Raw genomic sequence first — 72,089 nt, 5'->3', positions numbered from 1 at the left:
TAATTTTTCTTACTTTAACAATACTGAAAATGGTGCGTTCAAGATCGGCTCCAACCGATGCTTTCGCTTGGCAACAGTTTGAGGATGACGAGGCCAAGGCTCAGTTCCAAAACTTCAAGAACCGTAAACTCTTCTTCGAGTTGGGTTTTATTTTTATCGAGGAGACCGATGGCGGCTTTGGACCCGACGTAATGGTCATTGTGACATCACTCTAGTGGAAGAAGTTTGCGCGCCATTCGGGCTCCATGAATACCTCGTTGGTTAAGGAGTTTTACGCAAATATTTCCAAACCCAACTAACACTCCAATTTTGTCCAAGGTAAGCAGATCCATTTTACACCCACTGCGATTAATAGGTATTTTAATTTGCAGGATGTAGTGGACGGGCATGCCGCGATTGAAAATGAAGCCGATAGCACACTTATGATGACATTCTTGAGGTTTCAATCTTTACAAACACTGAGTGGAATGGGCACCAAACAAGTAGATACTCGGTCAACTGAGAACGTCTTCAGCCGCGTGCCAAGTTATAGAATCACTTCCTTAAGCATAAACTCATGCCTACTTTTCACAATACGACAATATCACTTTCTCGCTTACTGCTTTTACATTAGATAATGGTATCCCGTCCTATTGATGTTGGTCGTATTATTGTTCAGCAAGTTCATGGATGCTTGAGTAAAAAGACAAGTGCTTTAGAATTTCCTAACTTAATTAATGCTTTGTGTCGTAAGAAAAAGGTCGAGGAAAATGCTTTTAATGAAACTTTACCTGGATTATCGGGCATTACTAAGGCTAGACTTCCACCACTATTAGGAATTGAAAATCCCAAGTCTAAAGACCCTGTTCATGAGCAATCTACAAGAACTACACAATCTAATGCCGAGGCAAGATTGCTTACTCTTGAGGAAGCTGTGATGCAGACTCAGACTCACCTGCATTCTTTACACGGTGACATCCATAATTTCTTTGGATATGTGAAGCATAGAGATGCTGTGGTAGAATCGATGTTTCAAGAAATTATTCCCCACGGTCAATGGAATTTCCCTGGCTTCCTAGATGAAATTTTACCGGCATTCAATGCCGAGGCATCTCCAGAGCCTGAACAAGATGAAGAAGATCCTCCAGTTGATAACCCGACTCCTGATCAGCACCGTTCTGACACCCCTGAATATCCTCCCACTGTCCCTGTCAAAGAAACACCCAGTCCCATTCCTGCACCACGTAGTGGTCGATGCACCAAGACCACGGCTAGACGTAAGAATATTTCCCATTATTACTCTACTTCTTCAGAGTCTAGCCCAACACCCCTTCACAAGCGTACTAGACGAGGAGCTTTTAGCACCTCCAAGGCAATACCACCACACAAACATTGAGGTACTTCACTTGCATTCATTTTCATTTAGTTTTCATTTCATTGCATGACATTTAGTTTATATTTAGTTTAGTTCTCTTTAAGCATTGAGGACAATGCTTCCCTTAAGTTTGTGGGAGGTAGTGTTCTTAGTAAGACATATGCATGATAGCATTAGCGTAGGATTATGCCATGGCATCAGTAAATGGTATGATAGTTAGATAGAATGTTTTGAGGATACCCGATGATGATGATATTGTTAGGCTAGAATCTGAATGTAAATGACTGTTAAGAATGATAGAACTCCCTCTAGGGCTTGGTGCTTTGTGAAATTTTTTTTACACGATTTGTATGTTCTCTATACTTAGAAAATTTGGAAAATTTTTTATGAAAGAACTCTAGTTAGTTTTGGCATTGAAATATGGTATTGTACTTAAAAGAAAAAAAAAACAACTCCCTTATATATGAAACTGTGTATAAATGCTTAGGCATAACTGTAGAGGAACACTCCTCTTTGTTGTGGCATTGCCTGGAACTCTATTTAATAAATGGAAACCATGTGCATATGAGTGAATGAAAGAAGTCACGGGATGACTCTACTTAACTAGCTCGGGGTGGAAGGTATGCTCCATTTCACCTAGAGTGTGAGAGAGTAGGTGTGATGAGCTGATTCCTTTCGTAACAGCAGTAAAAAAAAGGGGAGTAAAGAAAATGTGCTTAATGAATAAGTAAATGCCTTGACAAAAACTAGGGGACTTGAGTAGAAATTGTCTAAGTTTGCTAAGTATAGATTGGATACAATCACGCACACACATTACCAGAAAGGATCTTGACCTAGGAAAAAGTACTTGAATTCTTAATAAGTCTAGCATGTTGAAGCCTATTTTGTTGAGGGTTGAAATCTAATTTTGTCCTACTGTCTTATTTTCGAACATTGCCATGGCATTTTGCTTATGTAATTGCTATCCATTGCTTGAGGATAAGCAATAGCTTAAGTTTGGGGGTGTGTTAACTTCCTAAAAAGGCTATTTTTAATGCCTTTTTCACTTAAGTTATTGTTTGTTTAAAATTTCATTTTTAGGCATTTTAGGATCATGTAGTTGCATTTATGGTGGTAGTGTTATTTTATTTCTTAATGATGCTGCTTGAAGGAAAGGTGTAGTTTGTCTGTGGTGTGTAGGAAATAGCAAGCAAAAAGTACTAGATGGGAAGTAATGCCGCGGCATCACACGTTGCTAAAGCAGATTGAAATGCCTTGGAATTTCTAGCACAGAAAACGATAAAAAGATACAGCTGTACGAGGACAACTGGCTCTGCACGTGAAATGAATGATGTAACCGCCTGCCAGAGCTGCTATGGGACCACTGCCACTTAGAGGATAAGGTTCACACACTACATGTGATTCTAGGGGTATGAGGGGTATTTTGCACCCAACAACCTCATCATTACCCCTAGATATTTTTATTATATATTACACCTCAAGGGAGACAATACACAACACGTGAAGAGGCACACGCGTAGAGCAGGAAAAATCAGATTTTTATTTCCTTTTTCTTTTCTTCTTCCTTGGATTTTCCTCCATTGATAAAGCTCCAAGGAGTGGTGAGCTAAGTGCCGAAAGGAGCTAGCGAGCTAAGGTGGTTCGTGGTGGCCGAGGAGACCTCCGGTGGCGCGCGTCGAAGGCTACTTCTCACTTACCTTTTTGTTATTATTTTTATATTTATTTGTGGGTTGTTGGAATGAATATTTACATGACTTTGTGTTTGGATATTTTGAACCCCACCATGAACTAACTTATTTGGCAGTGGTTGGTTTAATGGATGTTTAGACTTTATTTTAATGGTATATTTAAGTTTATTTTGGTTCTTTATTTGCTTTGCTTATGAATGCTTCACCATCTAGGCTTGTAAGAGGCATGGAAATGTCCATTTATTAGATGAAGTTTAGGTATTCAGGAGAAACCTAAGCTAAAAATACTTGTAAGTATTCGAGAGAATCGCAAGACAAGATCCTCACAAGCAATGGGTTATAGTATTTTCAAGGGGCTTTGAACCGACCTAGGGATATTATAACCTAATCCCTTAGATCTCGGGAGAGACTAGGATAGGATTTCAATGACTAAAAAGGGTGTCTTTATCAATAGGGTATGCTGGCCAACATCGTTGAGTGAGAGCAGATGCCTTGGCATCCTATTCTGTTAGGTTCCTTTGAGAACACTTTAGGAAAGCCCTGTCAAGCAAGTAAAGATTATATAGCTTAAATATGCCTGAGAGATAAGTTTAGCATCCTTAGATCAATCCCTACCATTTATTTCATTGGAAGCTTGTCGCGTGAGGATTATATTCTTTTCATTTTATTTGTTGTTTATTTACTGTTTATTTACAATCTTCCATTTCCTCAACATTGCACCATGTTCAACACTAAACATCTTATCTTGCCACTGCATTTCCATCTGCTACACCATCAGACCATTCATCTACATCCATCAGCATACACATTTTCATTTGCCATGACATTTGTATATATAAAGACTAACTATACATAGATAGATTAATGCTTAGCTTTGGTTAGACTTTTGTAATTTCACCCAATCCCTGTGGATACGATACTCACTCATCATTGTATTACTTGAGTGATTGTGTATACTTACACATTATTTGTATATATTTTATAGTACTCACACACGCGGATAGTATTTCTAACCAAAATCGAGTCAAAATTAAGATTTCATAAGGGTAGTAACGATACTGCCTAAACAATATCGATACCCCTAAAACATCAAAAGAAAAAGAGGTACCGATACCATATAGGGTACCGATACCCTTATATAGTAGTACTGATACCATGGTTATGGGCACCGATACTACTTACGCAATTTTGACTCTGAGACAAACAACAAATGCAATTTGGGTACCAATATGTTGAGTTAATCGTTCGACGGAATCGGCCAAGAGGGGGGTGAATTGGCAATTAAAATTTCGGTGGAAGCTTTTGCAGAAAATTGAAAAGATTTGCACAGCGATTTAGAGTGGTTCGACTTTCTCAATCAAAGTCTACGTCCACTACCTTAGCTATACACACTAAGTATTTTCCACAAATTCACTAATTTGTCTTTCTTTTAAGGACAAAGAGTAACCTTATAAACCCTCAAGAATCATACCCCAAATTCTTGAGAAAACTCTCCCAAAGAGAACAATACAAATTTGCAAACTTACAAAGAAATCCTCACAAGGTAGATTGTTTGCACAATTCTAGAACAAAGAAAAGAACACTCAAAGATGAATACAATTGAGCACAATATGTGTTCTTGAAAGCAAAATGAATATTGAATGAAAATAGGCATGAAATGCTCAAACTTGAGGTTTGATGCTTTCTCTTTGATTCTCTCTTGATTCTAGTTGCTTGATGTTTCTCGTTGTTGATAAATGGCTTCTAAGCTTGCTTAAATACACCTTGAATCACTTCTGAACGTTAGGGATGATTAGTGAAGATAATATAGCCGTTTAAGTGTGAAAAAATTTAATAAAAATGCTTGGAGCGTGGGGGAATCGGTTCCTCCTCATAGGGAATCGGTTCCCTAAGTGTAAAATTCAAATATTTCGACCGTTGAACAGGGGGAAATCGGTACCCCCTATGGGGGAATCGGTTCCCTCCGAGCATTCTGGAAATCTCGGAGCCAAACCATTCAGGGGGGAATCGGTACCCCCTTGGGGGGGAATCGGTTCCCTCTAAGCAATCTGGAATTTTTGGCTTTTAAATGGTTCGAAATACTTTGAAAGATTATTTTGAAATTGTTTTAAGATTAAAACTTAATTTTACACTTAAGTAAGGATTAAAAATGATTTTTGAAATATTTGGAGTAATGTTTTGATATTCGAATAATTATATCGAATATACTTAGAAAATCATTTGGAAAATCTTAAAATTCATTTAACTTAATTTGTTATATCGAAATATCAAAATGTTTTCAACAATCTCCCCCTTTTTGATATAACAAAACATTTTAGTAATTTTAAGATTTTGAAATCAAGTTTTGAAATTACTCCCCCTTACTTTAACACTTCTCCCATTTATCATTTTAAAAACACACACTTCTCCCCCTTTTTGTTAAATCAAAAAGATTCAAAGAAACGTGAAAATCATTTAGCCAATTGATTAGGTATATGAATGCATAAGCTGCTAAGATCACAATCAAGAGAAACGTTAGCCATTAGTTCCATAATCAATATTCATAAACAATGTGATATGGCAAAATTGGTCATATTACTAATAATGATGTAAATGACGCAATAATGAATAAATCACACCAAACATATAAGTTCACACCATCCATAAATCCAAACAAATTCACAATCCACAAATTCAAACATTCCAAAATATTCAAAATGTTAAAACAATAAGTTTGGAGTTCAAAGCAAAATATAGAATCTAACATCCGTAGGAGGATCGGGAGGAGGAAAACGAGCTCGCATATCGGCCATCTCGTTTGAGAGTGCATCAATACGTTCATTCATTGAAGCGTTGTTTGTGCGCATCTCTCAGAGAATCTCTAATTGTTGAGCTCCTATTGTGGATAAATGGGACTCTATAGAAGTAAAGCACGAATCCATGGTCGTATATCGGAAATCAAATGTCTCCATAAAGGATTGAAAATATGGAGGCATTTGAGTCGATTGTTGTGCGTGCTCCTCGGGTTGCTCAGGCTCATCTTCGGCTTCATCGATATCCCTCATTAATTGTTCAAAATCTGGATCTTCGTCAGCTTCGAGTGGAGCTTGTGAAGAACTAGCTCCCGGAGTAGTTGCAGAAGATCGAACCCATTCACCAGTTTCTTTATTTTTGACCCATCCCGCTCTTGTTAAAGAAAGAAGATTGATTTGTTTCTTAAGAGGAAATGAGGCATCTAGACCAACTCGAAGCTCGGCTTTAGAAAAGAGATTACTAAGGATACAACCGTAAACTAGTGAAGAACAGAGTTTCTTATTTGGCACTAGGTTAACGGTTTCAACAATCTCAGCAAAGATAATCTCGGAAAGGTTTATTTTTATATTGTGTTCAAAACAATGCAACCACCAAAGATCTAAAGCTCTGAGAGTAGAATAACGAACCCCGGATGGTCGAAACGACCAAGTGATCATGAGATGAAGAAAACGCTCATGAAGATCTAGAACACTTGCACTATCATTTCGTTTATATCGAGAGCCTAAAACTTGTTTTTCATTTGATAAACCTTCATTATCCAAGCCTAAGGCATTGGCTATGTAAGCCGGATCAAGATGAAAATATTGACCTAGGAGGTAGGAACGTACTCCTATGGTTTTGGTTTTGTCACAATTTTTGATACAAACGGCATTACAATAGAAGATACGAACAAGTTGATGATAGACAACGGGTTCAAGTTCGAAAAGTTTATCAAATTTCCATTCGTGCAAGATAGGGAGATATTTAAAGTTAATAGCAACCATAGCTTGAAGAGATGGGATACGCTCTTCCCTAATCTTATACGAGTCAAAATATTGGTAAAACCAATAACGATAATCTTTAGGACCCGGTTGATTGAAACAAGAATTTTGGATAGTCAAGTTAGGATCAAGATTTGGAATAGGATTTTGAGGAATAGGAGGAGGATTTGGAGGTGGATTTGGTTGACGATTAGAACGACTAGATGAAGACCTAGCACGTTTAGGATTGGACATGGTGAAGGAAATCAGAATATATTGGATAACCTGCAATTTTAAAAACAAATGTATGCAATTCAATTAATCCCAAAACTCAATTGAGTCCTTAATATTTCAAGGTTCTCTAAATCAATCCTAATGGGCAAAGTTTTTGAAAAACTTTTGAAAAATATGGTTTTGAGAAACAATATATGTATAGTTTTCATAACAACAACATAATTTAATCAAAACACAATAATTTGAAAATTAGCATTTTTTTTAATTTCGAAAATTTAAAAAGTTTTGGAAATTTCTTGTGTTTTTGATGAAATTAGTTGTAACATCTAGTTTCTAATCACTAAACAATCAATGCCCGACCACTATTTCAACCTAGAACTAATTAAAACTAATCATATGTTCAAAATCAATGAAATATAGAGTTTAGAAAAATTTACCTTGAAAGATGAAGATTGAGGGGATTTAGATGTTGTTTGCATGATTTTAATGATTCCAACAGGTTTAGAAGATGATATTTGATTCGAATTCCGATTAATATCGTTGATTTGAGGCAAGAATGGAGATAGGGAAAGAGTTGAGAGGGAACGGCGGCAAGAAGAAAAACAAGAGGATTTTGGGGTTTTGGGGTGTTCTACCCGATTTTAATAGAACCCCAAGGGGGTATCGATTCCCCTGTGGGGGGAATCGGTTCCCCTTCAAAGGGGGAATCGGTTCCCTCATGGGGGGATCGATTCCCTCTGCACCAAAATGCTAAAATCTGATTTTTAAGCACACAAAATGCTAAATTAATCTTCTCTAGTGGTATAGGCAACTCATATATTGAAAAATAATTATGTTCAAACAATTAAATTAATCTTTAATCGATATTTGAACATAAAATTAATTTTTCATCAAGAATCATAAACTCCCCCTAACTAATAGCAATGAATGCAATCAAAAATTACTATTATGAGCATTTTTCAGTATTTATTAAAAGTGCTGAATTATTTTAAACACTGAGTGAAGATAGGTCAGTTAAACCTAATTCTCTTATAAGTGTCCAAAACACTTCCTTATCTAAGGGTTTTGTAAAAATATCCGCTAATTGATGCAAAGTATCAACAAATTCTAGAACTACATCTTCCTTAGTGACATGGTCTCTAATGAAGTGATGTCTAATTTCAATGTGTTTAGTTCTAGAGTGTTGGATGGGATTTTTAGTGAGACAAATAGCACTAGTATTGTCACACTTGATAGGAATAGTACCTACTTCAATTCCATAATCAAAAAGTTGTTGTTTCATTCATAAAACTTGTGCACAACAACAACCGGCTGAAATATATTCTGCTTCAGTGGTAGATAATGCAACACAATTTTGTTTCTTTGAAAACCAAGAAATCAGTATATTTCCAAGGAATTGGCAAGTACCGGAGGTGCTTTTCCTATCTAATTTACATCCTCCATAATCCGCATCAGAGAAGGCATGCAAGCTAAAACTAGAGTCTCTAGGATACCAAAGTCCTAAACTAGGAGTGTCCTTAAGGTATCTAAAGATTCTCTTAACAACTAGTAAATGGGATTCCTTAGGACATGATTGAAATCTAGCACATAAGCAAACACTAAACATAATGGCCAGTCTACTTGCAGTTAGATAAAGCAAAGAGCCAATCATTGACCTATATAATTTAACATCTACACATTTACCTCCTTCATCTAAGTCAAGCTTTATTGAAGAGCTCATTGGAGTGTCATGAGGTTTCCCATTTTCCAGTCCAAACTTCTTGAGCATATCTTTGACGTACTTAGCTTGATTGATGAAGATGCCATCTTTTCTTTGCTTGATTTGGAGTCTCAAGAAAAATGAGAGCTCCCCCATCATGCTCATCTCAAACTCACTTTGCATTAGCTTAAAAAATTCTTGGCAAAGAACATCATTAGTAGAACCAAATATTATATCATCAACATAAATTTGAACTACTAATAAATCTTTACCTTTATGCTTTAAAAACAATGTAGTGTCAACCTTTCCTTTTGAAAAACCTTTTTCAATTAAAAAATTTGACAATCTTTCATACCATGCTCTAGGAGCTTGTTTTAAACCATAAAGAGCTTTTGTCAATTTAAGAACATGATCTGGAAATTTTGAATCTTCAAAACCTGGAGGTTGTTCCACATACACTTCTTCTTTTATAAAACCATTTAAAAATGCACTTTTAACATCCATTTGATATAATTTAAATTCATGAAAACATGCAAATGCTAATAACATTCTAATTGCTTCCATCCTAGCTACGGGAGCATATGTTTCATCATAGTCTATGCCCTCTTCTTGAGTATACCCTTGAGCAACAAGTCTAGCCTTGTTTCTCACTATATTACCACTCTCATCAAGCTTATTCCTAAATACCCATCTAGTACATACAGTAGATTTATTACTAGGCCTTTAAACTAATGTCCATACTTTACTTCTCTCAAATTGATTTAATTCTTCTTGCATAACCATAATCCAATGTTCATCATTTAATGCTTCTTTAATATTCTTAGGCTCTATACATGAAATAAATGCAACATAATTACAAATATTTCTAAGAGAAGATCGAGTTGTTACCCCTTTGGATGGATCACCTATAATCTCACCACCATTGACATAGTTGTACTCTCTTGGATAAGATACTTCCCTTTCTTCAATGGTTGGATTCTCAAGAGGATCATGAGTTTCCTCATTTTTCATTTCTTCATTTGATGATGGTTCTCCAACTTCATGTCTAACATCATTTGTATTTATAACACCTACATCATCATTCACACAAGAATCCTTCCTTGGAAGGGGATTATCATCGAAAACAACATGTATAGACTCTTCTACAACTAAAGTTCTTTTATTAAATACTCGATAAGCTTTAGAATTTAAGGAGTAACCCAGAAAAATTCCTTCATCACTTTTAGCATCAAATTTGCCAAGGTTTTCTTTACCGTTGTTTAAAACAAAACATTTACATCCAAAAGGATGAAAATAGCTAATGTTAGGCTTTTTATTTTTGAAAATTCATATGGAGTTTTCTTTAAAATTGGCCTAATCATTACTCGATTAACAACATAACAAGCAGTATTTGTGGCTTCAGCCTAAAAATATTTTGGCAAATTATTTTCACAAAGCATGGTTCTAGCCATTTCTTCTAAAGTTCAATTTTTCCTCTCAATAACTCCATTTTGTTGAGGGGTTCTAGGTGCTGAAAAATTATGACTAATACCATTAGAATTACAAAATTCAATAAATCCAAGATTTTCAAATTCAGTGCCATGATCACTCCTAACACTAGTTATAGAGTAACCCTTTTCATTTTGGATTATTTTTGAAAATGTGATGAACTGTTCTAATGCTTCATCTTTAGTACTTAAAAATAGAACCCAAGTATATCTAGAATAGTCATCTACCAAGACAAATGAATATTGTTTTCCACCCAAGCTAGTAGTCCTAGTTAGCCCAAAAAGATCTATATGGATCAATTGTAATACTCTACTAGTTGATACGTCATTAATGGATTTAAAAGAAACACGCTTTTTTTTTCCTTTAGCACAAGCATCACAGATTTTATCATTATCAAATTTAAGCTTAGGCAACCCTCGAACTAAATCACCTTGAATTAGTCGTTGCAAAACACTCATACTAGCATGTCCTAGTCTCCTATGCCATAACCAACTATCATGTTCATCCTTAGCAACTAGGCATAAATTAGTCATATCAAAAGAATCTAAATGCACCATGTTCCCTATTCTATGACCAACAAGCATAATCCGATTAGATGCAATGCCAGTGACTTTACAACCATTAATTTCAAATAAGACATTGAATCCTTTATCGCATAATTGACTAATACTCAATAGATTATGCTTTAATCCATTCACATATAAAACATTTTTAATTTGTATGGAAGAGGTATTACCTATTGTACCAATACCTTCAATGTGACCTTTTGAATTGTCTCCAAAAGTCACTTCTCCTCCATTTTTGGCGTTAAGCTCAATGAACCGGCTTTTGTCTCCGGTCATGTGTCTTGAGCATCCACTATCAAGGTACCATGAATTTGAATTTGTTTCCCGTGCCTTGTAGCAACGCTCCTTTCCCTACAAACATAGATTAATTTTTGATTTTTGGTACCCAAATTCTTTTGGGTCCATATTCATTAGTTTCCAAAATCCTAGTCCCCTTAGGTATCCATTTGTGTAGAATATTTTTATCTTTAGTAGTAATGAGTTCTTTAGGAACCCACATACTTCTAATGATTTTTCCATTAGAGGTTCTTTGGGGACCTCTATGATTGTAGTTTCTAAAACTTTTTCTAACAAAGTTGGATTTTGAATTTCCACCTTTTTCAAAATGTTTTGTTCCAAATTTATCAAAAGAAGTTTTAAGATCATCAATTTTCTTTTGATGATCATCATTGATCTTTGAAAGTAAATTTTGCAAATCTAAATTTTTCTTTTCAAACTCTTCTAGTTTGATTTGCAAATCTTTGATTTTACTTTCAAGATCGTTGTTGGTTTTGGATATGAGTTTGTTTTCATTTTCAATTTTGAAACATCATTTTTATATTTTAAAAATAATTTCTCATAATCCGAAGCCAACCCATTATATTCCTCTAATAACTCATCATAGGATAAATCATCAAAATCGGATGAGTTAGAGGTTACCTTAGAATCTTCCCCAAATGCCATCAAGCACAAGTTAGCTACTTCTTGTTCCTCTTCATCGGAACTTTCTTCATTGCTCCATGTAGCCACATGAGCCTTGTGCTTATTCTTTGATTGACCCTTTTTCTTCAATTGTGGGCAATCATATTTTACATGCCCTGGCTTTTTGCATTCGTAGCAAATGATTGGGTCCTTCTCTTTCGATTCATTTTTGAGGCCTTCATTTCGTTTGAATTTTCTTCCTCGATAAGGTCTCATCATTTTTCTGAACCATTTGGCAAACAATGCCATTTCCTCGTTATCGTCACCGTTATTCGAATCACTCTTATCTTTTGTGGATTTGAGAGCAACTCCAATGTTTTTCTTCTTCTCCTTCTCCTTTGGTGTCTCGTCAATCTTTTCGAGGTCCACCTCATCTTCGAGCATCATTTCATGAGTGAGGAGTGACCCAATTAGCTCTTCAAGAGTTAAGGACGTTAAGTCCTTAGACTCGATGATTGTCGTCTTCTTTGATTGCCACGATTTTGGGAGGGAGTAGACTAACTTCCTCACAAGCTTTTCATTTGAAATGATCTCTCCATATGATTTGAGACCATTGACAATCGTTGAAAATCTATCCGTCATAGCTTTAATATCTTCATTTGGTTTTATCCTAAAATTTTCATAGCTATGAGTTAGAATACTAATTTTAGATTTCTTTACCTCATCGGTACCTTCATGAGTGACTTGAAGTTTGTCCCATATTTCTTTGGCGGTTGTACACGATGAAACTCTTCCGTATTCATCTGGTCCAAGAGCATAAAAATGATATGGATGGCTTTGGAGTTGAGCTGGAACATTCTTGTCTCTCCTTCACTCCACAATCTTGGATGAGTTAGAGGTTTGATGTATCCTTCTTCTACAGCATTCCATGCGCCTATGTCACTTGCTTGAATGAAGTACATCATTCTATTCTTCCAATAGGCATAGTTAGATCCATTGAAGAAAGGAGGCTTGTTGATAGGCATTGAGTCGAGACCGGAGTCGAAGTTTGAAGCGAAGACCATTGATGACTTTGATTATCGATATAACTCTTCCTGAATCAACTCAAGAGGCGATTAAACCTTAAAATAAGTTAGGCTCTGATACCAATTGTTGAGTTAATCGATCGACGGAATCGGCCAAGAGGGGGGGTAAATTGGCAATTAAAATTTCGGTGGAAGCTTTTGCAGAAAATTGAAAAGATTTGCACAACGATTTATAGTGGTTTGACTTTCTCAATCAAAGTCTATGTCCACTACCTTAGCTATCCACACTAAGGATTTTCCACAAATTCACTAATTTGTCTTTCTTTTGAGGACAAAGAGTAACCTTACAAACCCTCAAGAATTATACCCCAAATTCTTGAGAAAACTCTCTCCCAAAGAGAACAATACAAATTTGCAAACTTACAAAGAAATCCTCACAAGGTAGATTGTTTGCACAATTCTAGAACAAAGAAAAGAATACTCAAAGATGAATACAATTGAGCACAATATGTGTTCTTGAAAGTAAAATGAATATTGAATGAAAATAGGCTTGAAATGCTCAAACTTGAGGTTTGATGCTTTCTCTTTGATTCTCTCTTGATTCTAGTTGCTTGATGTTTCTCGTTGTTGATCAATGGCTTCTAAGCTTGCTTAAATACACCTTGAATCACTTCTGAATGATAGGGATGATTAGTGAAGATAATATAGCCGTTTAAGTGTGAAAACATTTAATAAAAATGCTTGGAGCGTGGGGGGAATCAGTTCCTCCTCATAGGGAATCGGTTCCCTAAGTGTGAAATTCAAATATTTCGACCGTTGAACAGGGGGGAATCGGTACCCCCTATGGGGGAATCGGTTCCCTCCGAGCATTCTGGAAATCTCGGAGCCAAACCATTCAGGGGGAATCGGTTCCCTCTGAGCAATCTGGAATTTTTGGCTTTTAAATGGTTCGAAATACTTTGAAAGATTATTTTGAAATTGTTTTAAGATTAAAACTTAATTTTACACTTAAGTAAGGATTAAAAATGATTTTTGAAATATTTGGAGTAATGTTTTGATATTCGAATAATTATATCGAATATACTTAGAAAATCATTTGGAAAATCTTAAAATTCATTTAACTTAATTTGTTATATCGAAATATCAAAATGTTTTCAACACAATACCATGACCGGTATCGATACTACTTTACATAGTAGTATCGATACTCCCTTGAGAGGTATCAATACCGTTAAGTTTGCAATAGTCGAAATATTTGAATTTTATACAGGTAGTATTAATACCCCTATGAAGGAGTACCGATACCCATACGCTCCCAGCAGATTTTTCAAATAGATTTCACACTATAATGGCTCTATTGACACAATAAGCATCCCCAACATCTAAAATTGATCAGAGATGTATTTAAACAAGTCTTGAAGCCCTTGGTAATTAAGAGAAGCTAAAGAAACAAAAGAGAAAGCCTTAAACATCAAGTTTGAGCAAATCAAGCCAAATTTCATTCAATATTCATTCGCTTTCAAGAACATAATTTGTGCTCAATTTTATTCATTTTTTAGTGTTCTTTCTTTGTTCTATAATTGTACAAACATCTTACTTTGTGAGTTTTTTTTGTACGTTTGTAAAGTTTGTAATTTTCTCTTTGAGAAGATAGTGTCTCAAGAATTTGGGGTATAATTCTTGAGGGAGTTGTAAGGTTACTCTTTGTTCTCAAAAGAAAGACAAATTAGTGAATTTGTGGAAAATCCTTAGTGTGGATAGCTAAGGTAGTGGACGTAGACTTTGGTTGAGAAAGTCGAACCACTCTAAATCGTTGTGCAAATCTTTTCAATTTTCTGTCAAAGCTTCCACCAAAATTTTAATTGCCAATTCACCATCTCTTGGCTACTTCATTCGATCAATTAACTCAACAATTGGTATCAAATAATGTCTCATTTGAAGGTTTTATCACCTATTAAGAAGATCCGGGAAGAGTTCAATCGATATTCAAGTCATCAATGGCCTCTACATCAAACTTCAACTTCGTTCTTGATTCTCAGCCCGTCAACAAGCCTCCATTCTTCAATGGCGCTAACTACGCCTATTGGAAGAATAAGATGAAGTTCTTTATTCAAGCATGTGACATGAGAGTATGGAAAATCATGATAAGAAGATACTCTGAACCATCCACAGATCCGGAAATGTGGAGTGAAGAAGAGACAAGATTATTCCAGCTCAACTCAAAAGCTATCCATATTCTTTTCTATGCACTTGGACCAGATGAATACGGGAGAATATCATCTTGTTCAACCCCCAATAAGATATGAGATAAACTTCAAGTCACACATGAAAGAACCAACGAGGTAAAAAAAACCAAAATTAGTCTTCTTACTTATAGCTATGAAAATTTCAAGATGAAACCAGATGAAGACATCAAAGCTATGACAGATAGATTTTTCGTGATTGTCAACGATCTCAAGGGATTCAGACAAATAATCCCTAATGATAAACTTATGAGGAATATAATTTGTTCTCTTCCAAAAGCTTGGCAATTAAAGAAGACTGTAATTATTAAAACTAAAGACCTAAAGTCTTTAACTCTCGACGAGCTCATTGGTTCTCTCATCACTCATGAAATGATAATTCAAGATGAGGTAGATCATGAGAAGAAGGAGGACACAAAAAAGGAGTAGGAGAAGAAGAAGAACGTTAGTGTTGCTCTCAAATCCACCAAAAGATGAGAGTGACTCTGACGATAACGAGGATGAAGTAGCTTTGCTTTCCAGAAGACTCAGAAAATTAATTAAGCCCAATAGAGGAAGAAAATTCCAACGAAATGAAGGCTTTAAAAATGAGTCCAAGGAGAAGGACCCAATCATTTGCTATGAGTGCAAAAAGCATGGGCATGTTAAATATGATTGCCCACAATTGAAGAAAAAGGTTCTTTCAAAGAAGAAGCACAAAGCACATGTAGCTACTTGGAGTGATGATGAAACATCTGATAAAGAGGAACAAGAAGTAGTTAACTTGTGCTTGATGGCCACTAAGGAAGATTCTCAGGTAACCTCTAACTCATCTAATTTAGAAGATTATTCATTTAATGAGTTATTAGAGGAATATAATGGGTTGGCCTCGGATTATGAGAAATTATTTTCAAAATACAAGAAAGATATTTCAAAATTGAAAAATGAAAACGATCTCATATCCAAGACCAACATTGAACTAGAAAGTAATATTAAAGATTTGCAAGTCAAAATTGATGATTTTGAAAAGAAAAATACTAATTTGCAAAAATTAGTATTAGAGTTTATGATGATCATCAAAAGGAAATTGATGATCTTAAAGCTTCTTTCAATAAAGTTGGATCAAAACGTTTTGAAAAATGAGAAAGTTCAAAATCCAACTATATTAGAAAGAATTTTAAATCTTACAATCATAGAGGTCCTCAAAGAACCTTGAATGGTAAAATAATTAGGAGTATATGGGTTCCTAAAGGACTCAATACTACTAAAGATAAGGATATCCTAAACAAATAGATACCTAAGGGGACAAAGCTTTTAGGAACTAATGAATATGGACCCAAAAGAATTTGGGTACCAAAAATCAAAATTTAATCTATGTTTGTAAGAAAATGAGCATTGCTTCAAGGCACAAAATACAAGCTCAAATACATGGTACCTTGATAGTGGATGCTCAAGACATATGATCGGAGAGAAGATCTGATTTATTGAGCTTAACGAATAAAAATGGAGGAGTGGTAACCTTTGGTGACAACTCAAAAGGTTACATAGAAGGTATAGGTATTATAGGTAATACATCTTCCATACAAGTAGAAAATGTTTTATATGTAAATGGGTTAAAGCATAATCTATTACGTATTAGTCAATTGTGTGATAAAGGATACATTGTCTTGTTTGAATCAAACGGTTGTAAAGTTGTTGAAATTGCATCTAATAGGATTATGCTTATTGGTCATAGAATAGGAAACATATACATGGTGCATTTCGATTTAATTAATATGACTAATTTATGCCTAGTTGCTAAGGATTAGCATGCCAGTTGGTTATGGCATAGGAGACTAGGACATACAAGCATGAGTGTTTTGCAAAGACTTATTCAAGGCAATTTAGTGAGAGGTTTGCCAAAGCTAAAATTTGATAAAGATAAAATCTGTGATGCATGTGCAAAAGGAAAACATAAGAAAGCTTCCTTTAAATCCATTAACGATGTATCAACTAGTAGAGTATTACAATTGATCTATATAGATATTTTGGGGCCAATTAGAACTACAAGCTTGGGTGGAAAACAATATGCCTTTGTATTGGTAGATGACTATTCTAGATTTACTTGGGTTCTATTTTTAAGTACTAAAGATGAAGCATTAGAAAATTTTATCATGTTTTCAAAAATAATCCAAAATGAAAAAAATTGCTCCATTTCAAGTGTTAGGAGTGATCATGGTATTGAATTTGAAAATCTTGGATTTACTGAATTTTATATATCAAATGGGATTAGCCATAATTTTTCAGCACCTAGAACCCCTCAACAAATTGGAGTTGTTGAGAGGAAAAATAGAACGTTAGAGGAAATGGCTTGAACTATGCTTTGTGAAAACAATTTGCCAAAATATTTTTGGGCAGAAGCCAAAAATACCGCTTTCTATGTAATTAACTGAGTAATGATTAGGTATATTTTAAATAAAACTCTATATGAAATTTTCAAAAATAAAAAGCCTAACATTAGCTATTTTCATCCTTTTGGATGTAAATGTTTTGTTTTAAACAACGGTAAAGACAATCTTGGCAAATTTGATGCTAAAAGTGATGAAGGAATTTTTTTGGGTTATTCCTTAAATTCTAAAGCTTATCGAGTATTTAATAAAAGAACTTTAGTGGTAGAAGAGTTTATCCATGTTGTTTTCGATGATAATCCCCTTCCGAGGAATGATTCTTGTGTTGATGATGATGTAGGTATTATAAATGCAAATAACGTGGGAGAACCTTCATCAAAGGAAGAAGTGAAGGATGAGGAAACTCAAGATGCCTTCAAGAATCTAACCATTGAAGAAAGGGAAGTCACATACCCAAGAGAGTACAACTATGTCAAGGATGATGAGATTTTAGGTAATCCATCCAAAGGGGTAACTACTCGATCTTCTCTTAGGAATATTTGTAATTATGTTGCATTTATCTCATGCATAGAGCCTAAAAATGTCAAAGAAGCATTAACTGATGAAAATTGGATTATGGCTATGCAAGAAGAGCTAAATCAATTTGAGAGAAGTAAAGTATAAACATTAGTTAAAAGGCCTAGTAATAAATCTACTGTAGGTACTAATAGGAACAAGCTTGATTAAAGTGGTAACATAGTGAAGAACAAGGCTAGACTTGTTGCTCAAGGCTATACTCAAGAAGAGGGAATAGATTTTGATGAAACATATGCTCCTGTAGCTAGGATTGAAGCAATTAGAATGTTGTTGGAATTTGTATGTTTCAATGAATTTAAATTATACCAAATGGATGTTAAAAGTGCATTTTTAAACGGTTTTATAAAAGAAAAAGTGTATGTGGAACAACCTCCTGGTTTTGAAGATTCAAAATTTCCAAATCATGTTTTTAAATTGAAAAAACACTATATGGGTTAAAACAAGCTCCTAGAGCTTGGTATGAAAGATTGTCAAAAAATTTTAATTGAAAAAGGTTTTTCAAAAGGGAAGGTTGACACTACATTGTTTTTTAAACGAAAAGGTAAAGATTTATTAGTAGTTCAAATTTTTGTTGATGATATAATATTTGGTTCTACTAATGATGCTCTTTTCCAAGAATTTTTAAAGCTAATCCAAGGTGAATTTGAGATGAGCATGATGGGGGAGCTTTCATTTTTATTGGGGCTCCAAATCAAGCAAAGGAAAGATGACATCTTCATCAATCGAGTAAAGTACGTTCAAGATATGCTCAAAAAGTTTGGATTGGAGAATTTGAAACCCCAAGCCACTCCTATGAGCTCATTTACAAAGCTTGATAAAGATGAAAAAGGTAAATGTGTAGATGTTAAACTTTATAGGTCTATGATTGTGATGCAGGGGGATCCGTCTGGCGTCAGATTGGCTCTTTATTTTATCTAACCGCAAGTAGACCGAACATTATGTTTAGTGTTTGCTTATGTGCTAGATTCCAATCATGCCCTAAGGAATCACATCTACAAGTCATTAAGAGAATCTTTAGATACCTTAAGGACAATCCTAGTATAGGACTTTGGTATCCTAGAGACTCTAGCTTTAGCTTGCATGCCTTCTTGGATGCTTGCATGCCTTCTCGGATGCGAATTATGGAGGATGCAAAATAGATCGGAAAATCACCTCTGGTACTTGTCAATTCCTAGGAAATATGCTAATTTCTTGGTTTTCAAAGAAGCAAAATAGTGTTGCATTATCTACCACTGAAGCGGAATACATTTTAGCCGATAGTTGTTGCACACAAGTTTTATGGATGAAACAACAACTTTTAGACTATGGAATTGAAGTTGGTACCATACCTATCAAGTGTGACAATACTAGTGTTATTTGTCTCTTTAAAAATCCCATCCAACACTCTAGAACTAAACACATTGAAATTAGACATCATTTCATTAGAGATCATGTCACAAAGGAAAATGTAGTTCTAGAATTTATAGATATTTTGCATCAATTAGCGGATATTTTTATAAAACCCTTTGATAAAGAAAGATTTTGGACACTTATGAGAGAATTAGGTCTTACAAACCTACCTTGATTTAGTGTTTAAAATAATTTTAGCACTATTAATGCTTAAGGAAAAATGCATGTAAAATGACATTTTTGAATACCTTCTATGCTAATAGTTAGGGGGAGTTTATGATCTTTAGTGAAAATTAATAATATGTTCAAATTATGCTTAAGTATAGATTTAATTGATTAAACATAATTAATTTTCGTAATATGAGTTGCCAATACCACTAGAGCTGATTAATTTTGTATGTTAAGTGTTTAAATACAAATTTTTGACAGTTGTGTGCACTCCGTATCGATACTGGTCACCCAGTACCGATATTTCTCTTGCTAGGTATCGATACTACTAGCATAGTATCGATACTTCTTCAATAGGTATCGATATTGTTCTTCACAATTCTGATACTCCTTAAATGTGTATCAATACCCCTAGAGGGGTACCGATACCTTCTGTCGGGTTTAGGCTATAAATCCCTAAAATCTTTATATTTTTGCCAAAACCCTAAATATACTCATCCCATTATTCCTCTCTTTAAATACCTTAAATCTCCACATTGCTCAAAATCAACGATTTAAAGTCAGAATTCAATCGTTTTTCAACTCCAAATCCTGTTAGTATCATTAAAATAGTGCAAACAACACTACATTTCACTCAATCTCGAATTTTTCAAGGTAATGTTTCTAAACCACTATTTTACTGGTTTTGAACATCCTGTTAGTGATCGGCCATTTCGTATATTATTGTTTTACACTAGAATCTACAAATAATTTCATCAAAAACACAATTTTTCTATTTTTTTTATTTAAAAATTTTAAAAAATTGTTTTTGATTTAATTATATTGTTTTAATGAAAACTATACATATTATAATTTTTTAAACTTAGTTCTCAAAGTAGTTTTCAAATTTTCCCATTGGACACTAGTGTTAGAGAACTTTGAATATTGAGGACTCATATTAAATTTTGGGATTAATTGTGTTGTATACATATGTTGTTTAATTGCAGGTATCCCATCTAATTTCGATTTCTTGAACCATGTCTCAATCTCATAAACTTCCTAGGTCTAGTCGATCAAACCAACCACCAAATCCACCTCCTATTCCACCTCAAAAATCAAAACCCTAATAAACCCGAAATGACCATCCTTAACTCTTGCTTTAACGAACCTAACTGTAGGAGTCTCTACGAAAGCTACGTTACGTATTTTGAGTCTTATAACATTAGGGACGAACGTATTCCATCTCTTAAGGCTATGGCACAAATGAAATTTAAATGCCTGTATACCCTCAAATCTTGGAAATTCGATAACCTTTTTAAGGTAAAATCATTTGTTTATCAACAACTTGTTCGTATTTTGTATTCAAATGTTGTGTGTGTACAAAATGAGTCTCAAACCGCGACCGAAAGTATTCGCTCCTATCTCTTGGGGCAATACATTAATATAGACTCGAACTATATAGCTAATGCATTTGGACTAGATAACCGAGGGTTAGATAATGAGAGAGATTTAGTATCATCTCTTTATGAAGTCAAGTCTAGTGCGAGTTTTTTAGAGTACCAAGAACGTTTTCTTCATCTTATAATCTCTTGGTGGTTTAGACCATCCGGAGGAAAATACTCCACGCTTAGAGCTCTTGACTTATGTTGGATACATTGTATCCAACATAATAAGAAAATAAATCTCCCTCAAATTAGCTTTGGGGAACTAGTAGACACGTAAACAACATTCCTTCTAAACGAGTAGAAACTTTAGTTTATGGTTGCCTACTTAGTAAAATGTTTATAAAAGCCGATCTTAAGGTAGATCTAGATGTAGTTATCCCTCTCACCTCATAAATCAACTTCACATCTTTACAAAAATCAGGATGGACTGGAGACAAAGATCAATGGGTTCGCTCCATAAAGAAAACCCCCGATGCTAGCTCTTCATGAGCTGCTACGGCTCTGGCTCAAGAGCTTGAAGACCTCTTACAGGATGTCAATGATCCCGTAAACCAGCCCGATGACGAGCTAGCCAAGCAAGAGAGTCTGATGCCTTCACACTTTTGATCTTTTATGGAGACATTTGACTTGAGGTTTGCATCCTTAGAGTCCCAACTCAGTGCTCAACATTTATAGCAACAAAGGGAAACTCGAGCTCACTTTGACGAACTCAATGCTAGGTTCGATGCGCTTACACGAGATGTGGCTTCTATGCGAGCATATTTCTCTCATCCCGATCCTCTGATGGACGACTGACCTTATCTTGCTAGTTTTCTTTGGTTAAACTATGTTTATGAACCCTTTTTTAAACATTTTGATGGATTTATGTGTTTTGGATATTAAGTTGTTTGGATATTTTGTGTTTTGGATGTTTGATTTTGAATGATTAAGTATTTTGAACTTAATTGAATGTTTATTTCATTAGTTCATGCACCTTTTACATATTAGAAATATTATGACCAATTCATATTGCATATTGTTTATGAATATTGATTTTGTGAACTAATGGCTAATATTTCTCTTGGCTTGATCTTAGCAACTATATATATATATATATATATCTATTGGCTATCATTTTAAAAAATTTATTAAGTCTTTTTTATTTAACAAAAAAGGGGGAGAATATAGTAAGGGGGAGTAGTAGATTTTTCAAAGTAATTTTTTAAAAAGAAAATCTTAAAATTTTGAAAATGTTTTGTTATATCAAAAAGGGGGAGATTGTTGATGACATTTTTATATTTCGATATAACAAATAAAGTTTTAACTAATTTTAAGATTTTTATATTTTATTTAGAATATTATAATCGATTCAATTATTCAAATATTTCAAATATTACTCAAAGTTTTCAAATATCAATTTTTACTCCTTACTAAATGAAAATTTGTGATTTATACTTTAAATATATTTGAAATAATTTTTACAAAGTATTTCGAACCACACTCGAGTCAAAATTAAGATTTCATAAGGGTAGTACCAATACTACCTCAACAGTATCGATACCCCAAAAACATCGAATGCAAAAGTGGTATTGATATCCTGTAGGGTTTTAATACCCTTATATAGTAGTACTGATACCATGGTTATGGGTATCGATACTACTTATGTGATTTTAACTCCGAGACAAACATCGAATGCAATTTGGGTACATATACCATGACCGATATCGATACTACTTTACATAGTAGTATTGACACTCCCTTGAGAGGTATCAATATTGTTAAGTTTGCAACAATCTAAATATTTGAATTTTATACATGTAGTATCAATACCCCTATGAAGGAGTTCCGATACCCATACGCTCCCAGTAGATTTTTCAAATAGATTTCACACTACAACAGCTCTATTGACATAATAATCATCCCCAACGTCTAGAATTGATCAGATGTGTATTTAAACAAGTCTTGAAGCCCTTGGTGATTAAGAGAAGCTAAAGAAACAAAAGAGAAAGCCTTAAATATCAAGTTTGAGCAATTCAAGCCAAAATTCATTCAATATTCATTTTTCTTTCAAGAACACAATTTGTGCTCAATTGTATTCATTTTTTAGTGTTCTTTTTTTGTTCCAGAATTGTGCAAACATCTTACCTTGTGAGGTTTTTCTATAAGTTTGCAAAGTTTGTAATTTTCTCTTTGATAAGAGAGTGTCTCAATAATTTGGGGTATAATTCTTGAGGGAGTTGTAAGGTTACTCTTTGTCCTTAAAAGAAAGACAAATTAGTGAATTTTTGGAAAATCCTTAGTGTGGATAGCTAAGGTAGTGGACTTACACTTTGGTTGAGAAAGTCGAACCACTATAAATCGTTGTGCAAATCTTTTCAATTTTCTGTCAAAGCTTCTACCAAAATTTTAATTGCCAATTTACCCCCTCTTAGCTATTTCATCAGATTGATTAACTCAATAGGGTAATAGTATATGATTGCATCATAATCTTTAAGTAACTCGATCCATCTCGTCTCTCTCAAGTTTAGCTCATTTTGAGTCAGCAAATATTTTAAGCTTTTGTGATCAGTGTAAATATAACATCGCTCACCATATAAATAGTGGCGCCACGTCTTATGTGAAAACACCACCGGCTGCTAACTTCAGATTATGTGTCGGATAATTCCTGTCATGTGGCTTTCGTTGTCTCGAAGCATAGGCTACCATATTTCCATCTTGCATCAAAACACATCCCATACCATTATGAGAAACGTCGCTATAAATTGTATAGTCCTTGCCCGATTCTGGTTGTACTAACACTGGAGCCTCCATCAGACCCTTCTTTAAGGATTCAAAACTCTCTTGGCATTTATCCGTCCAAATGAATGGCACATCTTTCCTTAATAACTTTGTCAATGGGGAGGCAATCATCGAAAAGTCCCTTATAAAACTTCAATAATACCCAGCTAATCCCAAGAAACTCTGTACTTCAGAAACATTTCTTGGAATTTACCAATCTATAATAGCTTTAATATTTTGAGGATCCATCCAATTCCCCTCTGCAAATACTACATGTCCAAGGAATGCAACTTTAGTAAACCAAAACTCACACTTAGAAAACTTAGCATAAAGCTTCTTATCTTGAAGTGTCTAAAGAATCACTCCAAAATGGGCATCATGTTCTTCATTCGTCTTTGAATAAACCAAGATATCATCAATGAAGATGACAATGAACTGATCGATGTACGATTGGAATACCATATTCATAAGATCCATAAATGCTTCTGGTGCATTATTTAATCCAAACGAAAATACCACAAACTCATAATAGTCATATCGATTCCTAAAAGTCATTTTTAGAATATCCTCTTCTTGTATCTTCAACTGGTGATAGCCAGAGCGTAAATTAATTTTGGAGATTAATGAAGCTCCCTTGAATTGATCAAATAAATCATCAATTCTCAAGAGGGGATACTTATTCTTTATTGTCACCTTGTTGAGCTACAGATAATCAATACATAGACGCATTGAACCATCTTTCTTCTTTACAAATAGCACTACGCACCCAAAGGTGATACACTGAGTTTGAGGAATCGTTTATCCAATAACTCTTCAGCTGAGTCTTTAACTCCCTCAGTTCATTCAGGGCCATTATATAAAGAGCCATCAAAATTGGTGTCGTTCCAGGCATTACCTCAATTTAAAATTCAATCTCTCTATCTGGTAATCCCAGTAATTCATCTAGAAACACATCTAAAAATTCTCTGACTATTGGAATGTCCTCTAATCTCATCTCTGGGGCTCGAGTATGAATCATATTGGCAATAAAAGCATGACATCCTTGTAACATTATCCTCTTAATTGACATTACTGATATAACATCAGATAATGGATTAATTCTCTCGCTGACCACAATTATCTCTGATCCATAAGAACTTCTTAAAATTACTCGCTTCAATCGATAGCCAATATTAGCATGGTAACGATACAACCAATCCATTCCCAATATAACCTCGAACTCATCAAAGGGTAATTCCACCAGATTAACAAGGAATTCAATTCCCTGAATCCTTATAGAACACCCTCAACAAATCTGGTTCACCCAAGAACTATGCCCTAGCGGGTTAGTCATAATAACATCAATACTTGTAGCTTCTAACTGGATTCCCAAATCTCTCACCAGTTTACTACTGATATAGGAATAAGTTGATCCTGGTTCAATCAATACCAAAACAACTTTATCAAATAATTGCAAAATACCTTGATGATCTCCGGGTCATCACGATCTTCATTAGTCTTAATGTTGTATACTTGAGCAGTCGTACGTATTTTAAGTTGAGCGGTCGATTTAGACTGATTCAATCCCCTGCCTCCTCCTCTACCTCTCTGAGATACAGTAGTGTATTTCTCTTATTGTTCAGGCTCTCCGGTCAATAATGGACAATCCTGGATAAAATGTCCAGAGTCCCCACATCAAAAACATGATCCAAAGACCACTCAACATACACCACTATGATTTTTACCACGATGTTGACATTGGCTTGGCCTCTCAGCTCCTGATTCAGTTGATTGAGTCTGCCTAGCTCTCATAGGATTTATAGGATTTGATCCTCTTTCTAAGGATACAGCTGACTCAGATCTAGTTTGAGGTCGAAAACCCAAACCTTGGCTTCTCTTTGATTGTGCTACACTCAACGAGGCACCCTCTTTCTTAGTTAACTAGGTCTTTTGCTCCATGAATCTTTCATTTTGTGCTCACTTCAAGGCTTTAGCTCGATTTATTACCACTTCAAACGTAGAAAAAATCAACACTATTAGCAGTTGTAATATCCCAAACATCGGTTAATGACTGAAGTGTAAGAATTTAAAATTTAGTGGTTTGATTTTGATAAATTGAAATGTTCAAGAATTTATTTGGAGATTTTGTTTAGGATTAATTATCAAATATTGAAGGATTGAAGGAGAAAATGTTCTTTTGGCATGAAATGAATTTAAAATTCATTTTTAAGGTTATATAACATGTGAGGAAAAGAAAAGAAATGCCTAGAACTCTTCTCTTCATCTTCTTTTCTTTCTTTTCCACAGTGAACCTCCATGCTAAGATTCGATCTAAACCAAGTGTTGAACGAATAGACGTATAAAGATAGTGAACGAAAGTGAAAAGGATTTTTTATTAGGGCTTAAGTGAGGCAAAGGTGAATGCAACTTACTTATTTTATACACGATTGGGGGATGACTTGTGATGAGTCAACCTCAAATGTTTTTGAATAAAATGATTCATATTATGCTATGAAATATATTTTATATTTATTTATTAAATGATTTTTTATATAATATTGGGTACGAATTACCCAAACTAATTTATACGATAATTTATTTTTATAGCATGTGAATATTTTGTGTATGAACTGCCCAATACTGGTTTTTATGAGATTTTTATTTATACTTGATTATATGAATTATTTATATGGAGAACAATAAATGATTTTGAACTATGTCCATTGTATGAGTATATGTTCTATGTGAATAAATGATAACTTGAATAACGCTATGTGAAAATTTATATGGTTAAAGCACAAAGTATGTGTTATCAGAATTAGAGGTATAATTGGCATTCCAAGAGTCGAGGGTTCTACGTGGTCCTTTGGGATAATTCTATGTGGTCTTTCGAGACAATTCTACGCGGTCCTTCGGGACAAATCTATGTGGAACTTCGGTGTATATTCTACGTGACACTTTGGTGCAAATTCTACGTAGCCATTTCGACTGCAATTATAGTGAACAACCTCAAAGTAATCATATACCTTGATTTCTCAGTGATATTTGTTGGGTTATTTAAACAAGTTAATATGAATTGAACAATGAATAACAATATATGTATATTTTTATGAAATATATCTTGTTTTTCGTATTAAATGTTCTCCTGAAATGTTAAGAAAATGTTTAATGTTTTACTTTACTTAGTTATGCCTGACTAAGTTAAATACTTAGCGTGTAAGTGTTTTCACACGTAGGTTCAGAGAAGTCAGTAGAGTAAGCTAGAGCATGTACAATAAATGTTTAAATCGTAAATGCTCTGATATATCTTGTAACTATGTTTTATTAAGGTTATGAAAAAATATTCAGTATTTGTTTTCATTGTCAAATATTAAGTTGATTTTTAACTTGTGTTAATGAGGGCTTCACCACTCAAATAAAAGTAAAAAGTCAAATTTTAGTCGGGTTTTCAAAGAGTCAAAGCATTGAAAAGTCAATATGACACCTCAAATTTATATCCAGGACGGGTACGGGTCAGGGTGTTACATTTGTTGGTATCAGATCTTAGGTTGAGTCAAGTTTTCTAGATAGATCTGTCGGTCGACTGTCAAAGATTTCTGGTTTGTATATGCCAACGAAATAAGAAAAAAACTCTTATCTGATAGTGTAATGAGTATGTTGTCTTTGCTAAAATAGTTAAGTGATTATATCTTAATAGATTTCAGACTATGAGTGCTCCCAAAGTAAAGCGGGAGATGAAGTTAATGAGGGTAGTAGCAATTAACCTACCCCAGCTAGGCAAAGTGAAGAACATGCGCCTCAAGGATTATTTTTCCTGACGTTGGAGGCGATTCTGAAGCGTTTCCAACCGTCTACTTCCCTGGTTCCTAGGATGAATGTTGCTAAAGAGATAAAAAGTTTAGGAGCACCAGATTTTAAGGGAGAAGCTAAGGAATGTTGGATTAGAATTGATTTCAGAATATAGAGTGATGGTTAAATGTTTTCGGGACACAAAGGCAAAGATAAATAGCATATAAGTCACTATCGAGGATTTAGAATAATTTCGGTTACAGATTTGATATTTTTCATTGTTAAGCCCTAATAGATGGTTGTTCGAAGGTAACGATTCATAAAGGCTCGAAAGGATTACAAGATTATGATGATTGAAAAAGAGAGTTGAGAGAAGAAAAGATTTTATAGGAAACAATCGCGAACGATTAACTTCCACGATTAGAATACAAAAACGATTCGTATTGATAAATATCACTTAATAAGGATTGACGAACTTCGCAGTTAAAAGTATGTAAGCATTTTGTTTTTAATTTTTGATTGAATATTAGATTTCGAAGAGGTTAATGCTAGTTTGATGAAATATTTTTGAAGTTGAACTAGGATTCGTATTGATAAAACGATTATTGTTTTTTCCGAATGATATTTTGATTTGATTAAGATAAAGGAATAACATGAAGTAAAATCTTGATTAATGGTTTACACTTTCTAAAAGAAGACAATGGTGGATTGATAGAAAGTATAGTGTATGAGCCGTGATTGAGTGGATATTTTCAAATTGATAGTTTGGAAAGTAAGTCGGAGAAGTCATTGCAATGTTATAGAGGATATTTGAAAATGATTCTAATGTGGTAAAGAAGACAAATCAAGTGGGTTTCGGTCGAAATAAGAGGAAAATTATTTCAAAATGTGTATGTAGATAGGAATTTTTAATTAATAATAGGTCAAGAATTAGAAAAACAAGTCATGTTCAAAGTAAATTTGGTAAACGGGGTTGGAAAATCCGTCAAAAATTGTACAAGTTGAATGGGAAAAAGTACTTTTTTATGGGTAGATACGTATTTGAATCTATTTTCTGGTATATCAAGTGGAGAAATTTTAAGTATAAGGAATAATAAAGAATATTGTTCTTTACTAGTAGTGTAGACAATCAAAGTTAGAAAAGTGCAATAAAATTTCAATCAATAATGATTACAAGTAGTATGAGAAGGGTATTGGTGTAAGAAGAAAAAGAGATGACCTATGTTACAAGGAAGCTTTTAATTTAAGAAGGAAAATTTTATGAGTTATGAGTAAAAGTTAATAAATATTGTGCTTGTTTGAAGATAGTGACAAAGTGTTGGATCAGCTGCATTGGCAATAAAGAAGGAAAAGCTGAAGTGTTAGCCAAATTAAGAAGGGGAAATTAAAACAAAGAAAAAGGATAAAACTTTATAAGGATTATAAGCGAGTTGTAGAAGTTGATATGTTACGTCAAAATTTTTATGTTTTAAAAGTTGTTAAACTTTTAAAAATTATTAATGGAAGAAGAAGAGGCACCATGAAAGCAGGGGTAAAGTTAAAAGTTTATTATGTTAGAACAAATGAAGAATATAAAAGTATATGTTATGAATAGAACATGAAAACGAGGATAAAATTGAGGATTATAGGATATGTTTAAGGAAGTAAAGAAATAAGAAATTAAAGTGAATGGTTTAGAGGACCATGTATGATAAGAGTTATAAAGTGGTGTAGCTTATAAGCTTGGCATGTTGATAAATTGAAAATAAGTTAATAAATATCTTTGGAATCAGAGTAAATTTTCACTTCTCAATGGAAATGGGAAAGAGTCACTATAGACTTTGTATCAGGTTTACTTTTGAGACCCAGTAAAAAGGACTTAATTTGGGTGATTGGGGATAGATTGACTAAGTCAGCACACTTTATTACAGTTCAAGTTGACTATTTTATGGATAATTATTCTAAGGGCGTGTGTTATTGAGTTTAAATGATTGGGAGAAAAATTGCATGCTAAGTTGACCAAGTATGAATGTGGATTGTCTAAGGTTGTATTCCTTGGATATGTAGACTCAGCTAAGGGGATATATATCAAGGAAGCACGAGATATAGTCAAATGATAAATTCCAAAGAATGTTTTCGAATTTCAAAGTTCTTGGGATTTATTGGTTATTATCGAAGGCTCATAAAGAATTTTTCGATGATTATATTCTCTCTGAACAAGTTATTGAGGATAGACGTGTTTCTTATTTGGACTGTTAAGTGCCAAGAAAATTTTGAGATGTTAAAAAGAATATTAACATAAGCTCCAAGATCAGTATAATTAGAATCTGGAAAAGATTATGTGAATTATAATAATGTGTCTCATAATGGTTTAGGATGTGTGTTTTTACAAGAGGAAAAGTTTTGGTTATGTTGCAAAGCAATTAGAGAATTATGGAAGAAATCATCTGACTCACGATCTCGAGTTAGCAATAATTATGGTTACTTTATTGATAGAACACCACTATCTACATGTTGAATGACGATATATCTATATGGATCTCAAAATTCAAAAGTATGTCTTGAATCGAAGAAGTGAAAAGAAACGAAATTGATTGAATTCCTTGAAGAATGATGTCATGCTTATCAACTGCAAACATGAAAGGTTAATGTGGTGGCTAATACCATAAAACCAAAAAACATTTCTATTTTGAGAGTTTTGAATACGTGATTTTCTTTAAAGTAAGATGGTGTTTTGATTGTATAATTAAATTTAAAGCTTTTGTTACTGGATCGAATAAAGGATCTTAAGAGAAAAGATGAAAATTTTCATGCTTTTCAAATATAGAATAAGTAGGAAAAGGAGAAACTAAAGACTTTAAGTCTGATGAATGTTTATCTTACCGAAGAAAGAGCTTAGAAGTAAGTATAAAAAGAGTTATCGTCGAGCTTGTTTTTAAATGGTTGACATGTCAGCAAGTTAAAGTAAAGTATCAAGATAGCTCCATATGAAGCTTTATAGGGAAGAATGGGTCGGACACTATTAAATTGGTTTGAATTGAAAGATCGAGACATAGTGGGGCCATATCTAATCAAAGAAGTTGAAGAGAAAGTGAGGATTATTCAATCTTCATAATGTTTTTTTTTTATTTTTCAATACTTAGAAGATATAAATCAGATCCTTCTCACATAATAGCAACGGAAGATATAAAAGTCCAATCTGACCTGACCTATGAGGAAGAACCATTATAGATTTTAGCACATTAAGTCAAACAACTAAAGAATAAGACGATTCCGTTAGTTAAAGTTCTTTGTAGAAATCACAAACTGGAAGAGGCGACATGGGAGCGTGAAGAGGACATGAGAAGATAATTTCTTCATCTCTTTGTGCAGTGAAAATTCGAGGACGAAATTTCTTAAGGGTGAAGAATTGTAATATCCAAACATCGAGTTAGTGACTAAAGTGTAAGAATATAAAATTTAGTGGTATGATTTTGATAAATTGAAATGTTCAATGATTTATTTGGGAATTTTGTTTAGTATTAATTATCAATGATTGAATGATTGAAGGGGAAAATGGCCTTTTGGCATGAAATGAATTTAAAATTCATTTTTAAGGTTATATAACATGTGAGGAAAAGGAAATAAAGGCATAAAAATATTCTCTTCATCTTCTCTTCTTCCTTTTCCACCGTGAACCTCCATGCTAAGATTCAATCGAAAACAAGTGTTGAATGAATTGACGTATAAAGATAGTGAGCGAAAGTGAAAAAGATTTTTTCTTAGGGCTTAAGTGAGGCAAAGGTGAGTGCAACTTACTTATTTTACACACGATTGGGGGACGGCTTACGATGAGTCAACCTCAAATGTTTTTGAATAAAATAATTTGTATTATGTTATGAAATATATTTTTATATTGATTTATTAAATGATTTTTATATGATATTGGGTACGAATTACCCAAACTAATTTATTTGATAATTTATTTTTATAGCATGTGAATATTTTGGGTATGAACTACCCTATACTGGTTTTTATGAGATTTTTATTTATATTTGATTGTATGAATGATTTATATGAAGAACTATATATGATTTTGAATTATGCCCATTGTATGAGTATATGTTTTATGTGAATAAATGATAACTTGAATAATTCTATGTGAAATATTTATATGATTAAAGTCCAAGTATGTGTTATGAGAATTAGAGGTATAATTGGTCTGCCAAGACTTGAGGGTTCTACACGTTCCTTCAGGACAATTCTATGTGGTCCTTCAGGATAATTCTATGTGGTCCTTCAGGATAATTCTACACGGTCCTTTGGGGCAAATGTATATGGAACTTCGGTGCATATTCTACGTGGCATTTTTTACTGTAATTATAGTGCACAACCTAGTACTCACATACCTTGAGTTCTCAGTGATATCCGTTGGGCTATTTAAACAAGTTAATATGAATTGAATAATGAATAACATTATATGTATATTTTTATGAAATGTATCTTGTTTTTCAGATTAAATGTTCTCCTGAAATGTTAAGAAAATGTTTAATGTTTTATTTTACTCATTTATGTCTCACTAAGTGAAAGACTTAGCGTGTGAGTGTTTTCCTATGTAGGTTCAAAGAAGTCAGTAGAGTAAGCTAGAGAATGACAGCATATCTTTGAAGAATAACATATCAGACTGATTTGAATAGTATGTGATTTTGTTATTTGAAATTTTGTTGGCATATACTATAAATGTTTAAATCGTAAATGCTCTGATATGTCTTGTAACTATGTTTTATTAAGGTTATGTAAAAATATACAGTATTTGTTTTCATTGCCAAATATTAAGTTGATTTTTAACTAGTGTTAATGAGGGCTTCACCACTCAAACAAAAGTAAAAAGGTCAAATTTTAGTCACATTTTTAAAGAGTCAAAGAGTTGAAAAGTCAATGTGACATCTCAGATTCGTATTTGGGTCAGGTACGGGTCAGGGGTGTTACAGTAGCTCTTTCAATCTGGGCAGAAACCATCCACGAACCAGTCACAAGAATCTTTCTTAGTCTGAACCAAATCAGCTGCAAATCTGCTCAATTCATTAAACTCACACTCATACTCATACACAGTGTGACTCCCTTGCTTTAAATTCATGAACTCCTGCTTCATTTGTCTAATGAACTGATCATTGATATATTTGTTCTTAAACTCTTCCAGGAAGAATGGCCACGTCACTTTATCACTATGCTTTCTTATCGTCACATTAGTCCACTATACACGTGTTTGATCTTATAGCAATGAGATTATTCCATCCAGTTTCTCCATTTCAGAATAATGAAGACCATCAAGCATAATTTTCACGTCATTTAGCCGAAGAAATCGGGTGAAACGGGACTTTCCTCAACTTCTCCCTTAAACTCGGGTGCTCTTAAACTTTTTAGCTCCTTTGCAACATTCAACCTAGGAGCTAGGGGAGTAGACGGTTGGAAACGCGTCAGAATCGCATCCAACGTCCGGAAAAATACTCCCCGATCTTGTACAGGCATTCCATGAGGCGCCTGTTCTTCACCTTGACTAGCTGGGGCAGGTGAATTAATACTACCCTCATTAACTCTATCTCCCGCTTCACTTCGAGAGCCCTCGTAGTCTGACATCTATTAAAATATAATCACTTACCTATTTTAGCAAAGATAACATACTCATTACACTATTATATCAGAAATTTTTTATATTTCGTTGGCATGTACACCTTTTAAAACATAAATTACTTCGATTTGAGCCTAAAATCAGTTAAACCGTAGCTCTGATACCCAAAAAATGTCACACCCATGACTCGTAGTTGACATGGATACGAATCATAGATGTCACATTGACTTTTCAACGCTTTGACTCTTGGAACATTCGAATAAAATTTGACTTTTTACCTTTATTTTAGTGGCAATGTCCACATTAACACGAGTTGATATCAAAATTAATATTAGACGATGAAAAAAAAGATTTAATATACTTACATAACTCCAATTAGTATAGTTAAAAAACATACCAGAGCATTTGCGATTTAAACATTTTTAGTACATACTAACAAAATTTCAAAATAACAAAATCACATACTGTTCAAATCGATCTGATCTTCATCAAAGGGTATGTTGTCCCGACCTAGCTTTACTCTACTGACTTCTTTGAACCTATGTGTGAAAAAATCACGCGCTAAGTCTTTGACTTAGTGAGGCATTAATGAGCAATATAAAACATTAAAACATTTGTTTAAATATTTCATGAGAAATATTGAATATGGAAAACAAGATACATTTCATAAAAATAACATATATTGTTATGCAATGTTCAATTCATATTAATCTGTTTAAATAGTCCAACGTATATCACTAAGAACTCAAGGTATGTGAATACTTTGAGGTTGTGCACTGTAATTGCAGTCGAAACTACCGCATGGATTATGCACCAAAGTGCCACGTAGATTATGCACCGAAGTGCCACATAGATTTGTCCCGAATGACCACGTAAAATTGTCCCGAAGGACCATATAGAATCCCTCAAATCTTGGCATGCCAATTAGACCTCTAATTCTCATAACACATACTTTAGGCTTTAACCATATAAATATTTCACATAGCATTATTCAAATTATCATTTATTCACATAGAACATACACTCATAGTAATGAAATCAAAACAATGCTTTTGAATTACGATTTAGGTAAACCATAAAAATTAATATAAATAACTATTTAAAATTCTATTTTAGATAAAAACACATTGGAAGTCAACTCATCACAAGTCTTCCTCCCTTGTATTACTACATTAAAGTAGTACGCACTCACATTTGCTTCACTTAAACCCTAAGCAAAAATCTTTTTCACTTTCACTCAATCTCTTTATTACATCAATTCGTTCAGTTCTTGCTTTCGATCGAAAACTACACGTTAACATGACCAAAATGAATACCAGAGCTCAATTAATTGTTAACCAATCAGCATTTACATAAACTAAATGAAACACCTAATTCATAATTTCAGGTTGAACAGTATCGGTACTCTACACCAAGTACCGATACTTCTCTTCTATGGTACCGATATCTATCTCAGTATCAATACCCAAATTGCTTTCTGGAATTTCTTTTTCAATTACAGTATCGGTACCTTACTAGGTACAGATACCCCCCCAGTATCGATACTACCCCATTCAGTATCGATAATGTTCATCCAATTCATACAATTTCTCTCTATTTAACCTTATAGTATTGGTAATATTCTTCCAGTACTGATACCTTTGCCCAGAATTCACTTATTTCATTTCGAATTTGACCCAAAACACACCTAAATCTCATACTTCTAACTCCATTCTTGCCCTTAAACTCAATAACACTTATCACGGCCAACTTACATCAATTAAATTCCCTTTAACATCCAAATATTTCACTAGAACACTTAAAACTAAAAATTACACCCATTCTTCAAACATGTTCCCAATCCTTTCTAATACCTCAAACACCTTATTCAGACCTTTGACAAGTCAAATATATTTAAAATCCAAATACTAATCAATTTTCATCAACTCCCTTAAAAGCCCTTTTTACCAAATCACCATTAACTCATCAATCCCATAGCTTCTAATCATCTTTAAGCTTTCTTAAGCTTCTATACACCCAAAAGCTCAAAACCCACTTCAAAAATACAAGAAACAACCAACTTCAAAATTACTCACCTTGGCAATGAAGTTCACGTTGGAAATGAAGAAGAGAAGAGAAGAGAAGAGAGTTTTATGTTATTATTTTCTTTTTCTTCTTTTCCTCACATGTTATAATAACATTAAAATGAATTTTAAATTTATTTCATGCCAAAAGACCATTTTTCCCTTCCATCCTTTAATCTTTGATAATATATCCTAAACAAAAATTCCAAATCAATCATTGAACATTTCAATTTATCAAAATTAAACTGCTAAATTTTGAATTCTTACACTTTAGTCACTGACTATATGTTTGGGGTATTACATGCTCCATATACATCTCATCCTGAAAATCGCCATAAAGAAAAACATTCTTTATATCCAACTGATGCAAATGTCAATAAAAAATGGTTGCAAAAGATAAATAATCTGAAAGAAGCAAATTTAGTAATAAAAGAAAATGTATCACAAAAATCCACTCCATAAGTCTGAGTAAATCTTTTAGCAACAAATTGAGCTTTCAATTGATTAATAGAGCTATCAACATTTAACAGTAAACACCCATTTGCACCCAATAACTTGTTTACCAGTGAATAAAAAGTACCAAAGTCCATGTAACATTGTAATTTAGAGTGATTATTTCCTCAACCATAGTTGTATGCCGTCCAGGATGAGCTAATGCATCTTGAATAGTTTTAGAAATATTATCTATTGATATAAGAAAAACACGGGAAGAAGAAGACAAACGATTATAAAAAACAAAGGAAGAAATTGGATATGTACATGTACATTTACATTTTAATAGCTTGATGACTTATATGTACTTAATGAAATCTGAAACCCTTTATTTTTCTTCCTTCCCTTTTATTTATGGGTTATGTTCATAGGGTTGCTTGATTATATTTTGAGTTGAAGTTTACCTATAAAACTAATTTTTTTCAAGTCAGAACCAAATACAATCTTTTGACATAATAACCTGTTAGCTCATGTGAACTAAATCTATTACTATTTGACAAGTGATAACTATGTCCTAATAACGTATAAATATCCATATAATATGTCGTTTGTGACTGCCTCCTAAATTAGGAGTAAACTGCCTACAATCGTATAACCCCACATTTTCCCTCAACAAAACCAATGAATTTAAAATATGCTTTGAATATCACAAGCGGTCGCCATTGGAGCAAGAGAGATTGGTTCCTTTGAAGGGGTTATTGGGATTTAAGTGATAGCCATTGGTGAAAGTTAAACATTAACCCGATGACAGAGTAGAATTCATCCAATGAATATGAGAGAAGAACAACAGTTTCAGAGCTAATACTGGTTGTTCTTGCTGCTTCTTACCGATAGTTTTAGAAACTTGAACATTCTCGCGGACAAGCTGTATGAACTTCAATAGCATAACGTTTGATAATCAACTGGATCTATCCAAAAAAACTGAAAATATTCAAGTTCACCAAGAACAACTGTAGCATCAAAGATGCACAGTTGAGTGCATCCATTTTCTCTTCCACAGAATGCAAAAGAACGATATCTCGAAATCAACAAATGAAGTGTTCAATAGAGAATGTATAAACAAATGAAGTGTCAACAGTATGAAAGAGGAGATAACATCCTAATAATCAAGTAAATATAGTTTCCTCTTGCAAAATTATACGAAACATAAATAAAGTGATTACAAATCAAAACTTAAAAGTCGAAAATAGCTTAACATATAGGAAGTTACCAAACTATTGTGTAGAAATCAATAGAGAATGTATTTCACTTGTTTTGTATTCATCAGCATAGAGGACTATATTACACAATTAATATAGCTCAATTAGGTAACATAATATATTACATTTAATAAAATATAAATTAGCTTAAGAATCCACCTAAAATTTAATTGTAAATATGTAACACTCCCTCTCGGGCCATAGATATTAATTAAGCCCAACTTATTACATAGATATTGATCTGGATTACATTTAGAGCCTTTGTGAAGATATCTCGTAGTTGTTTTCCGGTCTTCATATATCCAGTAGTAATCGAACCTTTTTGTATCATTTCATGAATGAAGTGACAATTAATCTCAATATGTTTCGTTCATTCATGAAAGACATGGTTGGACACAATATGAAACGCAACTTGATTATCACACCAAAGTTTTGCAGGTACTAAAAATTTAATTCCTACTTCATTGAGAAGCTGACATACCAATATGATTTCACATATTGACTTGGCAATTGCTTTGTATTTGGCTTATGCACTATATCATGAAACCACATTTTATTTCATACTCTTTCATGAAAAGAAGTTTCCTCCAACAAACACACAATATTCCAAGGTAGATCTTCTATTTTCCTTGCACTGCCCAATCCGAGTTTGAAAAACATTCGATCATAGTATGATCATGATTGCTAAATAAAATTTCACATCCAGGAGCACTTTTCAAATAATGCAGAACTTGTTCTACTGCTTTCCAATGATCGACAGTTGGTGATGACATATATTGGCTTAAAACACGCACCAGATAACCAATATCAGGACGTGTTATAATAAGATAATTCAATTTTCCAATCACTACTTTGTGTCTTTCAGGATCATAAAATAATTCATCTTCTTTGGTTAATTGTAGATTAGGGACCATTGGGGTACTACAAAGTTTAACACCTAATTTTCCCGACTCTGATAATATATCAAACACATATTTTCTTTGGGATATGAAGATTCCTCTTTTACTTATGTTCACCTCAACTCCTAAGAAATATTTTAACATCCTCATATCTTTGGTGTGAAATTGAATGTGAAAAAAGGACTTCAGAGGTGAAATTTTACTAGAATCACTTTCAGTGATAACAATATCGTCCACATATACAACTAATAGGGTAATGTCTTCATCGAACTTTCTAAAATAGCATAATGGTTTAACTCATTTTTCTGCATCCTGAACTTCTCAATAGCTTGACAAATTTTTTCAAACCAAGCCTGATGGCTTTGTTTCAAGCTATATAGAAATTTCTTTAGAAGGCGTACTTTGCTATTTCACCGTGAGCAACAAAACTAGATGGTTGTTCCATATACACCTCATCCTGAAGATCACTATGAAGAAAGACATTCTTTATATCCAATTGATGCAAATGTCAATAAAAAATGACTGCAAAAGATAAAGAATCTACATAAACAAGTTTTGAAATAGGATAAAATATATCATAATAATCCACTCCATAGGTTTGAGCAAATCCTTTGGCAACAAGTCGAGCTTTCAATCGAATAAAAGAGTCATCGTCATTAAATTTAACAATAAACACCCATTTGCACCCAATAGCTTCTTTACTAATGGGTAAAAGTATCAAAGTCCATATAACATTGTCATTTAAATTAGTCATTTGCTCAACCATAGTTGTATGTCATCCAACTAATGTATCTCGAATAGTTTTAGGGATATAAATAGTATATAGGGATCTAAGAAAAGCACGTGAAGAAGAAGATAAATGATTGTAGGAAACAAATAGAAGAAATTGGGTATGTACATTTACTTGTACGTTTTTTAAGGATAATCGGAAAAGCAAGTTCATTTGTCGTAATCGAGTATGATGAAAAAATATTGGCTTATTAAGACATGATTCTAAAACTTCTGTAACTAGATTGGAGCTAAGCAATTGTCAGCGACGTGCGTAAATATTTTTAATGGGAGGCTTGACAAATAAAGGTTGAACCAATGTGGAAGACAACGAATCCAAATTTGACGAGACGTAATAAAATAAAAAATCATCACCCTCTTGATGCACAGAACCTGTAGAAAAAGAAAATGCGTTTGTTCTAAAAAGTAAATGTGTTTGTTCTAAAAAGTAACACCGAAAAACACAAGATATCTACCCAGACTTGGATAATAACAACGATATCTTTTTTGTGCATGAGAATATCCAAAAAAAAACACATTTCAAAGGCCTGAGATCAAGCTTTGTAACTTGATGACAAACATCCTGAACAAAACAAGTACAAAAAAATTGTGAAATAGAAAACATTTTTGTTTGGAAACGAAATATGGAAATGTGTTTTACCCGGCAAAATATAAAAGGCATACAATTGATTAGAAAGCAAGTGGTAAACACGACATAAACCCAAAAACATTTTGAAACATGCATTTGAAATAACAAGGCGCGAGTAGTTTCAAGAAGATGTTTATTTTTTTTCAACAACACCGTTTTGAGAAAGGATCTCAACACGAGGTTTGATGGAACATGCCTATATCAATCTTGTATTTTTTTTTAAAAAGGATCGGACGGGTACTCTTTTGCATTTTTCACTTCGTAAATTTTGTACATGTGTAGTTTGAATTTCAACACAAAAAGACGAAAAATGAGTAAAAAAATTCAAAACGAGATTTTACCAAATAAAGTCACATTATTCTAGAATAATCATTAATAAAGGAAACAAAATATTGAAAACAGGTTTAGATATAAATGGACTAGGACCCCAAACATCATAATGGTCTAACTCAAACGAAGAAGAGGCACGATTACTGATTCTATGGCTTGAAGATGATGCTTAGTAAACTGACAAGACTTGCAATATAAAAATGTTAAGTTTAAAAATTGAGGATGAAATTTCTTTAAAGAATGGAGTGAGGGATGATCTAATCGATAATGTTCTCCATGAAAGAAAGAAAGAAAAAGTGATAATTCTAGTGCAAGCAACAGTTTCTGGTTCTTGGGTATCAAAGATACAAAGACCATTAGACTCATGTCATTTACTAATAATCTTCTTTGTCAAGAGATCCTAAAACAAACAATAACAAGAAAAAGATAAGACACAACAATTAATGGTACGTGTAAGTTTACTAACCGACACTAAATTAAAAGATAATTATGGTAAGCTCAAAACACATGACAAAATAAGAGATGGGATAGGATTTGCAGCGTCAGAGCCAATAAAATTGGATGATTAATGGATAAGATTTAAAATGAGAAAAAAGATTGGGAGAATCAGTCATGTGATCTATAGCATCATAATCAATAACCCATTTTGATGATGTGAAAACAAGACCTGTATTGGGTTTATCTGACTAAAAAAGGGTAGAGATCACTCGAGTATTTTAAAACATATGTTATCATGTAGAAATCCGTAGAGAATGTATTTCACTTGTTTTTCGTTTCATCAATAGAGAGGGTTATATGTAGATATATACAACTAATAAACCTAAATTAGGTAACGTAATTTATATATATATATATATATATTACATTAATACAATATAAATTAACCTATAAATATAAATTAGCCTAGGAATTAGGTTAGGAATCTACCTAAGAATCATTAGCAAATCTGTAACATGTTGAATGCAGAACTCTGGTTGCATGTTTTATAGAATCAAAATTTATATAAAAATAAAATACCTTGCATATGTTTGTAACATGATAAAATACATGAGCATGATACAAGTACACAAATTGCCCATGTCTACTTCAGGGAAAGGGATAAGAAGTTCATGGAGTTCAACTCAGCAAAAAGAAAAAGTACAGTAAGTTTCGACATCTGCGCTGCACGATCGATGAGGGCATGATTAAGGATCAAGAAGCAAGAAACTAACCTACAACTAGAATTTCTGCTTAGCTGAACAGGCTACTTCCCTGATGCTACCCTCTCAATGCGAGTGAAAACAATGGCATATTTAGATGCAACATCAGGACAGTAGCTTTAATTTCGCAGGTGTGCACCAGCAAGTCCAGCATCTTTCACTAGCTGCTCAGTCAAAGCTGAAAGCCTGGCCACTCCTGTTTTAACTTCAGTCAAACATTCGTCGTTCTTGATCATGCTGATCATAGGATCGGAACCACATTGAAAGAAGATACTGGCATCAGAATCGGCCTCAACACTTGTGCTAGCTTTAACCAAAAGTTCATGGCTCACTTCAGCCAGTTTTTTAAGAGCGCTTGTGGCAGCTTCAACTTCCAGTTGAGCTGCCTCGAGTTGCAGCTTCTCAATGGCCAAATCACCAATACTTTTCTCCCCAATTCTCTCTTGTGCCAAAGCATAAAGCTTCTTCATATCATTGGCATCTTCAATCATTTCTTCCCTCAGCCCTTTTAGTTCTTTTTCTCTGGCTTCCAACCTCCCAAGAACTGTTTTGAGCTCCTCATCTTTTATTGTGAGAGCCCTCTGTGCAGCAAGAACTTCCATTTCTTTTTCTTTTAAGGTCTCTTTAGTGAATTTGAGTTCAGTTTCAAGCTGTTTTTTCTGCAATCTGGAATCATTAGAAGGTCTATCTACCAGCTGATGCATTAACTCATGGTCAATATCATCAACAGGCCTCAACGCATTATTATCTTCATCCTTATCAGAGGTGACTAGTCTGCTTGTGAGTTCTGCAATTCGTTCTATCACAGTTTCAGCTTGAGAGAACTTCATCTTAGTATCATTCAACTCATCTTGCACTCTCAGAACATATTCGTCTTTCTCCTTCAATATAGCAGTCGCTTGAATGAGCTGATTTTCTTTACAGCTCATAAGCATCTTCAGCTCTCCAATCTCCTGATTTAGTTGTTCTAACTTCTTTTTGGAATAGGAGAGTTCCTGGTCCTTCTCCTCCAAGATAAGCTGAAGAGAAGCTTGCTCAGATTTCAGGTGCTGGATTTCAAGTTTAGCCCCCGCCAACTCTGTTTCTTTATTTTGCAAAACATTGCTCATTTCACCAAACTCAGCATTCTTCTGCTCTAACTGCTGTCGAAGAAAAGAGGCATCCTGGACAGCCTGCTGAAGTGAAGATTTCTCTTTCTTGAGTTCCTCCTGTAACTCTTCTATTAGTTCCCTTTCCACATATAAATCCCGTTCAAGATCCTTATTCCGAGCCTCTACAACCCTAAGCTTCACTCTTTCACTCTCTACTTCTATCTGGGCATTTTTCAAACTTTCCATGTATGATGCAACACTTCTCCTCTGTTCTTCAAGCTCTTCAAGTTGCCTTTTCAGTAACTGTTCTTGTTGTTCCATTTGCTGTCTCGAAGATGCCAGAGATTTCTGAGAAGAAACCAACTCGGACCTAACATCAGAAAGTAGTTGCTTCACTCTGGTGAAATCTTTAAAGGTTCCATTAGCTTCTCCCATGTGCTTAGATGCTTCTTGTGCGAGTTTCTTCAGTTCTTCTTGGGCTAATAACCATTCCATGGTCTGCTGTTGCAATCTAGCCTCAGCAATTTTTAGCTTCTCTTCTTCAAGTTTCCTAAGACTCACGGAAGTTTCTAACTGCTCTTCTTTCTCCCGAATTGCTTCTCGGAGTTCTCGAAGCTCGATTTCTTGTTTCTTCACAACTTCGTTGGCTTCATTCAGGAGCTGAGACTTTGATGCAAGTTCAGAACGGATCTTCTCAGCTTCCTCACTCTTCTTTGCCAGTTCATGCCTCATTTTATCAATTTCATCTTCTTTTGCAGACAGTGCAGATTGTGCAACACCGACCTCCTGATCTCGTTCTTTGAGTTGAAGCTTCAAATCTTCTATCTGGCTGGCTCGTGAAGCAAATGCAAGATTTGCCTGCTTCAGCTGCTCTTCCAGATTTTCATGCTTAGAAGATGCAGCAGCGATTTCTTTCTCCCGTTGCTCCAACTCATCCTTTGCACGGGTTAACTCGCTTTGCTCCAACACAACCATTTTCTCGGCATCCTGCAGATCATCTTCCTTCTGCTTCAACGCCGTCAAAGCAGCAAGCAGATCAGACTCCAGAGTCTGAAGGTCGAGACCAACATGAAAATCCCCGAGCGGTTCACCATCTCTGCTCATGCCTTGTTCGAGTTTCTGGGTCTGTGCAAACAACCTCTCGAGAAGAACTTTTGCAGTTTCAGATGCCCCGCTGTCATTGATGCTAGACTTGTTATTTAACACAGATTTGACAATAAGAAAGGAATGACCTTTCCCTGTTGATACTGCCACAAAAGGTAGCGTTTTCGGTTTCCAACGGCGCCTTAGTGAAGATAACTGCACAAAAACATTATTAAACTATAAATAACTATCCATTCACTAGGAAAACAGTAATTAGGGATAACTTTAAAAAAAAAAATACGAGTCTGAATCCCAATATTTTACACAATATATACAAGCATAAATCATATAACAAAATATTGGATATATATTAGTATAAAATAAAATGATATATTTAAATATACAATACTACCGCATTGAAGTGGTTAGGAATTTGTAAGCAGAAAGATAAGCAATACAAGATCAAAAATAAAATAGATAACATACAAGAGACGAGATTTAACGTGGTTTGGCCTAGTCTATCTCAACGGATGAGGAACAAATAATCTCATATAAACGAAGAGATAATGAAGACTACAAATGCATAAAATTCCCTATATCTCACAAACTCGGTGTATATCTACCACAAAGCCTGATGCATGGCAACCCACTCTTCCAATGTCACTACAGGATTATCTCAAATAACATAGGCTCTAATAGTTGCAAGGATCAAAACAAGGATTAACAAGAATCCTTACTACTAAATAAACTTAATCAAAAAATAATCTTCAACCACTAGAATTATAATAAAACCTAATAAGAATGTTAAGTATATTAGGATCGGTATCCCTGCAAATATTAAATCTGATATCCGAATCTGCAAAATTATCAATGCCCCAATATCAAAATCTGCCAAACCAATGATACATCCATTATTTTTCTTTTACTATCCATTAAACATAGATCTAGAACGGCTTTGTTTTCATGAAATCCAGAAAATGATTGCCATGGTTCCCTTCTGCTAAATTTATCCACTTCACTGTATACTTTCTAAAGAATTTTCATTCTCTCTTGCACAAAAGAAGCATGAATTAAAGTCGGAAAAAATTTAAAACAGTGGATTCAAGAACCCCAGCTACAAAATAAACGTACCATCCAGCATGTAGATTCCAGAAGACTAAAAGGCGATAAGTAAAACAAACAAAATAATAGGAAAAATCCAAGAAATAAGGGAAAGAATACCTCACGGGAACGAAGAGGAAAGTTAGCTGGAAGATGAGGGCGAAGCGCAGCAGCGAAGCCCATGTTTTTAGGTATTCAGCAAAGCGCACATCCCCTAATCTCTTCTAATTTACTCCAACAAAAACCATCCCTTTAATCTCTTTTATTAAGTAAATAGCCGACCTTCGATTTTGAAGAAATATACCAAGTTTCAAGCTCAAATGAAACGTTGCTTGAAGATGAGGCAAGGGTTTCAATAAAGAGAAGAAGAAGAAGAGCTTACTTGAGCAGAGGCAGAATCCAGATTTCTATGCCACTCGCTGCCTACAAAAATAAACAAAATGAAAATGAAATTTGAGATGGCCTACGTGCAAGGTGGGGGGGTGAGGGGTGAGTAATCGCATGCGTCTGATACTAACGGGTGAAATTTGGAAATACTTGAAAGATGTCTGCGAAGGTGACACGTGTAACGTTTTGGACCAGGGGAAGCACCACATTGTGTAGCTCTAGACAACAACACATGTAATTATCTGAATGGATTCAAAAACAAATTAAGACAATAATAATAAAATGTCGTCAATATTTATCCAATTTTCAATTCTGTTTTTAATTTTTTATAATTTAAATACTTTTAAATAATTTATTTTTTAATGTTCAAAGAGAACTATTAGGATGTAGTTGAAAATATAAGCAAATTGATTTATAATTTTATTTTTTTTAAATAAAAATCATTATTTAATGATAAGAGATAAAATTAACAAATCTATATACAAATCATTTATTATTATTGTGATAATTCATTGAATAATTTTTTTTAAATATATTTCTATATAAACTATTTTTCATTAATATCAAAATTTAATATTTATTGATTTTAAACTCGTGTGTGTCATCTTACATATTAATTAATGTTAAGATCATTCATTAATATATTATTTTGTGACAGCTGCTTTTTAAAATGTTTTTTTGGTTGGGTTGTGGGTGAAAGCAAGAGAGAGAGAGAGACAAGAAAACGAAGAATACAGGAAATTAGAGGATAAATTAAAATAATTACGTTTTTGTTTTATTATAAAAAAAATGTATAAAGTATTATCAATTTAAATAAAATTATCTTCATAGTAATTAGGTCTAGTGGAATTGTTTTTAAATTTAATATATATAATTATTAATTTTATACAAACTTCACATACTCCTACACACACATATGTATGTATGTATGTATATATATATATACCATTTTATTAATCTTATGAATCGAATCTTGAACTGAAGTAAGCACAAGGGATGTGACAAATTCTTGACCATAGACTGCAAATGGCAATGCTTTCCTTTTTCTAAGATGAGTGACCTCATACTTTGTTGTATGGAACGAGGCTTTTTCATTTTTATGTGAACCACATTGTTCCATTTATTTGTTAGGGGGAGAAAAAGAGGTGTCCACTCTCCTACAACCCACCAAGATTTTTTAAGAAAATGTGTGGAAGGAAGAGAATGAAAGGGACAAAGAGGGCACAAGAACAAGAAAAAGAATTAAAAAATGGATATAGATTCAAATATACATCTTCATTGTATACTTCATTTAAAAAAAAAAAAAAGAGTTACTACATGTGAATTTTTAGTTAGTTTATATATTCAAAAGCTAATTTAATTAATTTAGAATTAAAGTGAATAATAAACAGGTTTAGTTTTATTTTAAAACTAAGAGTTTTATGGCAGACATCTCCCATGGTTAGAGGAACACATATCATACACCGATGCTTTTGCTTTCATATTTCTATTTATTCAAGTAGATAAAAAGAAACAGAATACATGGGTTTCATAAAAGGGCATCTTCTCAGCATCACAGATACATATGTAAACCGCAAAACTCACAACTACATATTGTTAAGATCATGCATTAAAAGCAGCATGGATTGCGTACCGGGAACTGTAATGGAGATCATACTCTATTCCGATAACCCCATTTCATCTCTTTAAGATCTGTTTAACTCCTCATTATTCTTCGACATGATATCATATTCGAATTCGCATCTATTCCGTAGTTGAGAATTTACTTGCTTTCTTAATTTCGCATTGTCGGTGAAAATGTCTGCTATGATCTTCCTTAACTCATCATCTATTCTGCAATCATAGTGGCTGTCGTGTTTGTGTACATTATTGACATCCTCGATGATGGTGGCATCTTCCTTTGCTAACAGTTGCACCTAAGTCATATTGTGCAGGGAAAAAATTAGTAACGGCAAAGGGTCAGGGAAGATGAGATAATGAAAGAGTGGAAAATTATATTAAAAGTTACCAGAAACCTGGGTGGGGAAGAGATAACGAGAGAGAGAAAATTTGGAATCCATTTATGGTTTACACTTACGAAGTGAGAAGGCTTTGATTTCTATCTAAAGATTTCCAATATAAATGAATATTGAATATTTAAGGATCGACTCAAACGATGCAAGTTTTCCCAATGTTGAAAATAGCCAAAAAACAAGGTACCTCTGCAAGTAGGAGAGTGATTTTATCATCAGATGTGGTCAACAAATCCAATGCTTCTTCGATTAAGGAAGAATCTTTGATCAAATTTTCATCATCATCTGTGGACAAACTGACATTGCACTCAAGAAGGCTATTGTGAAGAAGCCGACATTGATTTAGCAGGTTTTCCCTAGCAGTCTTTACATGTTTGCTGGTTTGTCTTTCGTGTTCTAGTTGTACCTGCAAACTCCAATGACTAAATCTGTTAACAATTATTTGCTTTGACCACACCTACGTCCCTGTGTGCGCAGTGGCAAGGAGGGGGAGATTGTTGAATGTATAGAGAAGAAAACAAATGCTTTGGCACACAAAATTACCTCAACATCAGATATTTTCAATAGTGATTGACCAACCTCCTGCTTCAGTTGTTTTTCGGATTTCCTAAGAGACTTCACCTCTTTAACAAGAAGTTTAATATCTGCTTTTGATTTAGTCTCTAGCTCTTCATATTGCTTTGAGATAATGTTCAGCTGCTCCTTAGTAGCATTTAACTCTTGCAACATTGCATCTTTCTCCTCAGTGGCAAAACGGTCACTTGTCTCCGTTATTTGCATCTCATCCTGTCTCACGTCATTTTTATTAGTGAATCCTAAAACATCTGCAAGTATATTTTACTTTCAGGGGCAGAAATTGCCTCAAACATGAATGCTAGGCACTCTGAACAGATTTGCAATGCTTGTCCAAGGGGAAGCAATGGAAGTTAACTTTCCTAAAGCATTTCTAAGGCAACTGTTGAAATCAAGTTCTATAACATTCCTACCCGAAGATTAGTTTGGCTTTATCCTGTGGTATGAGGGAGAGGCAGAGGGTTGGAGATAGACTTTTAATGGAAGTAAGAGTTTAAAGACATACAATCACCAATTTTAAGCAATTCCACTACATGCATGGCTTTATCAGGCCAAGTTCATCATTTACCTTAATTGACCAATATCCAGTGGTGGAACTTCACCTTGGCCCCCGCCAATTATTTTTTTAAGAATTAATTAATATTAAATATATACTTATTTTTTAAAAAAATAAATAAAGAAAAATATTTTAACCCTGCTATAATAAATTCCTAGTTCTGCCCCTGCCAATATCTGCACAAAGCATCAATATCATGCATGTGCACTTGTGTGGCAATTATAAAGAAGAATATATTTTAAGGTTAAAAGGGGGTTAAATGCTTTACCTGTTTAGGATTCGACTTCAACTCCATTTCCAATGATTTACGCCGAAGTTCTTCCATTTCCCACTGCATTTGAGTAAACCTTTCTCTTTCAATCAGGATAGCTTGCTGCAGGTTTTCTCTACTTTTCTGTTTGGTGCTTTCAAGTTCCACTTCCAAATCGTTAACCTGAAAACCTCCAATATGTTAATTCTACGTCAAAATCGCTAATACTTCACTAAGAATAAATCTCATTCAACCTCTCTGCAATATAAAGCAATCTAAGATAATAAAAAAAAAACATTTGAAAACAGAACGAAATGCTACGAAGGATTCTGGTCAAAATTTGTTGGAATGGAAACAGATCTGCACTTGATCCAAAAGAGAAATAGAAAATGCAGAACTGAAATATACATTAAAAAAAGGCTAACCATAAAAAAAATTCCTCTCTTGCACATTTTTCATCTGTATGTAGATTGAAAGAAACCGGAAACCAATATAGTGCAATATAAAAAATCAGCTTTAAAAATATTAAATGTCTCTGCAAATAGTCCCAAATACTGAAAATATCTCAAATGTATTCAGGCTAAAGTAATTATATTATGATAACTTTCAAATTTGCTCAGAAACCATATTGAACTGCTTCTACAAACCTTTGTTGTAAGATAACCCTTCACTGCTATTTCTTGATTTAGTCTTGCTATCAGATCCTCCATGTCAGTTTTTGCAGTGCCTAGTCTCTGCTGCATTGTCAAAAGAACCCTGTTCAACTTCTGACGCTGATCCAATGGAAGAAATATTTGTGTACCACCAGAAAACAGCGAATCCAGGTTTCCATGAGTAACCATGGTGCTTGAAACTTTGGAAGTTCCAGGAAGGTCGACAGATGAATTTGGAATTCTAGAGTTTCCCATATCACTACCTCGCAAAGAAATTATATCACTCCCAACACTTTCAGTTGATAGCTTTTGAGCATGACCAACCATCTTAGCTGGCTCTGGATCCGAAAAGAGTTCCAGTCCATTACCGCCAAGAAATGAAGCTCTAGAGCCATTTCCATTATAAGTTTCTATCTCCGTAGTATTATTGATGTTTCTGCTGTGTGTTGTATGCCTAGGAAAATCTTCTAGCTGCTCCAAAATTGTTTGTCCCATAACTAGTCCCTCATCAATGTTGGACATACCCTTCACAAATTTTTCTATTGAACCTGACAAATCTTCATCCAAAGGAAGATCTCCGAAACCAATGTCAGAGTAGTCATCTCTCCCTAACCTAGGTGACCCAAGTTCAGAAGTCTCATAAGCAGTATCGCTACCGTAATCTGATGTTATTGATGAACCAGCAACATGGAATGTGTTTGAACTGGTAGGAACGCCATTTGATAAAACTGTATTATGCCCAGCAACATTCGGTTCTGGGGAGCATTCATTTTCCTCTTGGAATGCTGAAAAGTATATGTAACATGTAAAAATCCAAGGTGATCATAAAAATAATCTCGATCATGGATATAATACATATCTTCTAATAGACATCCACTATTACTTAGATTCTATTATATATAAACTTTTCCTGAAAAATTACAGAAGATAACTACATCTTAATGAAGTAGAATTGCACATACCAGATCTCGCAGCAGCTTCTAATTCAAGAAAAGAAGCCACTGTGACACTTCTTGACAAATCAATGTCAGATAACAGCTTTGTCATCCACTCCTCCAATGAACACCTTCTCTGCAACAAAGCTAAGACTTTTGAGGACATTAGTCACCCAGATAATAAACATGACAAACAATTAATCATAGGTTCCATTCCTTTTTCTTTGTCCTTTCCCAAACAGATAAAACGTCAATTAATTGCTACTGTTGCAATTTCATAAATCAGCTGCTTCAGTTATCTATAATGCCTAAGAAAAAGGTTCCACTTTTGAAATTCAATTTTTTTTTTTTTTGTTAAAGAACGGGTAACCTGTGGATTGAAAACTTCAATAGTGCTGATTACAAACTTCAGCATTCTTCAAATTATATCAGACAAATGAAAGAAAAGACCTTTATGGGTTTGAGTTTCAAATTATTCACTGTCAAATTAAAGAGGACACTTTGACATGCTTCAATCAATACAGCCTATAACAAAGAGATGTCACAATTTGCACAAACTGTTTCTAGGACAAAGTAACGTGAAAATGACCATAAAAACCAAGTTATGGGCTACAATGATCGAAGTTAGCTATTAAGGACCAATTGTATTAGCAACTATAAGAGGAAACAAAAAGGCTAGTACTGATCGTCAGAGAAGAAAACAAAGAGAACTGAAATTGATTTATCCCACATTTTCCGGATAATAAAGATAAATCTACAGCAGTTCTATACTTCTATTAAAACCATAAAAGGAAAAAAAATGAAAAACTTATTGCCTACCTCTTCCAGCAAAACCCTGCTTTTCATACGCAACAATCCCTTGGGTGGGGCAGGGGGGACACTTTTCTTCGGAAATGCTGCTTTTAGCTGTAGACAGAACTCAGAAGTCATTATTCAATAATAATATTTTAATCAGAATGAACATCATCTGTTTCCATATTTATGCTCAAGCAGTTATGTCACAACAATCAGCTTCAGTTACCTAACATTACAATATTACTAATATGGAGTTCTTGGTGCAACTAAAGCAAATTCCAGGACTTACTTCCGTAAATAGCTTCAAAAAATCATTAAATCTTCTCAATACTACAAGTGTACTCGTAACACTCTCTGGTGATTGTAACCCAATCTGTACCCTGTAAAACTGAACCCCTAAGAATGTTAACAGAGAACTGTGACAACTACTTTATTATGACTCAAATGCTACTATATCTATATGATTGATGATTAAACCAGAATGTCAATGTGTCAGTTCAAAAATTGAAATTAACTCCATAGTATAAATTTCCACAATAGAGACTTTAAGCTCCTTTAGATGTTGAACGTCTGAATTGTAATATAAGAATATGTTAGATATATTAGAATATTAAGAATAAAGGGTGCGGCAGAAATTTGTTTTATGAAAGAGAATTCAACACATATATCATTGGCATAGATAAACTGGATTACCACTACAGGATCTGAATCTCTCGATTTGGGAAGAACAACCCAAGAAGGTATTGCAACAGAGTAACTCCATCCTGTCCGAGGATCATGTGGCCAAACAGTTTCCTTCCCATTCTGCACGTAAATTTACAATGAGTTTGTGCTAAAATCAAGATTCAGTCAAAATTCTCCACAAGGCCGAAAGTTCAGAATCAGAACATAAAAGAAGGAAAATCCTTTTCTTTTAATGCTAAACAGAAACATAAACTGGCATCAATATGCTTCAAAATTAATCTTTATTTTAAGATGATGTCTAGATTCTTGATTGAGTTCTCATCACGCTTAAAAATACTAGAAAAAATCAGCTTAAAGTGCTTAAAAATCAATACAAATTCTTAAGAGCCATATCATGTGGTCTCATTTTGGAAATGAAATTTGGGAAGCAAAATAACCTAAAACTCTATTAAATTCGTGATTGAGTTCTTGGACCATCATGCTTAAACTGAGAATTGTAGTAAAATTAAGCTGAAAATGCTTAAAAATCAATTGGAGTATTGTAAATGCTAAAAACCACAATGACAAATTGGAAGCAAAATAACCTAAAATTCTAAATTTTACTAGATTATTGTATCAAAATGCTGGTTAAAAATACAAAACATAAAACCAATAAACGCACTGTCTTTTTCCATTTAAGATTAAGGTACTATCTAAGTTCCTAAAACAAGCTAGTAATCAAGTACAATCCATCTTTGCAAAACTGATCCTCTTTATTTTATTTTTCTTCGATCCACCATAAAGTCACTGAAAGCACTAATTTCAAGAACTAAACTCTAGAATCACCAAAAAATGAGAGCTAATTCAGATTCCAAAAACTAACTTCAAACAATAAAAACAGAAGGAAATAGAGATACAATTGAAGGCAAAGCTAACCCATTTACGAGGGGGGGGACTCCAATCCATCCCGAGAGGCAGTGGCGAAGTCCCATCGTGCCTGTGATTGGGCGGACTCCGTCTCTGCATCATCTATTTTCCTTTTTCCTTTTAATTATTCTTTACGAAAGCGATACGGATCTCTCTCGATCGGAATCGAAATTGAATATTAAAATCAAATGCAAAGAGCTTTAGGGTTTAATTCATTGGATCAGAGAGAGGGGGGAATGTAGACAAAGTAAAAAACTACAAAGCGTGTCGACAGGCGTAGGGCCTTGACGTCGTAATTTCAATTACCGGAGACCCATTTCGCCCTTTTTCGGGGTGAGCTAAAATGAGCCGTGAGCGTAGCGTGTGACCTGAACCTTGGTTTCTTCTTGGTCGTCTCTGCAAGTCCTAGATGCCGAAATTTCCATTTTCTCCTATTTATTTATTTTCATACTGTTATTTTTTTCACTTTAGGACACATGGAGTAAACGAAGAAATAACGGTCTTACCTTAATTTGCTTTAATATTCACGCCAACGACGGTGCTTACTAAGATAATTGGTAAAAAAAAAACATATATGCAAATATTCTAATTAGGCTACTTTTTTATGTCTCTCGTAATTAAGAAAATTGATCATTATAATTAAAAAATTGATTTATCTTGTTAAAAAAAATTCATAGCAGTTAATATAATTGATTTAATAACGAATTTAATTTTAAAAATTTATTATAAGTTTAAACTTCATTTACCTTTAAGAAAATTAAACTACAAAACTCTTTTTCTCCAAAACTGTTAATTACATTCGACTTGTCCTCTTATATAATAATAATTGAATCAAGATTTATTGATATTTTTAAAATATATATAATATAAAATTTTTATATGATATTATTTGTCTAGTATTAATAACTTTTATAAAATTTGTTATATGTGAATATATATAAATGATGCTCCCAAATTGAAAATATTTAAGCAAAATCAACTTAACATTGACAACAATGATGGAACATTACATTAGGCAGAGGTAATTGAACCAAAATGCCTAGTTATTTAACTTGAACAAAAACTCTACACAACAATGCCTAAAATCCCTAATAAAGATGTAATAACAAGGTGTTCAAGTCAGACAAAACCCTAAGATCCAACATGAAAAACGCACCATTTTGTTATGTTTTCGTCATCCAACTATTATTATTTTCAAAATTACACCTAAAGTTATTTTTTGTTTCATTTGGGTCACTCACTATTAAAATTAATAGAACTGTTGACGTGATATTTTAAAAAAAATAATGATGACTTGATATTACCTTACGGTCACACATCAACATCATTGATAATTTTTTTAAGGTGAGTGACCAAAATAAAACAAAAATGTAACTTTAAATAAAGTTTTGAAATAAAATAATTAAGTGACTAAAATAAAACAAAAATTATAGTTGAGGAACTAAATGTTTAACTTACTCAAACAATAAAAACAGACACCCATTTTGCAAACACCAGAAAATAAACATAAAAACAACAGACAAATTATGCACATTTGAACCCTGCAGGAACCTCCTTCTGACAAGCACTGAGGATTAAGCTAAGAGTAACAGGAACATCGAGGTTGATCCCTAGTACATTAGCTTTAATGGCGGTGCAGAGGCAAAGTGCAGCTTCCAAATCAGCCAACCCTTGAAGTAAAGCACAGCACTTGCTCGAAGGAGGGGTTCCCACGATTATGTTAACGAGGCCGAGCAGATCGGCGCAGGCGCCGAGCTTCAGGGTGTCCTTGGGGCAGGAAGCCGCCGGAGGCTGAGGGCATGGGGGTGGCTTGGGTTTGCATGAGCTGCAGGCGGTGGTGAATGTTGAGTGGAGAAGAAGAGTGGAGATTATGAAAAGAGTATAGAGTTTGGTGGAAGCCATTGCAGCACACAAGTTGTTTCAACTGTGGATGAATAAGTGTAGCACCAGAAGTTGGTTTTTTAAAGGAGATTTCTGAGGTGGCTGTTTCGAGATCTGATTGAGTGGAAGAGAGTGAAGATATCGGATGATCATGATATGTTGTAGCACTAGCATTTTTGTAAGCTTCCGAGAAGCCAAGTTTTATACGGAAAGAGTGGTATAAGAATAAACTCAATTAATCATTTTCGCTATTACATGTTTTTCATTAATTTAATCCTCAAAATTATTTACGGTATTTATCCTAGCTTTCAGAGTCTTTTTTGAGTAATAAAACCATTAGTCTTCTACATTTTCAACACTAACAATTTTGAGGTAAACTTGGGACCATGTGTCTTTTAATTATATTCCCTTAATATCGCTTAAAATTATAGTCACTTAATTATTTTATTTCATTTTAGTCACTTAATTATATTCCTAAAAAGTTATGATTATATATAACCATGCTATAATCTCGTATCAATAAACTTGGGACCATGTGTCTTTTAATTATATTTGTTAATGTAAACTTTTATATTAAATCTCAACTGTGCACCAGTGAGTGACCACTGATATTGGACATCTCTGGCTTCACAAATCTTTTTTATTAATGTATTTTTTTTACATCTTTTTAATTTTGATTTTGAGATGTTTCTTTTTGATGCTATATTTATTGTATTCGAATATTTAATTGATATATTACACATTTTTTTTCTATTTAGATAATTATTGTTTTCAGAAAAAAAAATTATAATAGATCTCATTCAAATATTTCTTGTTAATTGTACTATATATCGCTGAAGATCAATTAAACTCGAATTACGTAAATGAACATAACATATTATTATTTTATATTTTCTAATAATAATATATTTCATCTTTTAAAGTTTATATTTTTTTCTCAATTAATTATCTATTTTATGATTGTGCTCATCTTAAAGTTTAATTTGTGACTATCTTAGATAAAAATTTTATGTTATTAATGCATGTGTGCCCACTCTCAAAAAAACTTTTTTTTTAAATCCATTACAATTAAACATAAATCCACTCGTTTTAATATAAAATCATCCCTCCATATCAGTATAACAGTATTACGAAATAATTATCCTTGTATTGTAGGTTTTACTCTTTCTTCACCTTCATCTCATTGTCTTTACGCCAAATGGAGGAAGCGTCGATGGAAAAAAAAATAAAACGCAATCTTCTCTTATCGATAAAGATCAGTAAACGGCTTGGATTGCTGTGAAATTGTGTTGGTTATTTTGACAAGTTAGTTCATCCGTAGCCATATTTTTTTAAAGTAATATTAAGATATATTCATTTGTCGAAAGTCACGTCAACAACGTCTTGTTAAATATAAACCGAACAAAAATGATCGTGACTATCATAAGTAAAATATAATAATGATCGACTAGTGTAGACTGATAAGCAAAAGCATGAACAATTGAAGTAACGACATACATAAACAGATCACACCAACGGTCCCGATCAGCAAATATGAAGGAGAAAAACTTGAAGAATAGCCAAAATGGACAACGGAAAAAGTGATCTCCCTTAACGACAATCTCATCAGGCACAAATATGCAATAACCAACGAATCGTCTTGTACAAACGTGTAGACACCCGTTTTTATCCGAGTCATTATTAATATTATTACTATTATCATTATTATTATTAATATTAATTAGTTTTATTACATATTTTGCAGCCCAATTACAAGACCAATCCCGGAGCCCAATGCATAACCCAACAGATGCAAATCCCAAAAGTACGTCCCGTTTACAAGTGACCATACATGATCCGAACCGGTTCAACCCTACCTGACCCGGTTAAGATTTCAACCACTGCAATAACCCACGTGAAGCCAGCTACTCCTGTCAGCCTCATGCTTTCACGTGATTACCGGTTCCAAATCCACTCTCCAGCAGCAAAGGAAGAGTAACAAAAGGAGAAATGAAAAAGTCATGGAGTAGGACCCTTTTTCATAAGCTGTAAAAATAAATATAAACAAGGGGCTACCATTTTCTCTAGGAAAAAAGCAATCATCCACCAAATCAAGCCAAAGTCAAAATAAATATAACCAAACCCTTACCTAAACCCGTCATTAATATACCAAACACAAAGAAAATTAACATGCAAAAGTGGGATTAGGTGATGTGCGAAGAAATAAATCAGAGGGGATGATTCGGTTTTAAAGGAGGAGGAATCAAATACAAAGGAAGGGGGAGAGAGTAAAAAAGAAAAGAAAAGAAAGACTTCCCTTTCTCTCGGCCGAACAACAACCACGACGTCCACCGAATTAGGATCTTCAACTCTCGAAGGTGCACTTATTGCTACTGGAGTGCTCATTGCTGGCCTGGAAATCAAGTGAAACTCCGTGAATTATCCAGTTTCTTGGTTGCACTGTTTTTATATTATCATGCATATTTTTTAACTATATATGTTGAACGAAAGCATCATACCAAGAAAAACAAATGCTCTGACATTTGAATGTAATTTGTATGTGCTCTGTGCTCGACTTATTCTAAGAAATTTAGTGTCTTTTATTATGTTTCAGTACGAAATTTGAGTACATCTTTATATGTATTGTTACAATATGTTTTTGTTCAAGGAAAACACTCTTGATGATTCATATAAATGAATGTATTAAGATAAAAAATAATATAAATAAGTTAGGGATTTTAGAGTTACCTGGTTGTCGGTGTTCGTCGGGACAACAGTGTCGTCGGAGAGGGTAGAGTAATTGGTGGTGACTTGTGATCGAAAGACCACCCTGTATGGTGGTCGGTCCTCAGGTTGGTTCTCGCTTGAGAGACATGGCATGGGTTGTGATGTTGTCCTCGTGTGTTCCTTAAGCTTTATAGGCCACTGATTGGAGGAGAATAACCATCCATATAGGGTGGTCGAGGCGCTGTTGACTCCGGCCAGTCGGAGGGTCGGCTACCGCGGGGTGGTGAGCGAAGAAAAAAGGGCGAGTTAGATGGATGTTAGGGATTTGAAGCAATCGGGCTGAATGAAACAAAAAAAAGAAGAAGCATATATTATATTTAGGAATTTTGGGAAAACCACGCTAAGTTCCTTGAACCTTTAGCGTGTTTTATGTTTCAGTCACCAAATAGTGGGTTTATTACATATAGATCCCCTAAATTTAAGTTTCCTATTATATCCTGATCACTAAATTAAGGTATAATCACGTTTCAACCCTCATATCTCTAGCACTTTTTGCATATTAATCATCGGTTGTAGGGGAAAACTCTCTTTAGGTACTCCTATCTTTGCCGTAATTTTACATTTAAGTCCCTAAATTTATCTTTTATTTATTTTTGCTGATTTAAGTTGTATGTTTTGTTTCCTGTTATTTTGGTCACTTGTTGTATGTTATTTATTTATTTCGAATTATTCTGTTAATTTTTATTAGTTTTATTTAGGTCACTGTTAAAGTTATATTTTACTTGTTATCTTTATGTTATTATGTATTTCACATTTGGCATATAATTTGTAAGGTGTATATTTTAGTCAATAGTAAAAATCACCTTCGTTTTTTATTTTGTCATTTAAGCCCATTTTTTGTTGTATGATGTTTTGTTTTAGCTCTTATGTCCTTGGATATAAAATAAATATAGTGCTTTAGTTTGTTATTTATGTTTTAGCCCCTTTATTTTTATTTTACTTTAATAGGGCATGTTATACTTAGTTTCATTTTAATCATTAATGTATTTTAATCCTTTGTATTAGTTAGATGCAATTTCTTTTCACTTTGCCATATATATGTTTATATTTGTTTAGTGATATTTGTATGTAAATCATATATTGTTATGAAAATAAATTTATTTACTAAGTACCCTTAATGCTTGTATACGCGTGTATATTACTGTATTTAATCTTAGTCCATTTATTAATTTATTTGTTATTTTCAATATATAAGATATCCACTAGTTAGTATTTTCTTCAAATATTTTCAAGAACAACGATTTGTAGAATGGGTGTGGAAAGCATCGCTTGATCGAAGTGGTGTAATCCTATACGACATTTAAACAAATGTGAACTTGAAATAAAATTGATTTTATATTACTAATTAATTCTTTTTGTTTTAAGTCGAACATTGCAATAAATGTCTCTAAATAATAATTTATTTTATTTCATGCAAATGTTGATTATCAATTTATATTCGATTCACATTTTTAATCGAGGAGGAATATTTTTTTACGAATGAGAAATAGTTGAAATAGTTTTCCCGACGGAGGATTGCGAATTTTAAGATTTCTTATCGTGTAAAAGAATTTTCTGTAATTAATTAATTCGAGACAAATTAATTAAATCTCAATAAATGGATCATAATTTAACTTTATATTAGGTTCATCATTTCCATTATTTACGACAACGTGTAAGCGACACAGTACCAATTTTAGGCGTTGTGGGGTGCTAATCCTTCCCCACATGTAACCGACTCCCGAATCCATTTAATCGAATATTTGGTGACGCATACCAAACTTTTCTTATAAAATGATTTTCTTAAAATTGTTTTAAAAGACTTTTTAGGTACTCGATCTACCTAACCTAAAGGTCGATGGCGACTTTATCCATTTTCATACAAATTATTCAAAATCACCCAATTTTTTCAAATTAAAATCATAACTGTTTTTAAAATAATGAGATATTGTTTCACCCTAAAAAATGGTTATGACAGATTGGTGACTCTGTTGGGGACGGCTTTTTTTAGAGAGTTAGACTGTAGGTCAATTACACATTGTCGTTGTGGTCAAATTTATGAGTTCGAGTCTTTAGTTAATCTATGGTCCTTTATTGAAATTTTGAATTGCTTTATTTTTTATTGTCATACTAACATTTTAATTTTTGCTTTCAGCTAAGTTTTTGTTGAGAGTTTTTATTTGTTCATCTTTTGCGTTAAATGTAGGTACGCTCCTCCTCACACACATCACGTGCATCTGCATAACATGAGTTCTAGACACGAGCTTCGATCTAAATTAGTCAGGGTGATTACTTTACTCTCGTAAGAATTTATTCTTTGTATGAGTTTTAGCAATTAACCCATGGGATACATACCTTATACCTTCGTAGGGATTTATTCCTCGTATGGGTATAATCCAGTGAATCCCCACGAATTGAACTCGTTCCGTTTGAAACCTGTAATGGGTGAGGATCGAGGGTTTGGCAGCCCAAGGGGGCACCGACATTAAGGACAATTCGAGTCCCTTTTTCCTGTTAGAGCCTGAACCATGCATATAGTGAACCATAGAACGGTCACCCTAGGTAAAGTCATGCCAAATCTTTATCCACAGTAGGTACCCAAAATAAGCGTACACAAAGGATGACGTTTCTGAACCTTTCATTTTTTCTTTAAATTCTCTCGAATAAAAAACATGCGAACTAGATACCATGTGGTTATAATTAATTTCTTGAAAATTTATTTTGGGTAAATAGTATGTCCGGGTAGGAATGTTATTTAATTAAAGCATGTTCGGGTAGATATCATGACGGTGTAGGTGTTATATTCATCTTTGAATAACATTTTTATCTGTATTGATTGTATCACCTGTATTAATTGATTTCTTTCCTTTTGTTTGTGTACATTAACTAATTTCTTTCCTTTTGTTTATGTACACTAACTTATTTCTCTTGATTGTATCATTTTTCATATTTCTTTGCATTGCATTGTCATAACATAATGCGAGAAGTGTTGATTCGCAAGAGGATATTCAAGAGAAAATTTTCACAAGAAGAGATAAAAGTTTTCAATCAAACGGTCGTGTACACAAACATGCACCAAAAGCTAAAAGAAGTTCAGATTACAAAATGAAACTTGCTCGAATATCGTGAAACATTCGAGACTGATGTGATGATTTACTTATCAGAGGAGTAATACAACAGTAGGTTCTTATATATGATCATTTCATTGCTAGCCATCAAGGAGCGATGCACTGGCTTCAACACCGTCGAGGCATTGATGGGGTTAGTTTACAGAGAATTAAGGGGCATCAGTTCCAAATATGAAGATACAAGAATAAGACTCGCTCAAAGATCGTGCAGCATTCAAGACTGATATGATGATCAACTGATCCAATGAGTAATCCAATAGAAGATTCTCATCTTCGATCATTTCATCGCTAATCGGCAAGGAGTGGCAAACTGACTTCAGCACCGTTGGGACATTAACGGAATTAGGTTACAAAATACTTGAGGGGCATCTTCAAGGATGAAGATCCAAGATGAAATAGTGATCTACTTTAGACTCAACCATCTAAGTGAAGACATGTCAGTAAAGTGGGCTGTCTTGTAAGGTGAAAGCTTTTATTTCTGGTGAAAATTATTCTACGATATCCATCGTTGGGATCAACATTTTTGCATCTGCATTTGCATAATTGCATTTTTGCATAACATAAGCATTTTTACATGCATTAATCATATATTGTGGGGAACTTTGAAGAAGTGCTTCTAATGGTAACTGCATTCACATAGTACTAAGAATAGAAGCCAAATTTGAGCAACTGAAGAAAAAACTGGAAGAGAATCTTCAGAAGATGCAAGTAGAGTGGGAATCTAAAATGGAGCAGGCACAAAAAGCCACCATGGAGTGTATTTTGCAAAACCAAAAGGACCTAGTAGACCAAATGATAGAAAAATTGGCTGGGCTCAGCCAAGAAAGATGCAAAGAGAAGATTTCCTCGACCCATGAAACATTTGAATTTGTGAAGGCACATACTAGTTCACCGATACTCATTTCACCTCACAAGCTTCCAAGTCACCAAGTAGGCTTCTTTGCCACTAAAACTAGAGAAACTATGTTATATCCTCAGGATAATTATACTGATCAAAACATATCAAATCATGATGATATGAAAAGAGTCATGAATGAGATTTCAACACGTGTTAAGAGAATCGAAAACTCCAAGAGCAACTTCTCAAGATCCAACAGGAGATGATCGATCAAGCAAAAAGGTTTCAGAATGAATCAAGAGAACAAATGACCAAATTAATGGACATGATGAATATTGTGATCCATGGAGAGAAGTCACTAGAGGATCCTGTTTTGAATGAGACTATGAATGCTAGTGCTATGGCAAGTGATCAAGGACATGCTAAGGAGCTGGATATTTCAGGCCAACTTTAAAAATCAAATTTGGTTGTAGAAGTTTCCATTGGGCCAACAATGAATGAAGATCTAATGAGGGATAAAGTTTACTCAAAGAAGATGAGCATAGAAGAGGACCATATGCTGATTAAGAAGGCTAAGAATGGTCGATCTCTCATGATTAGAGATTCTAACCCTTTACAATCATCCAGTCAAGACAATCAAGTTTTATCTATAAAATCATCATCAAGTAGTCTCCCATCATGGGGATTAGATGAGAAGAACCAAAAAGTACAGGGTTTTCGATTCCATCCCTTTCATTTTTCGCTTGAAAAATTATATTAAAAAATGCTCACAGCTGGATTGGTTACACCAGGATATGTCCAGCCACAGTGTCTTTCGAATGAGAAATGAGCTTATAATGAGATTCCTTGGATAAACCATTATGGAATCCCAGATTGTTCAGTTAAGATTCTTAGCAACCTTAAGGATCCTATAGAGCAAGTAATTCAAGAGAAGGGGGTTAAGGTCCAAAACTCAGAAGTTATTACTTCAATAGAGATTAATATATGCAATTCCTATGAAGAACATAAGATGCAAGAGGATGGGAAAAGAAATTCAAGTAAAATGACTTCCATGAATGTAATCCGAGACTGGCCCGTGGGTTTAAGAATGAATGGAGTGGATGCAGCCTTGAAGGCATCTCAGACACCTATATCAGATTTCCTGAAGGTAAGTGAGGTTTTGAGTAGTATAGAAGGCCTGACGAATATTACGCCAAACACAGCTGCAATATGTGTTCAGAATTCGGCCAAAACTATCATCACCAAGGAAAATCGTTTTGGGCCTAATTTTCAATCAGGGAAGGAAAAGCTGATGAATAACAAGAAAATGGGATTTTACGAAGAAGATGCTTAGGAGGAAGCAGAAATTTGTGTATCTGAGGGTACGCTAGAAGATCCTTCTATAGAGGCTTTCAATGAGACTTTGAATCTTGTTTGTGTGGCCAATATGATGAAAACAGATAAACAAGAACATGCTGAGGAATATTATAATCCAATTCATTTCCAACAATTGGGCATGGTTTTAGAAAATGTGACAGAGATCAAGCTAGGAAAAGTGAAAAATAAGGGTGAAACTTTTAACACGAAAGCTGAGACTGACTCAAAGAAGAGAGGCATAGATGAAGTTCAAATGCCAGTCAAGAAGGCTAAAAAGAACAAGAAGATAAAGAAAATGATACCTCTCATTCAGATTCCAGGGTCATATCCAGAATTGTTACCATTTCTCTTTGAAAGTGGCCTTCTAATACCTATTCCTCCAAAGTCTAATACTTATAGGTGTCCAGATTGGCAAGGTATTAAAACTTCATGCATATATCATCTTGGAAATTTTAGTCACTCTACAGAAAGTTGTGTGGCTATGAGATTAAAGGTTCAAAACTTCATCGCAGAAGGATTGTTATGCTTTGAAGATAGAAAACCTAAAATTCCCAGAGGCTTAAGATTTATCAATAAAGGGAAATCTGCACACCAATGTTTCCCACAAGACATTTTTCCAAAGTTGAACCTTAAAAATGAATATCTCAATGAACCTTCACTAAGTCTTCATGGTGATCATAATAGTGTCAAAGAGAGAATGAAGTCAAAAGAATTTCCACTCAGTTTTCCTTCATCTTCATACAACGAAATATATTCCAAGCTGCTCGAAGCCCAACTGATTACTCCACGTCTGGCTAAGCCCCTGTTACCACCTTATCCGAGTTGGTATAATGAGAAAGTTTCTTGTGAATATCATGCCGGAGCCCGAGGACACTCCATCAGGAATTGTGTTCACTTCAAACACTAAGTCAAAAAATTTTTGGCTCATAGAGTTATAGAGGTGGATGTTAACAATCAGACGGTTTTAGTCAAACAATTGGGAATCAGACCCCATAATGGAGTTGATAAGGTCGAAACAAATGAAGTGCATATAGAAGAATATCTGAGGAAAGAAAAGAGCAAAAGCTAGGAGAGTAAGGTATGTGTGGCAAATTTAAAGGATTCAAATCTTGAGACTTATTCGATGCTGAAAAATGAGAAGAAAATGGGGAATAATGAGAATGAAATTACAAGAGAAATAATTCGAGATTGGCTTAAAATGTCTTGGAAAAACATGACCCTCAAAGTTTTTCAAGTGCCCATTTCTGACATGTTATCCCCTTTAATCAAAGTCAATATCTCACCCCAAGGCCTTTGAGAATGAAGACTAGACCTTCTGCTTATGGATATGACCCGAATAGTGCTTGTGATTTTCATCTGGGAGCATTGGGTCATCCTACTGACAAGTGCATACCATTAATGGAGGAGATAGAAAAGCTCGTTAACAAGGGAGTCTTGACACGAGAAATGATCGATAAATGGGGATTAAATGAGGATAAAAACCCTAATCCAATTGGACATCCAACATTCAATGTGTAATGGGGGCATTCTGATCAGGAGTCGGCTGGGGCATCGATCAGGAGTTTTTGTTGCGTTCTCATGCATGTCATCTTGTTTGAAATTGTTTTTCTTTTGTGTTTCTTCTGTTTAAATGTTTGTAAGTTGCTTGACGTTCGAACATTTTAAATAAAATTTTTTCTTCTTAGGAAATGAACAATGAGCAAATTTCAATCTTGAAATTCTTTGAATATCATTTTAATTAAAAGCTTTTTAATAATTGAGGCTGTAAATCTTTGACAAATGACAAGATTGAATCCTACAAAACAAGTACATCTTGATCCTAATCCAGAGAAACACCAAAATATATATCCTTCTCTTACAGGGACCGAGCTAGTTTTCTCTTCTCATGAAGAGTCCATCATTTTAGTATTCAGGTATGCATTAGGAGCGAACAAAATGGGGCATCTAGCACATGAAATTGCAAAGCTAATTGGTTTCTAATTCTGTTGACGACGTTCAATGATTATAATGATCTTCTCAGATGGAATGGTCGAGTGGGTGAATCTAGTTTAGGTCAGTTGCTTGGGAATTAAATTATAACGATGAGATTTTCGGATTTCCAACAAACACCAGGATTATAACAGGTTCTCCTCAATGAGCTTAAGAAATAGAATATGTTTACCAAATATATATATATATATACAATAAAGCTGAGCTATTCCGCTAAAGCAATCGGTTATAGAGGAAACTCGAAATCCCTGGCTTTATGAGTAGATTATATTCAAACCATGACATTGGTCGGGTACTCGGATTTGGTGTATGCTCCACTGTGATTGTCAAGTCAAAGACTTTGTGACGACATGAATCCTTCAACTAGCCTGATAAAGGCAATTATAAAATATATATACAATAAAGCTTGAGTTGTCCTTCTAGAGCAATTGGTTAAACGCCCCGACTTTATGGATAAGATTCAGCTAGCCAAATAATGGCAAATTAAATCAAATTTACTAAAAAAGGAGATTCGGTGAATATGGACTAAGGGAGTTGAGGAATACCTGTTATAGTCAAACTCACACGAGCACTCAGAAATCTCATTTTTAGACCGATATTTCTGCACTACCTTGACTAGGTGAGTCTATGAAAATTGAACAAATGTAAGATTTCAGAGAAATGAAACAGAAGTGTTCTGAAAGGTCTAGTTATTGATTATGCTAGTTGTGTCATTTTGTTCGCCTCCGATTAAAATGCCAAACCAAGAAAGAGATGCATGTTATGGCCTTCATGATGACCAAATCGAGGAAATAAACCTTAGAATTTAGGTAGCCAACCACGAAACCAACTTTTCGACCTTGATATTTGTCAAAGATTTACAGCTATCAAAGATTAAAAGAGCGGTTAATTCTTTTGATAACCAATCAACTCATGTTTTATGATTTGCTTCAATTGTGAAACCTAGAAGGAGGTAACATTTTCAAAATTCTTTTGATATATTTCAAAATTTTGAAAATTCAAAGGAAGAAAACCATTTTTAAACAAGACCAGTTCTCTGGAAATATCTTGGAATTCAACGAATATCTTTTCGAAGCTCAAGTTTAGAAGCTGGGGCAAAGGAACCCAAAATTTTTTGTGTAAAATTTGATGGGGCAAATTGACTCAGATTGAGGTTTGCAAGAGTACACCCTAGTGAAAATGAAGACAAACTAAATCAGGGATAAATGAAGCCTGCTTATGCAATCATTCCCACCAAGAAAGAATACATACATCAACACATACATACATGATGCATGAAATTTGCATTTTTTGCATTCATCATCATGTTCAATTTTGACATCCATCATAATATCCAAAATAGTCAGTCAAAAATGCATTATTTTGATCTTTCAGGAAATCAATGCTCAGAAATGACAAACAAATCTTCTGAAGATATTTCCTCAACATGAAAGAGCAAGAAGACTGTATATCACCTTTGATGGTGTTTTCTAAAAACAAAATTTTGTCTCTTTGAGACAATTTCTTTTTAAGAAAAATATTTGATTTTGTTTCTTTGGAAACAAAATTTTATCTCTTTTGAGATAGCTTCTTTTAAAAAATCATCTCTGAGTCGGTTTCTTTTGAAACCAAAACCTTGATGGCCAAGATTCATCATAGTATAAGCAGTGTCATCCCTAATCAGCCGTCCTCATTGCGTAGAAACAGTGTCACCCCAGATAACCAACCGTCCTCATCACGTAGGAACTGTGTTATCACCTTTAGATGGCCAACACTCTTCATAGTATGAGCAGTGTCATCCCTGACCAGTCATCCTCATTGCTTAGGAACTGTGTCACCCCAGATAACCAACCGTCCTCATCACGTAGGAACCGTGTTATCACCTTTAGATGGCCAGAATTCTTCATCGCGTATGAGTCGTGTCATCACCTGACCAGATCTCCTCATTATGTAGGAGCCGTGTCAACCCTTGATAACCAGAACTCTTCATCATGTATGAGCCATGTTATCACCCTTCCTACTCTTCATTACTTATGAGCAGTGTCATCCCCTGACTAGATTTCTTCGTTATGTAGGAACCGTATCACCCTTAGACGACCAGAACTCTTCATCGCGTATGAGTCGTGTCGTCCCCAATACATCAAATTTAAAAAATAAAAAAATCGGACAAAAACTAGTTGTCTTTTTCGTCTTTGCCCTATTCTTGTTAACACAAGAATGTGCAAAGAGGGGCAGCTGTAGACACTCGTTTTTATCCAGGCCTAAAAATATTAAATATTAAACCACTCCAATAACCCACGTGAAGCCAGCTACTCCTGTCACCCTCATGCTTTCATGTGATTACCGGTTCCAAATCCACTCTCCAGCAAAGGAAGAGTAACAAAAGGAGAAATGAAAAAGTCATGGAGTAGGACCCTTTTTCATAAGCTGTAAAAATAAATATAAACAAGGGGCTACCATTTTCTCTAGGAAAAAAGCAATCATCCACCAAATCAGCCAAAGTCAAATAAATATAACCAACCCTTACCTAAACCCGTCATTATATACAACACAAATAAATTAACATGCAAAAGTGGGATTAGGTGATGTGCGAAGAAATATCAGAGGGATGATTCGTTTTAAGGAGGAGGAATCAATACAAATGAAGGGGAGAGTAAAAAGAAAGAAAAGAAAGACTTCCTTTCTCTCGGCCGAACAACAACCACGACGTCCACTGGGCTAGGATCTTCAACTCTCGAAGGTGTTACTACTGCTGGAGTGCTCACTACTGGCCTGGAAATCAAGTGAAACTCCGTGAATTATTCAGTTTCTTAGTTGCACTATTTTTATATTATCATGCATATTTTTTAGCTATATATGTTGAACGAAAGCATCATACCAAGAAAAAAATGCTCTGACATTTGGATGTAATTTGTATGTGCTCTGTGCTCGACTTATTCTAAGAAATTTAGTGTCTTTTATTATGTATCAGTACGAAATTTGAGTACATCTTTATATGTATTGTTACAATATGTTTTTGTTCAAGGAAAACACTCTTGATGATTCATATAAATGAATATATTAAGATAAAAAATAACATAAATAAGTTAGGGATTTTAGAGTTACCTGGTCGCTGGTGTTCGTCGGGGCAGCAGTTTCGTCGGAGAGGGTAGAATAATTGGTGGTGACTTGTGATCGAAAGACCACCCTGTATGGTGGTCAATCCTTGGATTGGTTCTCGCTTGAGAGATATGGCAAGGGTCGTGATGCTGTCCTCGTGTGTTCCTTAAGATTTATAGGTCACCGATTAGAGGAGAATGACACCCATATAGGGTGGTCGAGGCGCTGTTGACTTTGGCCAGTCAGAGGGTCGGCTACCACGGGGTGGTGAGAGAAGAAAAAAGGGCGAGTTAAATGGATGTTAGGGATTCGAAGCAATCAGGCTGAATGAAACAAGAAAAGAAGAAGAATAGATTATATTTAGGATTTTTGGGAAAACCACGCTAAGTTCCTTGAACCTTTAGCGTGTTTTCTGTTCCAGTCACCAAATAGTGGGTTTATTACGTATAGATCTCCTAAATTTAAGTGTCTTATTGTATCCTGATCACTAAATTAAGGTATAATCACATTTCAACCCTCATATCTCTAGCACTTTTTGCATATTAATCATCGGTTGTAGGGGAAAACTCTCTTTAGGTACTCCTATCTTTGCCGTAATTTTACATTTAAGTCCCTAATTTTATCTTTTATTTATTTATGATGATTTAAGCTGCATGTTTTGTTTCCTGTTATTTTGGTCACTTGTTGTACGTTATTTATTTATTTCGAATTGTTCTGTTATTTTTTATTAGTTTTATTTAGGTCATTGTTAAAGTATATTTATTGTATTTTTATGTTATGTATTCACATTTGGCATAATTTGTAAGGTATATTTTAGTCAATAGTAAAAATCACCTTCGTTTTTTATTTTGTCATTTAAGCCCATTTTTTTTGTATGATGTTTTTTTTTAGCTCTTATGTCCTTGGATATAAAATAAATATAGTGCTTTAGTTTGTTATTTATGTTTTAGCCCCTTTATTTTTATTGTACTTAATAGGGCATGTTATACTTAGTTTCATTTTAATCATTAATGTATTTTAATCCTTTGTATAGTTAGATGCAATTTCTTTTCACTTTGCCATATATATGTTTATATTTGTTTAGTGATATTTGTATGTAAATCATATATTGTTATGAAAATAAATTTATTTACTAAGTACCCTTAATGCTTGTATACGCGTGTATATTACTGTATTTAATCTTAGTCCATTTATTAATTTATTTGTTATTTTCAATTTATAAGATATCCACTAGTTATTATTTTCTTCAAATATTTTCAAGAACAACGATTTGTAGAATGGGTGTGGAAAGCATTGCTTGATCGAAGTGGTATAATCCTATACGACATTTAAACAAATGTGAACTTGAAATAAAATTGATTTTATATTACTAATTTCTTTTTATTTAAGTCGAACATTGCAATAAATGTCTCTAAATAACAATTTATTTTATTTCATGCAAATGTTGATTATCAATTTATATTCGATTCACATTTTTAATCGAGGAGGAATATTTATTTACGAATGAGAAATAGTTGAAATAGTTTTCCCGACGGAGGATTGTGAATTTTAAGATTTCTTATCGTGTAAAAGAATTTTCTGTAATTAATTAATTCGAGACAAATTAATTAAATCTCAATAATTGGATCATAATTTAACTTTATATTCGGTTCATCATTTCCATTATTTACGACAACGTGTAAGCGACACATTACTAATTTTGGGCATTGTGGGATGCTAATCCTTCCCCACACGTAACTAAACTTTATCTTATAAAATGATTTTTCTTAAAATTGTTTTAAAAGACTTTTTAGGTACTCGATTTACCTAACCTAAAGATCGATGGCGACTTTATCCATTTTCATACAAATTAATTCAAAATCACCCAATTTTTTCAAATTAAAATCATAAATGTTTTTAAAATAATGAGATATTGTTTCACCCTAAAAAATGGTTATGACAAAACGAACAAAGGAATCATACATAGAAAAAGTAATCAACCATAAAATCATGAAGAATCATAGGCCTAGAAGAAAACCAATAAAAGAAACATGCAGTGGAAGTTCAAAAAAATCGTTTACTATGATACCTTTTACCAGAAAAAGAGCTAGGAAAAAACATTATTATTAAAATATGTTAAACTATAATTGAAAACTAGTAAAATTATATAAGAACTAACGAAAAATAGGAACAAAAGGGCAGGGAAATGGCCGTGTAAAGCCGCCACCTCTGCCCGAAAGATAGAAAGTTGGGTAACCGGTGGCCAAAGGAAAATAGCTTCGGCAGAGAAAAATAACTGCTGTGAAGAAAACTTTTTTTTTCGTAGCCATGTATTTAAATACCTTTCTCAAACCACTTTTATAATTAAAAGTTTTATTATTATTCTTTAAAGTTTAAAAATTGAACATTGTATATATAAAGAGTACAGATAGAGATTTTGAACAAATACTATATTGTATACACATTCCAAATTTATTATTAATAAATATGGCAGACTAAATATGGCTATACACTCGGAAATAATTTTAAGATTTTAATGACAGACTAAATATGGCTATACATGGAAGAATCCACGTTATTCAAACAATTATTATTAATAAAACAATCAAAATATATAGAGATAAAAGATGAGTTGAAGTGCACGTGGAGAACGACGACAAGCAACCATCTTGTCCATTCTTTCCCACTAAACTTCATCTCCTACATTTTACTATGCGACTTTTCGTTTTTTTGTTAAACAAGGTGAACCGTTCATCTTCGTCGTCGACCATCTTTATATCAATACTATTCAGTTAATATGGTATTAACGATAATGTCAGCTTTTGGTAAATTAAAAGTCATTTCAATATCGTATGGTTCTTGTAAACTCGTCAAGTGGTCTATAGTTAAAACAAGTATAATTTTCCTTAGAAATCATGAATTCAAAAAATTATGTTTATAAGATATGTGTATATCATCACTACTTAAACTTTTTTAAACAAATATTACCTTTAATCACTTCAAATAATTAAAAATATGATTTGTTTCTTAAATAATTTTACATTCCTTCTCTTAACGTGAAAAAAGAAAGACATATTGTTAGTTACGGGACAGTAGAAAACGCGAAATTTAAAGCTTAGATTAGGGGAGATATTTATTTGTTTAAAAATAATTACGGTTTTCAGTCCTCCGTTTTTCTTCGATTTTGTTATCTCGGTGAATGAACGGTATTACTGTAACACTCATTTTTCGTATATGTTTTCGTACACAAATCATAGATATCACATGATTTTTTAAAATATGTTCGGTATTTGAAAACTAGTAAAATTTTAATTCTTTAGATAAAACAATTTTTACAAAATAATTTATAAAACATATAGATATATATATTAAATATGTCCACTCAAATTAATAATATTGGTTCATATTATCCATATTTAAAGTAACATAAAACGATTCAGTTGATCCATTACAAACTATTTTCCAAAATAGTTAAACAGAACTAATAGGACATTCCTAAGTACATGTCACTAAACTGAGTCAAAAATTTCATCATAGGATGTCTTACTTATATTATAATATATTCGTTGATGCTTGGAGTTACTCTGTACTCTTTACTCCTAATCCTGACTTTTACCTACATGTAAAAAATCATCACATGCTAAGTATATATTTAGTCAGGCATAATAATACAAATGAGGTGTAAACTAAATATAAGTATATCATGAAATATCTAAATACGAATTTAAATCATATAAATCATATTAATACATAAACTGGATTGATAAACCAAGTTTCATTCACGTAATATTGTGAAACAATATTTAGTATGCCCAGCATACCTATCAATCAGTATTTTTCTAAATTATCCTTTATTTGCCCAATGTATGTCAAATGAGAATACAAGGTACATGCATTGCACCTAAGTACCGAAATGGAAATTCACAAACTCATTATGAATTCCATGGATGCACACATAGTGCCAAAAATACATATAGTGCTTATATAAAAATGCACCGTTATGCATTAAACAAAATCGATCAATAACTTTCATACATAATTGTATGTCGAAATGGTAATTTACAAACTCATTATAAATACCATGGTTGCACATCTAGTGCCTAAAGTACACATAGTACTGATACGAAAATGCACCATTATGCATTATACAAAATCGATCGATAATTATATACAATTTATGTCAAAATGCACCTATGACTCTCAATGCACATATAATTGACCTTTTAAGTCAAATTCGCAGATTAAACATTTATTTCTGAAACATCGATAACCATTAAAACAACATAAACATTCTTTTATTCATTTTAGAGCAGTTCATACTCTAAACTTTATTCGTAATATCATTCCCATAAACATTGTGAAAACATATCGAAATACTGTAAAACATACTTTTATCAAAATATTCGAGGTTGACTTATAGCAAGCATCCTCATCTCTTATAAGTACAATAAATGCACTCACCTGGTGAGCCTCAATATTATACCTTAGTGACATAGTTCAACTATTCTTTAACTTTTTCCTTGCCTTTTTGGTTTGCTTGTATCACAAACTTGATCACGAACTACACAAGCATCCATAATCCATATACAAATATAAAATACAATGATAGTACCCTTACTAACATTTATACAAAATATTAATACTCAAAAGTATTATTATTTTCGAATTCTATTAAAATTCATCATAACTTAAAATTTCAAACTGAATAGTATCGGTACTCATCCTATGGTACCGATACTTTTCTACAATGGTATCGATACTCCCTTCAGTATCGATACCATTTTTGCATTCCAGAATCCATTTTTCAATTACAGTATCGTCCCCTTGGTATCGATCCCCACATTAGTATCGATACTACTTGCATCAGTATCAATTTTGTTCATCGTGTTCATCATTTTTCCTCAAATTTAACCCTATAGTATCGGTACTGTTCTTCCAGTACCGATACCCTTACCCAGATTTTATATATTTCACTTCGATTTTTACCACATTTTTCCTAAATCTTACTTTATCACCAACCATAACATTAAACTCATCATTACTCAATCCAACTATCTCACATCCATAAATCTCCCTATAACATCCAATAACTCCAAAGAACCCTTAAAACTAAAAATCACACCAAAATTTCAAACATGTTTTTAATCACTTCTAAGGCTCCAAATCTCTTATTTACTTCTTTGGAAAGTCAAATATACTTTTAAACTTCAATAACTGACCATATTTCATCAAATCATTTTAAAACCAATTTTCTTAAATCTCAAATAAATCATTAATCTCTTAGTTTTAATCATCCTTGAACTTTCCTTAAGCCTCTATATCACCTAAGGCTTCAAAACCAACCAATAAACAAAAGGAAAAACCAACTTGAAGAAATTTTACCTTTGCTATGGGGAGCACAGGGACGAGTAGAAGAAGAAGAATGAGAGAACCATTTTTTTAGCTTATCATATCTTCCATTTTCAACCTTAAATAAATATCCTCAA

At 33.7% G+C, this 72,089-nt stretch overlaps 3 protein-coding genes and 1 long non-coding RNA gene across 9 annotated transcripts; 1 reads left to right on the top strand and 3 right to left on the bottom strand.

Moving 5' to 3' along the window:
• Nucleotides 1-40,381: 40,381 nt before the first annotated feature.
• Nucleotides 40,382-44,260, bottom strand: LOC120197748 (myosin-3-like). The gene is made up of 2 exons (XM_039199161.1): nt 43,979-44,260; nt 40,382-42,973 (listed from the first exon to the last, which is right to left on the bottom strand). Exons 1-2 carry the CDS (start codon nt 44,039-44,041, stop codon nt 40,703-40,705), a joined length of 2,334 nt encoding a protein of 777 aa, XP_039055092.1. The 5' UTR covers nt 44,042-44,260; the 3' UTR covers nt 40,382-40,702.
• A 1,307-nt stretch (nt 44,261-45,567) lies between these two features.
• On the top strand, nt 45,568-49,719 carry LOC120197750. Its single transcript, XR_005523294.1, has 3 exons — nt 45,568-45,579; nt 49,083-49,094; nt 49,585-49,719. It is a non-coding gene; the product is annotated as an uncharacterized LOC120197750 (long non-coding RNA).
• LOC120197749 (PX domain-containing protein EREL1-like) lies at nt 45,762-51,976 on the bottom strand. Of its 6 annotated transcripts, none has more exons than XM_039199165.1 (10): nt 51,619-51,635; nt 50,713-50,823; nt 50,309-50,399; nt 50,044-50,130; nt 49,252-49,377; nt 48,284-49,074; nt 47,655-47,819; nt 46,801-47,055; nt 46,445-46,663; nt 45,762-46,161 (listed from the first exon to the last, which is right to left on the bottom strand). In XM_039199165.1, the coding sequence occupies exons 5-10, from the start codon at nt 49,334-49,336 to the stop codon at nt 45,931-45,933; spliced, it is 1,746 nt and encodes a 581-aa protein (XP_039055096.1). In that variant the 5' UTR covers nt 49,337-49,377; nt 50,044-50,130; nt 50,309-50,399; nt 50,713-50,823; nt 51,619-51,635; the 3' UTR covers nt 45,762-45,930. The 6 variants fall into 6 exon arrangements, with proteins under 6 accessions (XP_039055096.1, XP_039055097.1, XP_039055095.1 ...); XM_039199166.1 differs by having other exon boundaries at nt 49,252-49,371; XM_039199164.1 differs by having other exon boundaries at nt 49,252-49,360.
• Nucleotides 51,977-53,042: 1,066 nt separating this feature from the next.
• Nucleotides 53,043-53,651, bottom strand: LOC120197272 (14 kDa proline-rich protein DC2.15-like). Its single transcript, XM_039198861.1, has one exon. The coding sequence runs from the start codon at nt 53,509-53,511 to the stop codon at nt 53,134-53,136; it is 378 nt and encodes a 125-aa protein (XP_039054792.1). The 5' UTR covers nt 53,512-53,651; the 3' UTR covers nt 53,043-53,133.
• Nucleotides 53,652-72,089: the final 18,438 nt, after the last annotated feature.

The sequence above is a fragment of the Hibiscus syriacus genome, unplaced genomic scaffold (assembly GCF_006381635.1).
Source record: "Hibiscus syriacus cultivar Baekdansim isolate YM2019G1 unplaced genomic scaffold, ASM638163v2 tig00117048_pilon, whole genome shotgun sequence".
Taxonomy (NCBI): domain Eukaryota; kingdom Viridiplantae; phylum Streptophyta; class Magnoliopsida; order Malvales; family Malvaceae; genus Hibiscus; species Hibiscus syriacus.
The sequence above is the reverse complement of the archived record's forward strand: the minus strand, read 5'-3'. Positions and strand labels throughout refer to the sequence as shown.

What these genes read in the sequence shown, in the direction of transcription:
- LOC120197749 (XM_039199162.1), bottom strand. Translation starts at nt 51,711, where the DNA reads ATGATGCAGAGACGGAGTCCGCCCAATCACAGGCACGATGGGACTTCG. An exon ending in GCAGGGTTTTGCTGGAAGAG is followed by an intron (nt 49,361 to 50,043) that starts GTAGGCAATAAG and finishes GCTTTGTTGCAG; the next exon opens with AGAAGGTGTTCATTGGAGGA. An exon ending in TGAAAATATCTGATGTTGAG is followed by an intron (nt 46,664 to 46,800) that starts GTAATTTTGTGT and finishes TGGAGTTTGCAG; the next exon opens with GTACAACTAGAACACGAAAG.
- LOC120197748 (XM_039199161.1), bottom strand. Translation starts at nt 44,041, where the DNA reads ATGGGCTTCGCTGCTGCGCTTCGCCCTCATCTTCCAGCTAACTTTCCT. An exon ending in TTCCTCTTCGTTCCCGTGAG is followed by an intron (nt 42,974 to 43,978) that starts GTATTCTTTCCC and finishes GTTTTTGTGCAG; the next exon opens with TTATCTTCACTAAGGCGCCG.
- LOC120197272 (XM_039198861.1), bottom strand. Translation starts at nt 53,511, where the DNA reads ATGGCTTCCACCAAACTCTATACTCTTTTCATAATCTCCACTCTTCTT.